At 47.7% G+C, this 71,738-nt stretch overlaps 1 protein-coding gene across 1 annotated transcript in view; it reads right to left on the reverse strand.

The window, feature by feature from the left end:
- Nucleotides 1–1,889, reverse strand: part of SIAH2 (siah E3 ubiquitin protein ligase 2) — an 18,969-nt gene extending 17,080 nt beyond the window's left edge. The window contains exon 1 of the mRNA XM_004597694.4: nucleotides 867–1,889. Within this exon, the coding sequence (XP_004597751.1) occupies nucleotides 867–1,292 (426 nt within the window). The 5' untranslated portion in view covers nucleotides 1,293–1,889. The remainder of the gene's footprint in view (nucleotides 1–866) is intronic.
- Nucleotides 1,890–71,738: the final 69,849 nt, after the last annotated feature.

Raw genomic sequence — 71,738 nt, forward strand, 5'->3', positions numbered from 1 at the left:
GGTAGAGCTCTACGTTAAAGGAACATGGACAGGTAAGGGTGTGTAACTGCTCCTGGGGTTTCTAACAGAAGGCATACACATGTTAGACAATGACCACATGGCACAGAACTCCATTTCAAATACATTAAGGTCATGCCAGTTTGCAGACATTACACAGTATGAAATAACATCCATTAGGAAGACCAGGGTGTAGAGGTTATTTCTGTAGAAAAACATGGGGTGAGTACCAAAAAGTCCTCTGGCCACACAACCAAGTATGGTTTACAACGTCTACATCGCCTCACCCCAAGGCTGGACTTGCTTTTCTTTTCCTAACCTTGTTTTCATCCTGTTTTGTACAAAAATGCAGCCACAACGCCTCAGTCTGGAAGGCTGGGCGCGGGGAAGGCGTGGCTTGCTGGGTTTTCTGGTTGCTGGAGGCAACCAGGCTCAGGGATCCCCCACTTTTTTTTCCCAGCTACACTCCTGAGAGCGCCCACGTGTCGGGTGTGTGCAGATGGTGGGCGCGGGGCGCATGAGGAAGCCAGTGCCAGGACTGCCAGGCCAAGTGATGGTAAAGGGTGCCTTCAGCTCCTACGTTCCCTCCCTCTTCAGACCCCACGGGGGCCACCTAGTCCAAGTTTTACTACCACAGCCGACACAGGCTGTGTTGGGTTCCCACCGCCTGCCAGGCAGAAATTCGGGTTCAGTACTCGTTCCAAGCGACTCCCAAAGTGGACAGGTGGGCTTGAGGGAGGAGGGGAGTGGCCACAGGTGTAAACACTGTCCCCCACCTCAAGCCCACCTTTACACAAGAAAGGTGTCCCCTCTTTTCGGGGCCTGCGAAGGACTGGAGGACACCCGAGTTTGGCAGGTCCCAGGCTTACCTTGCAAGGAAACAGGACTGCCGAGGCCACCTTCTCCATAGCCAGGTTCCTGATGCTGGGTGTCAGGGCACCCCTGCACGTCGGGCAGCAGCTCAACTTCTGGCGGCATTGGTTACACACCAGGTGCCCGGCCTGGCACTGCAGGATGGGAGGCAGGACATAGTCAAAGCAGACCGGGCACTCGAAGAGCGAGGTCAGCTCGTGGTGCTGCGGGGACACTGCTCCGGCCCCGCCACCACCTCCACCGCCGCCGGGGCCCGAGATCACCGCCGCCGCGGCGGGCACCGCGGACGAGCCGGGGCCCGCAGCCGAGATGGTGGCGGCGGCCGGGGGCGCAGCCGGAGACGAAGTGTGCTGGGGCTGCGGCGGCGGCTGTTTGCTGCAAGGTTTGTTAGCGCTGGGGCCGGTGGAGGACGGGCGGCTCATCGCGCTCCGAGCCCACCATGGAACTGCGGGCGCCTGCCTGCCTGCCGCGGGGCCGCCCGGGTCAAGGCGGTGCGCGCCCCGCGGGCGGCAGGCTCCGGGGCAACGCCACGGCGCCCAGCCCGGGACGGCGGGTCACCGGGGCGCTCAGCTCTCGGCAAGGAGGTGGGTCGGGCCGGGTCCGGGCTGCGCAGACGCCCTCCGCAGCCCCCGGGACGTTCCGAGGAGCCCTGGCGCGTTCTCCGCGGCGCGGTGCCTTCCTCTCGCAGGCGTACGGGGCCCGACCCCGGAGCGGCGCGCAGATCCCGGCCCAGCAGCTCCAGGAGCGGCCGCTGACGCAAGCCCCGGGGGCGCGCGCGGACGTGACGCCTGGACACGTGTGCGGCCGCCCAGGCGCGCGGGGACTGGCAGAGCCACCCTGCGCCCCGGCGTGGGCTCCGCCCGGCTCCAGCTCCCGGCGCCGGGGGCGGCCCAGCGCGGGCGCTTCCTGCTGGGGCTGCGGCGAGCCCGACCCACTCGCCACCGCCGCCGAGGCCGCCGCCGCGCGGGGTCGCCCTTTGCAGGTCCGGGCTAGGGGAGGACCGTCCTCCCCCGTCCCTTGGCCACACCCTGGGTAGCCTCGGCGACCCGGTTGGAACCAGAAAGGCTACTTTACACAGGAGCGCGCGGGGGCGTGGTCGGGGGCGGGACGGCACGCGAGCTGGCAGGAGGCGGACGCGGGCGTCCGGGACGGGTCGGAAAAACCCGGAGGTTTCTCTCCCCTGCGATGAGTCACCAGCACGCGCGGGGTTGGGGAGGAGACTGTACGACGTGGGGTCAGGATCAGGGGCTGGATCTGCAGCCGGCAGCCGGCAGCCGGCAGCCGGCAGCCGGACCCCGGGCTGGGCAGTCAAGGGCCGGATTGGGCTACTCCGTGGACCTGCCTCCCCGGAGGCTGCCTGGTGGAATTTGCAGAGCAGGCCCGGGGTGGGATCGCGGTGACCAAGGCGAGTTTTGAGATTGCTTGGGCTCACGCCGGAAACGCGTGAGGCGGAGGAAGACAGCTGGTGTCTGGCTAAGTAGTGTGCCGGGCGCGTGAGGACCCGTTGGAAGGACTCTGGCCACGCGTTGCCCGAGGAGCACTCCGGAGCCTGGCGCAAGCCACATGCTTGTTCAGTGTTTTTAACACTGAACTCTAGGGGTTTTTACTCTTCTCTGTGCTTGCTTGAATATGGACGCGGGAGTTGGGGGAACTGGCTACTTAGGAATTGGCTAATCTTTGTGGGACAGGAGTTTGTTAACTGCGTAGAATGGTGCCTGTATACTTGCCATCTCTGTGTGGCCTTGGGCAATTTCTTTAACGAAGCAAACAGAAACAGGAAACCCGGGCCTCAGTTTCCTCATCTATAGAAATAGAGTAACAGTTGTACTCATCTTACAGGTAGGGTACTAAGGGTTATAGGAACATGTTACTTTTTTTTTTAATTTCTTTTTTTGCCTTTGTTAAAAATTTTTTTTGTTTTATTTGTGTTGTTCATTTTTATTTACATGTTACATTTCAAGTATGTCCTATATGTCATGTATAATATGTAATCGTATGAGTTATGTAAATGTTAGCTGTTTTTTTTAAATTAGATGTTTAAAATTAATATTGGTGAGTAACCATGAATAGAACATGTCCAAGAAATGAGTCTTCGGAGCCTCCAGGAAATAAATACATGTTATTTTACTTAGTTAAGAGGCTGTGAGAGGGAGGGTGCTCCTCTGTTGACGCACTCCCCCAGTGTCAGAAACCAGGAGCTGAAAACCCCATCAGCGTCCCCCAGTGGGTTGCAGGACTCCATGAACAGTTGAGCCATCATTTCACTCTGCCTTCCGGAATGTGGACCTTAGGAGCAGAGCTGAGACCCTGGGCTGGGCTGCCCAGCTGGGACGCAGGTGTTGCAGGCAGGGATGGCAATTGCCTGATGTATAGACGGCCTGTGTGGGGTTGGTGGGGATCATGTGCGGTGTGAGAAAGGGACCAGGGGTAGGTGTCCTTCAGTCATACAGGAGATGTTGCCAGAGCCATAGGACTTGGGGGGCATGAAATGGATGGGGAGGGAGGTGGGACCCTCTACTGATACAGCAAATCCTTTGCCTCGATGACAACATTTTGAAAAGAACTGTCACATGGCTAAACCTGAAACCCTGGATGAATATTGGGGGAAATGTAAAAGCTGGGATTGTGGCAGAGTGGATTAAGTTTCTTTCTGCAGTGCTGGCTTTCCATGTGCAGCCCAGATGCTCTGTTTCCAGTCCAGCTCCCTGTTCCTGTGTCTGGGAAAGAAGCAGCAAATGACTCAAGTGCTTGAGCCCTTAGAAGACTCAGAAGGAGTTCCTGTGGCTCTGGCCTAGCCCAACCCCCACCATGGCTGCCCTTAGGGGACTGAACCAGTGGTTGGAGCGCACGTTCTGCCTCCCCCAACCCCAGAATCTGTGTCTCTGCCTTTCAGATAAACAAAGTAACAAATCTAAAACAAAATCAAAACCCCAAACTGTTTACTGAGTGCCCCCTGTCGGAGTGGGAGTTTTGAAGAATTCTGCAGAACTCTTAAATGATTAGACACTGCTCTTAGCATGTTCCTTGAACAGTGGAGTCGGCCAGCTCGGGAGGTTAATTTGCTCAAGATCACACATCTAAGAGTGTTAGTACACACGCCACATTGCCCTCCCCTCATGCTTTTGTTCTGATAGGCAGGCGAGAGAGAGGTGGCATGGGTGGGGGTGGGGGAAGGGGAGGCTTCTATCTGCTGGTTTGCTCCCCTCACAGTGGCTGGGGGTGCAGCCCTAGCAGCTGGGAAACAGGTCTCAATCCAGGCTTTCCCATGGGTAGCAGGTGTCTAAATATCTGAACTATCACTACTCTTAGCAGGAAGCTGGCTACATGAGCCACAGTCGGGAGTTGAACCCAGTTTCTTCTCTTCAGCCAAACACCTGCTCCCAGAACTCTTTAAGAACTCCTTGTCTCCATTCTTCCCAATAATGCCTCACCCCTGCCTGCCTGGAAACTGGCAGAGAAGCTCAGATTAGCACGCAGGACCAAGTCAGAAAACAGGAGTGTGTCGCCTGTCATACAGACCTGAGTTCTGTGGACAAACTTGACACAAGGCCTTTCCTTTGTCTTGGGAAAAACATGAAATCTTTTGATTTATTCCAGTTTCACTTTTTTATGGCATAACAGGGTCATAATCAGGACGAGAGGAGGAAATAATCTAGCGTTTCATTTATACTAGAGCAAATAGAATATCTTCCACTTTTTAGAAAAGAATTTATTTCTTTGAAATGAATTTATTTCTTTGAAGTGACAAAGAGAGGGAACATGAAAGAGACTGTGATCTTTCATCTGCTGGTTCACTGCTCGGATCAGGGTGGGGGACATTAATTCTGCCAAGGGCCAGTTGGCTATTTTAATGGCATCATTCATGGACCGTACCAAATTATCAACTTAAAAATGAGCCGGCTATGGACTTCTTGAATTTAGAATTCCCTCCCCTGTGGTTACCTTGGCAGGATCAGATCAAATGATTTCTCAGGCGTTCTGCACTCAGCTGGGGCTGGGCCAGACAGACTCCATCCTGGTTTCCCATGTGGATGGGAAGTACCTGGGCTGTCTGCTGCCCGTTAGCGGGAAGCTGGGTTAGAAGCAAAGCAGCCAGGAAGTAGAATGACAGTGCAGTGTGGGATGCTGGTATCCCAGGAAGTGGCCTGACCGGCTGCACCACAATCCCACCCCCACTGCCATGTTTTGTACTCTTCATTTAAAACCCAAGCTATTCAGACTATGCCTAGAACATATTTCTCTTCCGTCCACCTCCAGCCCTTTAGTGCAGTTCTCACCCCACCCCCTCATTCCTGGCTCTTGGAGAGAGAGGATCCTCACCCTGGCCCTCTGACATAGGCTTCCCACGTTCCAGCCTGTTTGGCTCTGGTCCTTCAAAAAGCTATTTGGGGGCTGGGTGTGGTAGCCACGTGCTGAAGTCCTCTCCTTGCATGTACCAGGATCCAATATGGGTACTGGTTCGTATCCCAGCTGCTCCATTTCTCTTCCAGCTCCCTGCTTGTGGCCTGGGAAAACGGTAGAGGATGCCCCAAAGTCTTGGAATCATGAACCCAAATGGGAGACCAGGAAGAAACTCCTGGCTCCTGGCTTCCAGGTTGCTGCCACTTGGGAAGTGAACCAGCGGACACAGGATCTTTCCTTGTGCTTCTCCTTCTCTCTGTGTTTCTGCCTTTCCAATACAAGTAAATAAATCTTTTTAAAAAAATAAAGTCCTTTGATTTGGGGGGTGGTGTTGAAACGGAGAATATGGAGAACAGTTGTCAGTAGAGGAATTTGGAGTTTATTTTTTGTAAAACTGCTGAATATCCACTCTTACCTGGTAGAGAGAAATTTCTTCTTGTTTCCGCTTGCACCTGCTCACGCTCCTGATGGAGCTGACCTGTGTCCTGAAGAACAGCGGGAAGGAGGCCTGTGGGCAGGCCTGACAGCTGAGCCACACTCACAGGCTGCCAGGCTGGTTTTTCCAGTCCTCTTTCCTTCTTCCCTGGGCTTTTGAGCAGGACAAAGGTGGCCTTAGCGCCTGGGGCACTGGGAGCCTGAGTTCTCTGTCAGTCAGCCCACAGCTGCCTCTTAGTGGACGGACATTCACAGCACACACAGAGTTGCTGCATGTTGGTTTGTCCCTGCGTGTGTGTCGCTGTCGTCCCCGGGCCTCGGGTTAAATGGGCAATACTTCGTGGCCAGGAGGAGGGGGATGTATAGACTTTAGCTCCCTCGGGAGTCCTGACTCATTCACCGCATGAGCTGGCTGAGGGGTCCTCCTTCCCCTAGACCCTGAATCACCTCTCTCAACTGGTACACATCCTTTAGCCCCGACCTTTAAAGACTGGGGGCGTCCTGGGTAACCTTTTCTTCCCTATCCATTCCAAACACCTCACAGATGAGCTAAACGCACCTAAGCTGCTGAGTGTGCGGAGGGATCCCACAGCGAGGCAGGCAAGCTCACGCCCTTTGTTCTGTAGCTTACAAATCGTGTGGTTTTGCAAATCGGGCAATGTCTACAGTCAGGCAAATGGCATGTGTGTGCAGAACAAAACGTGGTCGGCTTTTGCTATTTAGGTTCAGAAATGACTCAGGTGTGCACGGGAGCCTGGAAAGTTCTCATGGGGGAAAGCTGATGGGAAATTTGCAGGTAAGAACAAGATCTCCCACTAATTACGGTAGGAGCAATCAGTTCTGTAAAGTATCTCTGCTTCTGGGGTGAGTTCCACAGGTTCACTTTTCCTTCCATCCTTTCTTCATTTCTTTCCTCCCTTCACTTCTTCCCTTCCCTTCCTCCCTTCTGTTTTTTTTTTCATTTTTTATTATATTTTTGACAATCTTTACATAGTTAATTAGGGTGAAAAGGTTCAAGGGCTATAGGGAAGTGGGTAAGACTATTATGTCCATATTGTTTCTTTCATGTATCTGAGGGAAAGGGGGATATTGAGGAAGAAGCCGCACCTAGTTTCCTACCCACCCCAAGTCCCAGATGTGGGGCATGCTCTGAGATACTTGCTGAAGTAGTTTTGATAGTTCACCAGTTATGAATCGCTGCCAATCTTGCCACTTCAAGCACGATGAAGTCATTGAAGAATCCACTGATTGACATAGTCCATCATTGAGTCTCCATTTGCCCAGTATTTTGCTGCCAACATATAGCTGAGGTGGTTGATTGACTTGATCTGTCTTCTGTCTTTTCTTGGTTAGGGTTCTGAGTCCGGCATTTTGTTTGGGGAGCTCCCCAAAGAAACCTTGAGGTATTCCCAGATCAGATTCTTGTGTGTTCTAGCAAGCTCAGGGCCTGGCATAGTCCATCGCCCTGATCAGCTGGTTGGTTCTGTTTTCAGTCCCGACTTCCACTGGAACCAATGGGTGTTGCAGTCCAGCTTGGTTCAGCCCAGCACATACTCAGCCCTCCCTTAACCCATGGGAGCTGCAGCCTAGTGAGAGCGACCTACAATAACCCCCACCAGACCCACCCCCTACCCTGGTTTGCCAGTATGTGTAGCATCCTAGTCCAGTTTGTCCCACATCCCATTTGGCTCTCGTACATGTCAATGGGTATTGAAGCTTAGTTCCATTTAACCAGCTCCACTGTGCAGCCCACACAGATGCTGTTGCATATCTGTCTAGCCATCCCAGTCCCTGTCCTAGTTTTCGTGTGCTCCCATGGGAGTGGTAACCCAAGAGGGAGGAGCCCACTATTTCTGTCCCAGGCCTCTCTCACTCCTGTATTGTGCACTCTTCCGGTGGTTCTGTGGTTTGAGTACTCTGAGTGGGGAAGTCTCCGTGGCTGGGTAGGTCTGGGGCCCATCCATTGCTCTCATTGGGTGGTGAATGGTATTGGGGAGGGGCATGACCTTGGGCCTGGGAGTTTAAACTTCCAGCAGCCTCCAGGCTGCTGGTGGGTCTCAGGACGGGGCATCTCATGCCTGGATCCCATACGCCAGCCACCACGTGCACGTGGTGAGCTGTCCCTGGGCCTGCAAGTGCACCATTTGGTGCCAGGCTCTGCCTGCTGGCCACCCAGCTAAGGAGCTCTGGGGTTTTGGTTCTTTGAATTGCTGCTTAGGTAGTTCCAGGTTGAACCCACTGTGCTTCTGGGATGTGAATCAATCCTCAAGATTCCCAATGACAGTCACTCTTCCTTTGAAGCACTTGTAATCACTTAACAATGTTGAGCACTGAATACCAGTTTATGCAAAAGCTATGGCTTGGGGCTTCTCCAGCAGGATATCGGGTTACCTGACATGATGATGCATGAGCAGATGGGTCACATTAGGCAGGGCCATGACATTAACTAGCACTCGAGAACCATATCTGGGGGTAGATTCTGTAGGGATGTGTGGGTCACACCCTGTGGAAATTCTAGCCCCACTGGTTAGCCTAAGAGTTCGGGTGGTTTTGGACTAAGCTAGGTGTGACCCAGGAGCCTGCCATCAATCACAGGTAAAGGAACCTGCAACAGTCTAAACTTGTCAAGGCATCAGCACCCAAATGTGCATCCTAAATAAGGTGTGGGGTGGGTCGGGCTGCAATGTTCACCAGTTCATACAAGGCCAAATGGAAGACCAAACTGCACCAGGCACTGGCCTAAAACCCATTGGCATGTATGAGAACTGGGTCAGGGAGTGGATCATATGGAGGAACTTGGGAAACTCCCCCTGGCAAGTCATAGCTCCTGCTGGTGAACATGTGGTCCAGACTTGGTGATTGGACAAGCTGGGCAAAATAGCTCCAACAGTTGGCTAATGCGTCAATTGGTAATGGAACAGGATGTACTGGGCAGGACTGAGCAAACCTTAGCCTACAAGCGAAACTAGAAACCAGCATGGAGCACAGGTCATGCCGAGCTAGGCTCCCTGTACCTACTGGTCTGCATGAGCCAGGAACGCTAAGCCACAGTGTCTAAGGCAGGGGTCGGGACAGGTGAGGGGCTGAGTCAAGCTGAGTCAGAGCAGCCACTGGCATGTGCGTGTTCTATGGCTGGGAACAGGCCTAGTTGGGGAGCTAGGGAACACCCTCACTGGGTTGAGGTTCCCACCAAGGGGCACGTGGGCTGGAATGGGGGCTGTGTTCTGATCAGGAAATGGTTGTAGCCTCCCTTGGCACTAGTGTGGAGTGGGACTGGATGCACCGAGCTGGGTCAGACCCCAACACTGTCTGGTGTCCTGGAGGACCAGAGTAGATGTGGGATGGACTAGGTTAGGTCTGAACCGTTACTGAGCCATGTGTGAGCCGTATGTGGGTATGGACGAGCCATGTCTGGGCTGAAACATCCAACAGAAAGAACCAGTTTGGGTTGAAGGCCAGTCAGGAAAAGCCACTGCTCCTGCTAGGACAGGAGGTGAACTGAGTAGGGCTGGCTCATGGACACTCTGGTATGCACAAAATCTGGCACTGGGAGGGGTTTTGACAGAGGAGCCTGGGCAACTACTCTGGCAGGACACAGTCCCTCCAGGGTAGCGCAAGAAGCACGATAGGGAACAGCCCAGAATAGGCCATGAAAGTTACCCACTGGCATACATTTGGCATGGGTCCGGGGCAGAGCAGGCTGCATCAGTTCACATCATCCACTGGCAAATCCTAACACCAGAACAGTGTGGGTCAAGCCAGGTTCAGTTGCAACAAAAACCAGTGCACAATATGGAATGCCAAGGTGAGGTTGCCTGTACCGGATGTGACTGCAGCACCCAAGCAGCATGTGTGAGAACTAGGAAGGGAGGGGGCAGGGCCGGCAGGGGAATAAGGGGTGGTTCCCTTGCCGGACAGCTACTCTCACTGGAAAGTATGGGCTGGGATGGGGCAGACCAGACTGGGCAGGGCTACAACACCTGTGGGCCTCATGTGGACCAGGTTAGGGAAAAGCCAGGCTGGGCGGATTATTCCTACTGGTGCAAGCATAACTTAGAGTGGGTGAGGGTTGTTTGGGCTTAGCCACAGCATCAGCTGGCAGAAGCTGGCACTGGGGGCTAATTCTGTCAAGTCAAACCACTTCTACCCTTCTTCAGTTCCCTTTTCCCCTTCTTCCAGTCCCTTCTTCCTTGCTTCCCTTCTTCCAGTCCCAATTTCTTTCCCTTCTTCCCCTCTTTCCTTATTCCCTTCCCTTTTTTCTTCTTCATTTTTCCCATCTTCTATTCCCTTCTTCCCTTCCCTTCCTCCCTGCTTGCCTCCCTCCCTCCTTCCTTCCCTTCTTTTCTTCCCTTCCCTTCGCTTCCTTCTTTCCTTTCTGTCTGTTTTGGTTTAAAAGCCAGTGTAATTTAATTCAGGAGTTTCTGGACTGACCACCGGGCACTTACTACTGTACACTGTACAAAACAGGTCCATGTATTTGCATTTTTAAAAATTAAAAAATTTTAATTTAATTTTTTAAAGATTTATTTCATTACAAAGTCAGATATACAGAGAGGAGGAGAGACAGGGAGGAAGATCTTCCGTCCGATGATTCACTCCCCAAGTGAGCCGCAACGGGCTGGTGCGTGCCGATCGGATGCCAGGAACCAGGAACCTCTTCTGGGTCTCCCATGCGGGTGCAGGGTCCCAAAGTTTTGGGCCGTCCTCGACTGCTTTCCCAGGCCACAAGCAGGGAGCTGGATGGGGAGTGGAGCTGCCGGGATTAGAACCGGCGCCCATATGGGGTCCTGGTGCGTTCAAGGCGAGGACTTTAGCCGCTAGAGCATGCCGCCGGGCCCTTAATTTAATTTTTACAGATTTATCTATTTTTACAGGGAAGCGAGGAGTCAGAAGTTTCCTCCAGGTCTCCCACATGGGTGCAGGGTGCCAAGGCTTTGGGCCATCTATTGCTTTCCCATGCCACCTGCAGTGAGCAGCTGGAATACAAGCCAGAGCTCATACAGAGTCCCTTCACATGCAATGTGAGGACCTAGCCACTAGGCTCTTGTGCTGTGCCCGTATTTGCAGTTTTTAAACATTTTAGGTAACTTGTGAGAGAAAGTAAGACCAAGAGGGTGCTCTGACCCAGCAGCTCACTCTCTGAAAGCCAGTCGTGGCAGCAGGGAGGGAGGAAGCCAGCAGCCCTGACCTCTATCCTCATCTCCCCTGGGAGAGGCAGGAACCCAATTCCTTGAGCATCGCCATTACTCCCAGGGTTTGCCTTAGCAGGAAGCTGGACTCAGCAGGTGCGGCGACTTGAAACCCTGGCCCTCTGAAGAGGACACATGGGTGTCTTAGCCGCTAGGGCAGGCGCCGGCTCCCACTTATCCATACTTGAAGCAGTTATTTTTTCTGGTGCTCTATACTATGTGCTGTCCTGAGTACGTTGGGTATTTCAATTCCTTCAACCTCCCGTGTTGTCTTCTGTAAGCTAGGTGAGTATTGCAACATGTTTGTGGGAAACTGCAATTAAGAGACGTCTGTTTTCGTGCCTGCCCCCTCCCCTCCAAACTGCAATGTAATGCAGCTTCAAAAAGGCCACGAAAAGTGGATATTAGCTATGCACAGATTTCAACATTTCTTTCCCCATCCAAACAAATGGACAGTTTGATTCCATTCTGCTACAAGGTTCTTCAAGCATACCCTTTTAGATATTTACAGTTGATGAAACTGAGACAGGTCATGTTCCAGGTGATACGTAGCTGTTAAGAGGACCTACATCGGGTTAAACAGCCTTTAAGAGGATTCCTATGGGGTCCTCCCTCTATAATCCTTTGCCTTTCAGTAAGAGCCAACCTTGCTTTAAATGACTAGAATCTGGCCCAAGTGGCAGAATGTGACTTTTGTATTTGGCCCCTAAAAGATTGTGACTTCTGGCTTGCTCTCTGTTCCATTCCTTCTATCCTGTCAGCTTAAGCTACTATGTAACGAAATGCTGCAGACTGGACACCTTAAACCATGATCACTCCTTGAAGTCTGGAGGCTGAGATGTCTAAGGTTAGCATGCCAACGATCCGGTGCGCAGCGCGGGCCTGTCTTCTTGCTGTGTCTGCCTGTGACATGGCACAAAGCAGCCTTCTTGTTCCTCTGAGGGTGTCCAAGCCACTCACTCAGGCTCTACCCACATGAGCTCAACTCATCCGAATTGCCCAAGAACCTACTTTCTGATGCTTTCACACTAGGGGGTGGAGTTTCAACATACGCATTTGGAGTGAGGGGGGCACACACATCATTTATAACCCTCTCTGGACTTTGTGGGTGAAGCCTGCTGCTTTGTTGTAAGTAGCTCTGTGAAAAGATCTCTGTGCCGAGGAGGGGGGCCCTGCCTCTAGCCATCGGTCAGCTGGGACCCCGGGTCTGCCCACGGTAAAGGCTGGTGGTGGGTTCCCTCCTGGCTGAGCCTTGGCTGACAGTGACTGCACTCAAACCAGAGGATGCAGATGAGCTGATAAGCACATTGTGATAAATGGTGGATAGTTTAAGCTGGCAAGTTTGAGGATAATTTGTTACACAGCGATAAATAACTAAGAAACCTGTCACAGATCATAAAGCTTGGATGAAAAAGAAATGCAGAGCACAGGCCTACGCCGTTATTTCTCTTAAAGGATTTTTATGGTAGTGCTACTTAGATATTGATGGAAACAAATTTAAGAATAATTTTTATGATGATTATTACATATAGTTATGGAAACAAAAACTTGAGTTCTGACAAAGAATTCAAATTCTTATTTCTTGTTTTGACTTATGCTCACATTTTAAAAGTGAGGGAAGATATGCTTAAATGAAGTCACTATTTACTTTGGAAACAATTTCAATGTCCATTCACAGGGAAAGTACTTCAAGCTGACTAACGAGATCATTTACATTTGGAAAGTGTCTCTTGGACAGATTGTGGTGTGTAAAAAAGCAAGCTACAGCCAAAAAGCCCCAGGGTGGGGACTGGCGCTCTGGTGTAGCAATAAAGCTGCTGCCTGCAGCACCGGCATCCCCTGGGGGCACTGGTTCAAGTCCTGGCTATTCCACTGTGGATCCAGCTCCCTGCTGATGTGCCTGGGGAAGCAGTGGAAGATGGCCCAGATTGCCTCCTTGCAACCACATGGGAGGCAGAAGCTCCAGGCTCCTGGCTTCTGATTGGCCCAGCTCCGCCTATTGCAGCCATCTGGGGAGTGCATCTGTAGGTGAAAAAGACCTGCCTGCCCTTCCCTACCTCAGGACTCTGCATTTCAAAGAGGTAAACTAAATCTTAGAAAAAGTGATCCCATTTGTATAAAAAAGAGCCATGCAAAACAGAACAACTACTCTTTTTTTTTTTTTTTTTTTGTATGCTTAAAAGGGCATAGAAAGGTCTGGGAGCGTGTGGAGGAACTTTTACTTTCTGTTTTCCATAATTCTGGAGTTTCTGTTGTCTTTTTTTTTTGAGTGTGTGTGCAATGAGAATGTGTTCTTGTGTCCCTTGGGTGATTAGCCGGGCTGTTCCAGGGCAGTTAAGTGGTGGAGGGGAACTCTGTGTCCCTCTGCCATATCCAAATGATTCACACTGCCTTTGCCCTTATGTGGCTCTTAGCATGGGATTCTTTCAGCTCTAGGCTTAGTGCCGACATAAATGACACACAAAAGGCCACTCAGTCAGAGGAGGTGACCTTATGTGGACATGGGATGGACAGGGAGCTCTGGCCAGGTGCTTGGTTCTGAGAGGTGACTATGTGCAACTTTATGAGAGCAGCTCAGACCAGTGTGAGTGGAACTGGCAGACCCTAGAAACAAGGACATAGACGGGTTGGAGGGTTCACCTTCCGTGAGAGGTTCCCTGGGGCCAGCAGACATTCGGTCCTAGGGTAGAGGGGAAGGTGGGCCAAGTCATGGTCACCAGTCGATAGTGTCACAGTCGGCCAAGGACAGAACATTACTGAGGGCTTGACTGCTTGGAAACGCTCAGCTTGAGAGTAGCTCAGAGGGGAAGTGACGCTAAGGATGCTGTGCATCAGGCACCTGTTTATACGCATCCCATTGAAGCCTTTTGATGACTCTGGAAAGCATGTACTGTTAGCCCATTTTATTGATGGGTGCAGCAAGGAACTTAGAACTTTAACACTTTGTTCTGGGTCATATAGCTGATAAGTGACAGAATCATAAAGAGGGTCCAGGCTGCTTGAACCCCGGAGGCTGTGCTGTTAGTCGCTCACATGGTTTGTCAGAAATCCATTGAAAAGCCAGAGTAGTGTGATAACCGCCAGTGGCACTGGGGTGGAAGGCCTGCTCTTTCTGGACAGGGATGAGGGAGCTACCAAGAAAGACAGCCTTGAAGAAGGAGCAGAAAATGACAGAGGGAGAACAGGGTGTCCCTGGGGCCAGGAGCTCTCGGGACTCAGGAATCATCCTCCACCCTGCGTCACCCCAGATCAGATTCCTACACCCCTCCCCTGATTGAACTTGCTGTTGAGCCACAGCTGCACATGCAGCGTCTCTCCCAGGACTGTTTGTTCTTCCATCTCTGTCCCCGAGTGAGACAAACAGCCTTAGTTCCCCAGAGAGAATCTTCTGGTTCTGCTGCGCCCCAGCCCTGGACGTGCTCGGGGTTCCCTGGAGCCTCATCCGTGTCAGGCAGGCCTAGCTCAGAATGCGAATCACCGAGAACCTGCAAAAGCACCATAACCTTAAGTCTCCAGTGGTACATGCCTCACATCCCACATGAACTTCGTCAGATTGAAAACCCAATGATAGGCTCTCAGTGAGTCTAGGGAAAGAAATATAATGAAAGGGAGGTGCTGGCTTCCGAAAGGAAAGCAGGTGATTTTTATAATTGATTCCTCCAGCTGTCTGTGCTACAGGCATTTAGCAAAGGTGAAGAAAACCTGAGCCTGCAGCCTTCTCCCCGTCCTCCTGGGTTCCCTGTAGACGGCATCTTGTCCTCTTGCCTCCGGCTGGACTGGCTGCCTTTGCCTGACGGGGACTGTGGGGGTTGGCCCCATGCCCACCTGCTTGCAGCTCAGCCCTAACGCATCGTCTCAGCATCCCGTCCGTGCCATCCTTGCTGACCTCACCTTTATGAGTCACAGGGGACCCTGCCTCCTGTCACTTTTGCCAGCCTTTCCCTCCTCCAGCTCCATGGGCCACCTCCAGTGCCGAAGCTCCCATCCTGTGACCAGCGAGCAGCTGCGTCCAGAGTGCTGCGGTTTGAATGTGCTGCTTTTTGTACAATGAAGCCAGGGTTTGAGGGTAAAGAGACATGTCATCTGTTAGCAGATGAGGACAATAGCTGGCTGATGAAGTGACCTTGGGTGCTGCTGTTCTGCTCAGTGAGGGCAGCCTATGGTTTTTATAGAAGCTGTGGTGGGAGGTGATTTTTTTTTAAAAAAGGCAGAGTTACAGAAAAGGAAGGATAGGCAAAGACATCTTCCATCTGCTGATTCACTGCTCAAATGGCTGTAATGGCTACAGTTGAGTAGATCTGAAGCCAGGAGCTTCTTCCAGATCTCCTATGTGGGTTCAGGAGCCCAAAGACTTTAACCATCCTTTGCTGCTTTCCCAGGTATGTTAGCAGGGAAGCTAGTTTGGACGTGGAATAGCTGGGACTTGAAACAGTGCCCATGTGGGATGTTGCCACCGCAGGTGAAAGTTTAGCTAACTATACTGTGGCACTAGCCCCATGGGGATCTGACGCCACAGAAGATACAGGAGGAGCTGCGCGTCTTTGGAGTAGCTTCGAGAAAGGCCCAAACCAGGCAGCCCAGGCACTGAGCATGCCACATCGTCACAGCTCGATTCTGACAGGGTGAGCAGGTGGAGAGATGAACCCTGTCTTTGGTTTGCACTATCTGCCTGCCTGGAGAAGAAGTTCAGGTAAGAGTGAAAACTGTTCTCACAGCCTGGGTGAAAAGGGGCGCCAACGGCTCAGCCTTGAAGTGTAACAACCTAGTGCTCTGTAACAGGGGCAGAACAACACCATTTAGCTAGAGTCAAACTGCACCATGAGAATCTGCCACCTTGCATTGGATTGTGGCAAGAGATGACTCCTGTAATTTTCGTACTGCTCCATGTAGGTAGTTCTTGTCTGTCCCCTCTGAAAGTCGCATAGAAAGTTGTCATGGGGAGCGGGCTGTAGTGGCCAGGCTTTCAGAGGAAGTTCTGTTATTAGGAGGCATTGATGCCTTCCTGGGGGTGTGTGGGGGCGGTCAGAACAGGTGTCGCCAGTCCTTCCTCTGCTCGCTTTTCCTCTCCATACATGCCTTCTTGCCGTCTCCTTTCCTGCCCATGGGGACCTCACTTGAAGCCAGCAGGTGCTGGAGCTGTGCCCTTGGACTCCTCTGCCTGCAGACCTGTGAGCCAGACATACCTCTGTTCCGTGTAAGTCACACTATCTCCAAGACAGTCAGTTGTCCCTTGAGATCCACAGCAGGTTGGTTCCAGGCTATGAGTCTGCAGACGCGCAGGTCATTCACACACACTTGGGCCATGTCTATGCAGGCCTTGTGTACTTCCTCACATATACTCCAGATCAGCTCGAGAGTATATAAACTGCAATGCAAGCATGTGTAAATAGCTGCTATACTGTATTGCTAAGGAAATGATGCCAAGAACAAATCCGTACCTGCTTAATGCACTTGGGAATTTTTTTTTAATATATATCTAAAGGCTTCCATCTGTGGTTGGTTAAATGTATGGACCCAGGACCTGCAGATACCGGGACCTGACTGTTCTTTCAGCTCAACAGACAGTGGAGGACATGACAGAATGCAGTACCGGGTCACAAGAGGCAGGTCATTTGCCGTACTGCTGCCAAAGTGTGGAAGTGTCTATTGCATGCTTGACCTTGGGTTAGGAATTGTGTGTGTGGTGTGTGTGTGTTGTCATAGGAGATGGAAATTTATTCAGAATAATCCAGGGGGTTGCACATGGGAACAGCATGAGGCCCCAGAAGGTTAGAATAATAAGGCCTGGAAAGTTCCAGTGAGCATGAACTGTCTGGTGCTCTGGCTCTTTCTCTTGCTGTTTAGTCAGTTCCTCCCCTTTCTTCACACCGGCTCTTACTGCTCTTGCAGCCTGCACATTCTGATGTATGGTCCTCTGTGCCAGCTCCTCCGGAGGTTTCAGGAGAGAAAAATCGAATTGGCCAGCTGAAATCATGTGACCATTCTTTGTCCAATCAGGAAGGCCATGCAGGCAGACTCGCTCTATAAGTACAAAATTGTTTTGTGTGAGTGGACAAGGATGCTAGTGCGGACCAGATACTGCAGAAATTGTCTGTTACAGCTTGTAAGGAGTGAAGTCATCTCTGAGTGATCATTGCTTAAGCCCCATTAGGGAAATGAGTGGTGAGTTAGGGTTACTGCCAACAGATGCAAAAGTGTTGACTTTTGTGGAAAGAATTAGGAGTTTTTGATGGAAATAATTGCTCTGGACTTGTACAAGTATGTGGCTTTGACTTGAGAGAATGGTTTGTTTAAATGAGAACAGAGGTTGTGCCTTGCCACTAGGAATGCATGAAGATGATTGAGACTGTTCTTAGGGTGCATTTGATTTTGACTGGTGAGAGCTTAGAGGTGAGAGCCTTGCATTGTAAGGGTTTGAATCTCAGTAAGTTCAGACATGGCCCATTAAAGACAGGGAGTTGGGATGATTGGAATGGAGACAAAATGGAGTCCTGGAGCCTTGGACTTGAGCCTGTCCCTTCTTGTGGTTTTTGTGACATGGGCCAGTTCTGTAATAGCAGAATCTCAGTATCTTTTCCTAGAAAACTGACCATGACAGTACTGGCCTGTAGTGGGCATCTGTTACTTTGGTCTCTTCTAGGTCATTTGTAGTCCTCACTGTCAGTGCAGGGAGTTACTCTGGGTGGCTGGAATAGGACTGACTCAGTTCTGTAGCTTGGGAATACACACTTGACCCCAGCCAGCAGCACCCGTACAGTATCATTCTCAAGACATTGACTTCCAAGTGTTCGGAAATTATTAGGGTTCACATCCAGCCTGTGATCTATATGATGTGTATTGACCCCTTTACACGAGGGGTTCTGTGTCCTACACAATCTGCCCAGTTGTGCAAAATTGCTGTGACCATGGACAACAGGATCCATCTACCCGTTGGTTGTAGGTTAGGGGAAATGGAGGTGACCCAGCCAGGTCAATTGCAGATAATCATTCCTCAGGGAAGATTTGTCTCAGAGGAATGGCAGCTCAGAGGTGTGAAGAGCTGAGAGACAGAGGCAGAAACCCTGGTGAAAGGTCTTTGATCCAGCCACGCCTGAAGCTGTGCAGTTGGTCTCTGGGCTGAAATGAATGGTTGTTGCCTCTTCACCAATGAGAGCTTTGATTTATTTGTTCCTTCTGCCTTTTAGACAAGCGTTACTCGAACTTCCAGCGAAAGAGCCACCTCATCATCTACTTAAGAGCAAAGTTCCATTTTCTTAAACTTTTCTAAAAATCCTAAGTTCCCCTTGGTTGATCGTGAAAAGGGAGGGTGTATTTCTGAGACGTTTCATTTTGAATAGCACCAATGGTAGTCCATTTGCAGTGTCCACCATGTTCATGAACCAGTTACTAATTTTACCAATGAAAGCCGACTAATAGCACTTACTGTAATTAGCAGAGCCTGTGATGTGCACTGAATGTAGTGCAGCCTCGGGCTAATCCTCTCCGATGCGTGCCATTCTGATCAAACGTTAGCTGTGAATGTTTGATGATGGCAACTGACTGTCATTTGAGTGTCAGTTACCAGCCACAAACATACATTTATGTTACACTTTCTGAGCTGAAGTGCTAAGTAAATCGTAGGCACTATAACCGGGCCACAGGATTTTCTCAGTGCAACCAAGACTGTGCAAAGTGGGAATAAAGACCCCTGACAGGGAATCAAGTGTGGCCTTCATCAACCATATTTGTGACCTTGGGGATATTGTTTAGATTGTTCTAGATTTCAGGTTCTTTATCTATAAAATGAAAGACTTGAATGAAATGATCCTTTAAGTTCCTTCTAGCACTTAAACACAATTCAATTTCAGGAGCCAATGAGTCATGGGCACAAAATAATCTAAAATGCAAACGGAATGACTGTTGCTCAGAAGGGGGTGGTGGGAAGGTGAGACTGGATGAGTCAGGAAGATGTTCTGGGGAGGTGAATCCATCAGTGGATTATTTCGGTTGACAACATTTGTGCCTGCGCTTTTACACACACACGTGCATATTTCTGTTTCTGCCTGTAAGTCATTGTCCTATGTAGATCAAAGTGTGTATTGATTCTGTAAGATTCTGCCTTGAGGTATAATATAATATTTAAGTTGACTTTGTAAGCTTTCGGATTGTATGACTGCTGAGGGGAGAGGCTGCTGGTGTCTGTTAGATCTAAGTTGAAATGAAGGTCACAGAAAAATGATATGAAAAGATCAGTTAATTTAGGTGTAAAATATTTATTGAAATCCATGTGTAATTTTTTATGACATGCCTTTCCTATGAATTTGCTCATGTACTCTTTTTTTTTTTAAGATTTATTTTATTTTTATTGCAAAGTCAGATATACAGAGAGGAGGAGAGACAGAGAGGAAGTTCTTTGTCCAATGATTCACTCCCCAAGTGACCGCAACGGCCGGCGCTGTGCTGATCTGAAACCAGGAGCTGGGAGCTCTTCTGGGTCTCCCATGTTGGTGAGGGTCCCAAGGCTTTGCGCCATCCTCAACTGCTTTCCCAGGCCATAGGCAGGGAACTGGATGGGAAGTGGAGCTGCCGGGATTAGAACCAGTGCCCATATGGGATCCTGGCGCGTTCAAGGCGAGGACTTTAGCCGCTAGGCCACTGTGCCAAAGTGCCACGATAGACTGTTAGCATTAAATTCTATGCCCTCACACTTCAGCTTTGTGATTCCTCCAGTGAAACAGGTAGTAAGATGGCCATTTGCAACACTAAAGTGAAGAAAGGTGCAACATTCCTTTAAGTTCAGAACATGAAGGACTTACTGATTTCAAATACCTTGCTGAAAGTCACATTCAAATCCTAAACATTGTTGCAGGTGCGCAATTCACATGAACCCCACAGGTAAATTTTCATGCTTGATTTGGCAGTATAAGCTTCTCAGACTTCCTACACAGAGATGCTGGAAGAGAAAGAACGTCCTTGCTTTACTCAGGATGAAGAGACATGCTAATCCTCCCCTGGCAAGCACCGGGACCCCAAATGGGTAACAGTTAGTGTCCCAGCTGCTCCACTTCCTATCCAACTCCCTACTTGTTTTTTTTTAGGCTTAATATACTTTTATTTTGAATTTTGAATTATGTGGTACAATTTTGTATAGGCTGGGATTCCCCCTGAAACTCCCATCCCCCACAGATTTTCCCCATTATGCTACAATGGTGTAGTCCTTCACAAGCAATCATAATTCTATCAGTCTTATTTAAGTGTACACCAACATTGCTGGTACAGACAATGTCAGACAGTCCAGCATCCCATTGTCTACACATGTCCAACAGTTTCATTGGAAATCCATCTTTCGTCTGGAAGCAGGGATACATGTTCCATTGTTCCCCCACATCTGTGTATGATAGACCCCAGTACTCCGTCACTATACATTTCCATAATTGAGAAGCCGTGAAACAATGTCAACAACTGGTATGAGTTAGAACAGCCACAACAACAGCAACAACAACATCAACAACAAATTACAGCACCATGAAAAAAATGTGCCTCTGAGTAACACATGAGTGACAAAAAGGAAACACAAAAGTCTTTTGTGGAAAAATAATGCCACCGTGTAATCCGTGAGCCAGTGATGAATTCGACAAGAGAAGAGGAATTATCTTGAATAAACAAAACTCAAACAAGAAACATCAAAGCACAAGGGATGCAGCCAAAACAAAACAAAACAAAACAAAACAAAACAAAAACGGTATGGATCGGATTATTGAAGTTACACTTTCCATGCTGGTTTCCTTATATAAGAGAAAACACATAGAATTTGTTCTTTTGTGATTGACTCATTTCACTGAGCATGATGGTCTGTAGTGGGGACCACCTACTTGTAAATAGTATAATTTCATTCTTCTTAATAGCTGAATAATATTCCATGGAGTAGATGTGCCACAGTTTCTTTAACCACTCTTCTTTGGACGCACATCTGGATTGTTCCAGCTCCCTACTTGTGGCCTGGGAAAGCCTGAGAAGCCTGAAAGAAGCTCTGGGCTCCTGCTTTGGATCAACTCAGCTCTAGCCATGCCAGAGTGACCACTTGGAGAGTGAACCAGCGGTTAGAGGATCTTTCTGTCTCTCCTCCTCTCTGTAAATCCGCCTCTTCGATATAAATAAACAAATATATTTTTAAAAGAAAATACATGCTGGACAGAGGGAGGAATGAAACATTTGAGGACTGGGCCGATAGTCAATGCATAAAGCCAGATGATAGGAGGCAGTAGGCTATAATAGAACACATCTGGCCTTGTCAGAGGAGGAAAGCCAGCATGCAGCCAGGGTGGCCAGTGTGAGTGGAAGCTGTGTGTCTTAGGCTGCCAGTCATTCTGGCATTTCCAGACTAGCCTGTGAACCAGTACTTTGTCTTCTCCTTTAGCTGGAATTCAGATACTAACGTGACAGTTCTCAATGGCTGAATATCTATAATGAATTTAAACTTAATCCCAAACCCAAAACCAAAACAAAACCAGATTGTCCTCCTGGGAGCATGTGTGGTCCCAGTGGTGCCAGAGCTCCGGAGTCCAGCTTTCTGCTAATGCAGACCCTGGCAGGCAGCGGTCATGGCCCATGTATTTGGGTTCCTGCAGCCCATGTGGGAGACCCAGATTGAGTTCTTGGCTTTGGCTTTGATTTTTGGCTCAATCCAAGATGAATAAATCATCAGATAGGAACTCACTCTGTCTCTGCCTCTCAAGCAAATCAATAAAAATGAGCAATTTAAGGGTCAGAGTGATTACAAAGTGGGTTAAGCTGCCATTTGCAGGACCAGCATCCCATTTGGGTGCCAGGTCAAGTTCTAGCTGCTCTGCTTCTGATTCAGTTTCCTGTTAATACAGCTGGGAAAGCAGTGGGAGATGGACCACGTGTAAACCCTATGGGAAACCCAGATGGAGTTCCTGACTTGGCCTCTCCCAACCCTGGCTATTATGGGCATTCAGGGAGTGAGCCAGTAGATGGGAGACCTCTCTTTGCTTCTCTTTTTATGTTATTCTGCCTTTCAAATAAAAAAAAACATCTTAAATAAAAAAGCACAAAGCATCAACCTGCATGATGAGGACTTGTAGGCCATTGTTTTATCATGGAAAAAACAAGGACTTTAGACACACCTGGGAGCAACATTTAGCCTAACCCTGATTGGCTGCACAAGACAGCATAGGTTTTAAGGTACCTTAATTTATTTTCTTTATAAGTGAAAAGCAAGGTTTTTTAAAATCCCCTTGGTAGAGTCATGTGAACATTAAATGAGAGAAAGAATACCACAAAGCGTTCGAGTACACCTGCGCTGGAGTGTGCTTTACTGTAGGTTCTTCCCCACCCTGTTTGGACCAATGATTATGGTTTAGGTGCCGACATGTCAAATGCAGTGCACAGCCCCTTTATTTCTGGCAGCTTCATCCTCCCTCCTTGAAACGGAGCCTGAGCATCTTGGTTGGTCACCATCCCCAGCAGTCGGCCACTTTAACTTTTCTTCATGCCCGATTGCCTTAAGCATTTGAGTTGTGATCTTGGCATGCAGGTTGCTCAGCTGACCTGGAATCTCTCTCTCTTTTTTAATTTTGATAATCTTTACATAGTTGATCAGGGCTCAAAGGGTCAAGGGCTACAGGAAAGTGGGTAAGACCATTGTTTCCACATTCTCTTTTTTCCTTCCTTATCTGGGAGGAGGGGAGAGACAAAGGGAGAAGCCACACCCACCCTCCCAACCATCCCAGGATCCCCGATGTGGGGCCTTCTCTGAGGGCACTGCTCAAGTGGTTTTGATAGTTCAACTGTTGTGAATTGCTGCCGACCTCGCCATTCCAAGTGCGATGAAATCTCTTCAGAATCCACTGGCTGACATAGTCCACCTTAGTGTCTCCACTTGCCCAGATTTTCACTGTCAACACTTGGCTGGGGTTGTTGATCAATTTGTTCTGTCCTCTGTTGTAGTACCAGCTGTCCACTGCTCTGTCTGAGCCACTGAGGAGGCTCAACTTTGACACATGCCCTCCACGGTCAGACCATGCAACCTGGAATTCTCTTCAGAGTTGGGGTTCTGAGTCCAGCAGTTGGATTGGGGGAATCCCCAAAGAAATTTCATCTGAAGTGATCCCAGACCTGATATTTTTGTGAGCTTGTCAGTATAGGGTCCGTCACAGACCGTCACCCCTATCAGCCTATGCATATGCTGGTGGTTGTAATTGCTGGGTCAGTTCTGCCTCCAGCCCCTTCTTCTACACAAACCAGTTGGTGTTGGAGCCCATCCCAATCCTGCCCACCACACACTTGGCCACGTAAACCAGTGGGAGCTGCAGTCTACTTGACCCAAAACCTCTTATAGTGCTTTCTCAATCCCTACTGCATCAAACTCTATTTAATGATAAGAAGCTTGATGCCACAAGTGGGGATAGCCGCACATCAGATACCGGAAGTTCAGCAGGAGTGTCAGGACTCTGGTTTCTATTGGTGCTTTTTGCGATAATTAAGTAACCTGGATTTATGCGACCTTAATTTACTGTTGGCACTAGTGCCTACATGATGCTTTTCACAGTATGTTTTATGCCGAAAGTGTGAAATAGAAATCCAGTAAGCAATGTTTCCTCTACCAAATAATAATTTAAAAAGTTATGTCTTGGGGCTTGGGAATACCACGACTTCTTCAAGAAATGATTGTGGAAAGGTTTCTCACTGTGGCTTGACTATAGGTGGTAAGGAAATGAATACAGCAGCAAAGAAAACATGCACAGATCCCAGATCCTGGGCCCCGAAGAAATACAATGAGTGCCTGGTGAATTTTAACATTTTCAAGCCTGGAAAATTGCCATTCGAGGAGTTATGAGTACTTCATGCATTCTATGGTACAGCATACAATTTGTCTTTGGGGCTGTATCAATTAGAAACATTTGATGCAAGCAACAGAAACTGACAGGCTAATTTTAGCGAAAGATTTTATTGGCAGGATATGTGGCACCTCAATGGACAGGATAAAAGTGAATGAGGGGGCCTGACGTGGTAGCCTAGCAGCTGAAGTCCTCACCTTGCACATACTGGGATCCCATATGGGTGTTGGTGTGTATCCTGGTTGTTCCACTTCCCATCCAGTTTCCTGCTTGTGGCCTGGGAAAGCAGTCGAGGATGGCCCAAAGCCTTGGGACCCTGCACCCACATGGGAGACCTGGAAGAGGCTCCTGGCTCCTGGCTTTGGACCAGTGCAGCACCTGCAGTTGTGGTCACTTGGGTTGGAATCATCGGATGGAAGATCTTCCTCTCTGTCTTTCCTCCTTTCTGTATATCTGACTTTCAATAAAAATAAGTAAATCTTAAAAAAAAAAGTGGATGAACCAAGGTCTTTGGGGGCTGGCACTGTGACTGAACAGGCTAATCTGTCACCTGCTAGTACTGACATTCCGTAGGGGCACCAGTTCACGTCCCAGCTGCTCTGCTTCCAATCCAGCTCTCTGCTTATGGCTTGGGAAAGCAGCAGAGAATGGCTCAAGTCCTTGGGCTCTTGCTCCCATGTGGGAGACCTGGCAGAAGCTCATGGCTCCCAGCTTTGGATGAGCTCAGCTCTGGTTGTTGTGGCCATGTGGGGAGTGAACTAGTGGATGGAAGATCTCTGTCTCTTCTCTCTGTAAACCTCAAATAAAAATAAATCTTTTAAAAACAGCGGGTGGACTAAGCTGTTTAACAGAGCTAGAAAACGGGGGGCAAGAGCCCTGGACGTTGTCTTTGGGGCTGCTTTGTGCTGATCATTTATCAGCCTCAAAGTCACTCAGGTCGTTTTGGGTCCTTGAGAAAATGTCTGATTTTTGAGCCTGGGTCTCTCACTTGCAACTGGGGGGAAGTGTACTTTGATTGATAGCTCTACCATAATACTCATTGTGGGAAAAATTGAATTCTGGTGCTGGTTCCAGAAGATGGGGTGCCAGGCCCAGAAGGACAACTTGAAAGGAATAAGACTGCCTCTGGCGCCTGGCTCCTGTAGACCCTGGGAAGCAACAGGTGCTTCTGGTGGCTGGGTTTCTGCAAGCCACGTGGGAGACCTAGCCTGTGGTTTTAGCTCCTGTCTTTGGTCCAGTTCTGCCTTCCAGCCTTAATTATTGCAGTCATTTGGGGAGACCTGTGGGTGGAACCTATCCCTTTTAGTCTATTAGCTCTCTATCTCTGTGACTCAATATTAATTTTTTAAAAGGCAGGGAACCCAAGGGTACTTTAAAAAGTTAGTGGGAGGGGCCGGCATGATGGCTCAGTGGCTAAATCCTCACTTTGCATGCACTGGGATCCCATAAGGGCACTGCTGGTTTGTGTCCTGGCTGCTTCATTTCCTATCCAGCTCCCTGCTTATGGCCTGGAAAAAGTGGTAGAAAATGGCCCAAAGCCTTGGGAGCCTGCACTCAAGTGGGAGACCCAGAGACCACTCACGTGGGAGACTTGAGTGGCTTCAGATAGGCTCAGCTTTGGCCAGTGTGGCTGCCTGGGAAGTGAATCGGAATACTAGCCCTTTCTCTCTGTTTCCCCTTCCCTCTATAAATCTGCCTTTTCAATAAAAATAAACGAATCTTTTTTTTTTTTTTAAGAAGAAGGAATTTGAATTAAAAGATTAAGTATATTTTGGTATAAAAATTTAGAATCTGGGCCTGAAGTGGTAGCCTAGCAGCTAAAGTCCTTACCTTGCATGTGCTGGGATCCTATATGGGTGCAGTTTCGTGTCCCGGCAGCACCACTTCCCATTGAGCTCCCTGCTTGTGGCCTGGGAAAGCAGTCGAGAGTGCCTCAAAGTCTTGGGACCCTGCACCTACCTGGGAGACATAGAAAGAGTTCCTGGCTGCTGGCTTTGGATCGGCTTAGCTCTGGCCCTTGCGGCCACTTGGGGAGTGAATCAGTGGATCCTATGTCTCTTATTCTCTCTGTGTATCTGACTTTGCAATAAAAATAAATAAATAAATCTATTTAAACAATTAAAAATCCACGGTGTTTTCATGAAACATTTTCTGTGAACTCTTTGAAGACTGTAATATAGTTTTAATGAAAGTGTATAATTTCTGCTAATATTCAGTTTCCTTTATGAAATTTTATAAGTACCAGTTTTCAGGAGCCTTTATTTTCATCTACTTGAAAGACAGAGAGAGGGAAGAGAAGGGGTGAGAGAGAGAGAGCCATCAGTCAGTCTATTTGCTGGCTTATTTTCCAAATTTCTACAGTAATCGGGGTGATCCAGGCCGAATTCAGGAGCTAGGAACTCCATCCAGGTCGCCTAGGCATTTCAGGCATCATCTGCCACTCGGCCAGGTGGAAGTTACCAGGCAAGAGGGTTGTAAGCAAAGCAGCTGGGACTTGAATTGGCACTCTGATACCAGGATTTGGACATCCCACGTGGCAGCTGGACCACTGTGCCATTAACACCCGTCCTTGAACACCTAAATATAAGGTCTCAAATTTTACTTTTGCTTCAAGAGCATCACAGAGAGAAGAGAGAAGCCAGGAAGCAAGGAGGCAGGAATCCATCAAGTCTGCCGTGTGGGTGGCAGGGCCCTGTGATGGGAGCTGCCACCTGCTGCCGCCCAGACGTGCCTGAGGAGAGAATTGGAAGCTGGCCGGGGCTTGAAGCCAGGCACGTCTTCATGGGGATGTGAATGTCCCTGGTAGGATCTTCACCTCTCTGCTCAATGTTCACCTGTGCTGTTATTTTAGACTGAATGAATACATAAACATTTCGTAACATCAGTGTCTGCTTCCCCTGAAGCAAACAGTGTCTAGATACATAGAAGTGTTGTGGGAGTTTAAAGAGTTAACGGGTTCTAAAATCACAACGTTTGATCAAAGTTATTCTAGCGGAGTTTCTTTCACAAGGAAGGGAAAAATTTACCAGTAAGGGAAAGGAATCTTCCTCCCCGAAGCAAGCCGGCAGCCTGTTGCAGCAGGTGCTTGGGACGTACTGTCGATGGCCGCTGGGGCCATTCTCACTCTCCTGAGAGGCAGAAAAGCCAAACATTTCCTTTCTTCGCATCTTGGCAGCCATGTGACCTGGCTTCTGATGTGACATTGCAGAAAATGCTCTTGGTGACTTGCCCGAATCTCCTTTGCTCCAGTGAGGCCCTCCCCTGCAGGTGGCTCAGCCCACAGGAGCCCCCAAGCAGGAGCCACACACCTGGGCAGCCTTCGGCACTCACTCACCGGTACGAGGATTTGAAAGCCAGACCCCTCACTCTTATGGAAGATGGCTCCGTAGTGGGATATTTCAGCTGAATCCACACGCTTGGGAGTTTTTCCTCTGCACCACACTGTTACTTTTATTTGCTAAAATTTTGGATGGAAGCAGTTTCTTCCACAAATATTCCTGGCGTAGGCCCTGGGGAAACACCCTCAGACAGACCCCAGCGTAAGTCAACGGGAGCTCTTTACTGGGGAAGCATTTGCTTTCTTGACTGAAAACAAGCAGAAGGGGCAACTTCCGACTTAACATTTCCTTTCCTTGAATGTGTGTTTGATGGCTGGAATGGTGGCACCCATTTTGTGACTGAGAGGCAATTGAAATGAACAAATGACCAGAACATTCCTAGAGCCGGGCTGGGTAGCTCTTGCCTTCAGACCTTTCTTCTTCTCCTTCTCCTTCCCTGCTTCCTCTTCCTCCTTTCTTTTCATCCTTCTCCTCTTCTTCTTCCTCTGATTTTTAAATATTTATTTAATTTTTGGAAAGGCAGATCTACACAGAAGAGAGACACTGAGAAAGATGTTTGGTCCACTGATCCATGCCCCAAGTGGCCACAGTGGCCAGAGGTGAGCCTATTTGAAGCCAGGAGCCAGGAGCTACGAGTCGGTTTTGGGTCTCCTATGCAGGCGCAGGGTCCCAAGGCACTGCACCATCCTACACTGCTTTCCCGGGCCACAAACAGGGAGCTGGTTGGAAAGTGGAACAGCTGGGACATGAACCAGTGCCCATAGAGGGTCCCAGCATGTGCAAAGCGAGGATTTAGCCACTGAGCCATTGTGCTGGGCCCTAAACCTTTCTTCTGTGTGAGAAAACGAACCCCTATTTGTTGAAATAATTTGCATTTAGTGTTTATTATTTGCGGCTGAACGCACTTGTGTCTGATACAGTTGTGAGAGTGTAATGAAGTGATAAAGGGCCGTGCACATGCAGTTACAGAAATTGGTGATTTCTCTCCACCCACCTCTTCCCAAGTTAATTTTCCCACCTGGAGTTTATGGACAGCCAGATGAGATCCCACGGTACCTGTGTGCTTCGTACAATGGAGTTAGCTGTTTCTGAGCTGCGTGTAGTTATGAGTCTGTGACCTAAAACAGCGATGACTCAATCATGGGAGGAGGAGGAGTTGGGGCTCTTTGTATTTCAACCTTGAATGATCTTGTCTCAGAGATTGTTTAATAGCTCTTAAAGATTCAAGAAAAGATATCTTTGCATTCTAGAAGACTATCTTGCTATTTTTGCCCTGTGTTGGGCAACACCGTGGGTTTATTAGAGCAGCAGCGGTCTTTGAACCAAAGTAGAAGAGTGTGGTGGAGTGGTTTGGGAGTCAGACAGCAGAGCCTTGTGGACTGTGGTCCCCTCTACGCACCAAAGCGTCTCTTTGTCTGCCAGGCTAGTGCTTTCACTATGTGCACACACGTTTTATTATGTGTGCGGATGAAGCTTGCGTGTGGACAAGTCAGAATGCCAGTGTCAAGGGCTTACTGTTTGAGGCTCAGTGACTACGCTCCATGTAGATGCTGTTAGAGAACTCAGCTGGATTCATGAGTGTTTCTTGAATGCCCACTGCGTGTTGGGCAGAATGGGGACAGCTGGTAAACCAGCCATGGGCAGCCTTTGGGGTGCCACAGTCTGTGGGGTGTCCAGGCACACGCAGATCTCTTTGATGTAGGATGGTGTAAGGAAGCTGCTAACGAGGTTCTGGGGGGTTTGAGGGGAGGAATCAGTTTCACCCCGAGGCGTCTCAACAGCATCTGGACGGCACTGGGAAAAGCAGACATCACTTCGTTATGCCTTAGGGTTGTTCACGTATTAAACTCCTTCCATTTAGAGAGACGTGAAGGAATCCGCGCAGTAACTCCGTGGCTGCTGCGAATGAATGTAATGTAAATTTATACATGAAGGGGAGACAGATTCAGCAAAGTTCTCAGCACTCCCATGACTTTAAGGGAGGACACACCTGGGTGTGCCCGCTTCAGACAGTTCTTACTCGGTGGCCGCATGCTTTGAACTAGGCTGCAGATTAGAACTTCTTAGGAGCTTGTTGAAAACTCCCACATCTGGGCTGTGATCAGACCGTTAAAGCAAACTGGCTGAGACGGACCCAGGCGTTGGTGGGTGATTTTTGGAATTCTGTTTACTTTCAAACGGTGGTGATATATATTTATACAATATATGTGTGTATAACATAAACTTTAAGAAACTTGTAAAAGAGGACTAAGTATTTTTTTACAGATGTATTTATAATTTATTAGAAAGGCAGATACAAAGAGAGAAACAGCTTCTATCTGCTGGTTCACTCCCCAAGTGGCCATAAGAGCCAGAGCTGAGCTGATCTAAAACGAGGAGCCAGGAGCTTCTTCCGGGTCTCCCAAGCGGGTGCAGGGTCCCAAGTCTTTGGCCTGTCCTTGACTGCTTTCCCAGGCCACAGGCAGGGAGTTGGATGGGAAGTGGCGCTGCTGGGATTATAACCAGGGTCCATATGGGATTCTGGTGTGTGCAAGGCAAGGCCTTTAGTTGCTAGGCTACCATGCCAGGCCCAGCAGTTGTCTTTCTGTGCCTGTTTTATGCTGTTGAGCAGTGTGTCCTCAGGTTCATCCAGGTTGTGCAGTGTGAATATTACCATTGTAGGTGTTTCCCACATGGCTTATCCACTCATCCATTGACAGGTACTTGGGTCACATTCACCTTTTGACTGCTATAAATATGGGTGTATAAACATCTCTTAGAGACCTGTTTTCATTTCTTTTGGTTATTTACACTGAAATAGAATTACTAAGTTTTGAGGTCATTCTAGTTTTATTTGTTTTGAGCATCACCCTGCTGGTTTCCAGTGCCCAGGAACATGGCATCATTTTTTTTCTTTGAAATCTTAAAGGACCTCAGTGCTTCTGGGGCAGCCAAGGTTGAAGACCCCTGCACTAGACAAATTTCCTTAAGGACATGACTAGTTTCTTGACCTTCGCAGCTGCAGCATTGACCAGCCGCACTGTGGCACTGTGGATGAGTGTAACTGCCCCAGGTGTCTTGATTTTATTTCCCCAGAAGTCTTGCAAATCTGTTGCTAAAACAATCTTTCCATGTAAAAACAAGGCCCCAAAGGACCAGTGAAGTTTCTCCACCAAGATCACAAAAGAGAGTCTAGGGACTGGTTGCAGTAGCCTAGCACTTAAAGTCCTCACCTTGCACGTGCTGGGATCCCATACAGGCACTGGTTCTAATCCTGGCAGCCCTGCTTCCCATCCAGCTCCCTGGTTGTGGCCTGGGAAGGCAGTTGAGAATGGCCCAAGGCCTTGGTACCCTGCATCCATGTGGGAGACCCGGAAGAAACTCCTGATTCCTATTTTCGAATCGGCTCAGCTCTGGCTGTTGTGGCCGCTAGGGGAGAAAATCAATGGATGGAAGATCTTCCTCTCTGTCTTTCCTCCTCTCTGTATATCTGACTTTGCAATAAAAATAAAATAAATCTTTTCAAAAAGAGTCCCTTCATTTGAACCATGCAGAAGAATAGATGTCAGGCAAGAAAGAGGTGGGCAGCCAGGTTTCCTTCAGGTTTGGACCTCTTGTTTTGCGTGGGTGACATGCGCCTTCTAGGTAAGACTTCTGAATTCAGTTTCTTCACCAGCTTCTGCCTCATTTTGGTTCTTGAAAACTAAGGGGTTGTGTTTCAGATTATCTGCTCAGTGTAAGACAGAGTCTGGGGGACCTGATCTAACCTTGCCTTCATTAAGAGACTTCCCTGTACCCACCCGGCAGCACACAGTCCTTATTGCTGGGGGAGTCCCTGAGGTTGGGTGGGGAGGCCACAGAGGGCCAGGAGGCAGCAGAAGGGAGGGCCCTGTGTCACCGCCTTTAATGTTTTAGCTTCCTCTCTGGGCTGTTGTCAAGAGAGATTTATGTAATCATCTTAATTTAGAAGACTTTTAGTGTCAGCCAGCAGTCTTTTTTTTTTTTTTTTATTACTTCTGTCTTCTGCTGGCCTTTCCAGGGCCTCTTATATTTCCATCAAGCTATTGGCATTCTGTCTGAATCAATAGCAGGCAAAGGTCTCGTCCCTAGACATGCGGGCACAGTGCACTCTGCTGGGATCAGAGATGAAGAATTGTAGTCTTTCAAAATCGAGCGACTTTGAAGGATGAGCTTTTAGCCCAATCTCATTTTCATCTTGGCCTACGGACACTGCGATAGAGCTGGTGAGAGGGACTAGGAGCTGTGTCCTTTCTCACGGAGTCTGTTATTCCCGTGTAATCTATGCTTTTCTCATTCTTTCATTCAATATTTATTGGACACTATATTTTAGACACATTGCCAAGCATGGAGGGACGCACAGCACTGATATGTTTCCTGTTCTTATCATCTACGGGGGAGATGTTAATGAAACCTGCTGTGCTATGCAGAGTGAGATGCCCCATTTCCTTGGGGAGGAGCTGGAGGAGGACTTCAAGGAGGGAGTGATGTTTCTGCATTGAACTGAAAGTAGAAGTGAACTGTGGTAAAGATGAAAGCTATCGCAGAAAGAGCGAAGAGCGCGGAAGCGAGTGGTGCCTTGAAAGAACTGAAGGCAATCCCGAGCTGGGGATTCAGGCAGGACCTAGATCAACTACCATCTTTGCAAGTGGCGCTGAAGAGTCTGGGCTTGTTTCTGAGGGCGGTGGGGGAGCTGTGGGAAGGTTTCCCTAGGGTTCTAACATGATCAGAATTTGTAATCTAGCAGGCTCATTCCGCCGATGTAGAAGGGGTTGGAAGTGGGTAAGGCCTGGGAAGAGAGAGCAGTTCTGAAGCAGAGGGGATGGTGGCTTGGGGCATGCTCAGAGCAGACCGTGTGCAGCAAAGTGAGCAGGTTTTAGAGGTGTGCTGTCATGGACTGCAGGAAGCAGCAGGCCAAGGGGATGCTGGATCCTAGGATAGGCCAGAGGCCAAGAAGGAGGTGGCACAGCGAGGGGACAAGTGGCTTGGACATGTTGATGCCTTTGGACAGACTTCTTACTTGAGCTGACATGCCAAGGAGAAGCCTGGTATGGGCTGCTTGTCTTGACCTCACACTTACCGTCACCACAGAATGGGACTGTTTTAGAGAAGGGGGCTTTTTGGGAGATGACTCAGGTGAAATGAGACAGAACCTCGTGTCTTCATGAGGAGAGGAAGTTTGGACACAGGCACCCACTTCACGGAGTGTGTGTGCACAAGAGAAGGTCATTGAGGACGTTGTGAGAAGGCTGGCCTCCGTAAGCCAAGGAGAGTAGCCTCAGAAAGAAAACAAACAAACAAACAAACAAACAAACAAACAAACAAACAAACAAACGTACCCTAGCTACCACCTTGATCTTGGATTTTCATTTGCCAGAAATGTGAGAAAAGAAGTTCTGTATTGCAGGCAGCCCAGAGCCAACGACCTAGTAAGCGAGCACAGGGCTGTTGGACAAGAGAGCAGTTTCTCTCTCTCTCTCTCTCTCTCTCTCTCTCTCTCTCTGCCTTCTGATTCTCTGAGTGGAGAAGTCGAGAGGCCACTGGACACAGGGATCTGCAGGGAGAGCACTAAGCTTTGAAATCCTTACATCCTGAGTGAAGGCCTGAATCAGAGAGTTAGGTGACTCGTACGTGTCCCAGGAAGACTGCAGTGCAGGATTGGTAAAGTCCTGGCCCTCAGTGTGGACTCCTCCTGGCCTAGACCAGATAACCTGGTTGGGCTAATAATTTAAATATCCTTGGAGCACTTCTGGATTTGAGTTTAACCTGGGTTTATTTGGAGGAGGAGTTGAGTTCATTAAGAAGGTAGGAGAGAGTAGAAAGATCTGTACCCAAGCATGCCATCATCTCAGTACGACCAGGGGTTGAGGTTAATTGGAACCACACTTCTTGGAAGGCAGTTCTAGGACAAGTCACTGCTGGAATTTGCTGTCACTCCCCCCCCCGCCACCTGGCAACTCATTCAATTGCACATGCTTCTTTCCTTATTGGTGAGTTAAGTTTGCGAGGTAGCTCCTGAATCCACGTGTGTGTAAGTCCAACTTCCATTGGATAATCCACCACCAGCTATCAATGGGATGATTTCTTTGTGATGTATAGCTTCCTTTCTGTTCAGGAAAGATTAATGGGTAAGTGGTGCTTGTGTCTCTTCCAGCCACATACAGTGACCTCCCTAGGAGAGGTTCTGAAAGATTCCCTCTTTTGCCTACTTCAGTGTTTCCATTAACATTTAAAAACTTAGTTGACAGGGAGAATGAGAGAGTTGTAACGGGGCACTGCCATTGATGGCTCGTGCTGCTTGTCAGGACAGAGCACGGAAATGGAGTTTCCACACTCTGCCCTTCCTACCTACTCTTGCACAATTCAAGTTAATTGAAGGCGTGAAAAGTGCACCCCGCCCATCCTGCCTTCCACACCAACTGACAGTGCGGAAATTACTCCAGAGGCTCCGCACACGTGGCCGCTCCTGCCTCCTCTTGTACTAGATTAGGTGAACTACAGGAAAACTTTGGGCTCTGGAAACTCTCTTCCTGCCTCCTGCACATGGAAGCTTTGTGCTGTGTGGCTCTCAATCTGACTGGAGGATGAGAGCTTAAATTTCCCTGACTTTTGCTGCTCGATGCAGTGGTTCCTCGAGTGTAGTGGGAGCTGCTGTTGCCAAGCTTGGAAGATAGACTCCTTGTAACATCCTACATTTGAATCCAGTGTGGTCTCTCTTGCATTCTGTAACAAGAGTACATGAGCACTCATCCACTGAGTTACTCCCTAGATGTCTGCGATAGCTGGGGCTGGGTCAAACTCAAGTGGGAATCTGGGAACACATTCATTCCAGGTCTGTCCCATAAGTGGCAAGGACCCAGCCACTTGGGCCATCACCATTGTCCCTCCCCCACCTAGTGCTTAGTAGTTAGCAGGAAGCTTGATTTGGGAACCTAGGAGATGCAGGCATCTTAACCACCAGGCCCCATGCCTGCTCTGCTGACATTCCGGTGCCTCGGTGATAGTTTAAGAGCTGGAGATCACGTCCTGGGCCCTCAAGTTCACTCTGGCCATATGGCCTCCATTCCCCATAGGCTGGCAAGTAATAGGGCTGGTCTGCCTCGTGTGTGCAGGTGGTTCTTTGCCATAATCCCACAGTGCCTCATGCTGTACAGGCGCATCAGAGCTGCTATCTCATATTCCTATGGTTTATACAGGATGTGTCACCCCCTGCCCCAGGGGATGCTTGGGAACTGCTAAGATGCTATCTTGATGAATTATGTCTGAGAAGGTTTTCTTTTCTTGCCATGGGTACTTTCATGGAGATAAAATCCCCATTGCTGGTGCCACACTGTTTTAAGGTCAGTTGTGGGAAGTAACAAGTCCTCCCAGCTTCAAATCAACTGGGCAAGAAGTAACCAAAAACCTCAGACAGGAGAACTAAGGTCCTTTGTTGGTGCTTTCCTAGTGCTTCCTGGGAATCTGTGTGGTGGAAGTTGAGTGTCACGGGGTGTCCGGCCATCCTGTTTTGCCTTTACTGAGGAGTTTCCCAGGATGCCAGCACCTGAGCTTTAAAACCCAGAAGCCCTAAGGTATCTAGGAAGAGTCCCTTATCTGTTTTTTTCTTCTTCTTCTTCTTTTTTTTTTTTTTTTACAAAAGAAACATTTTTTTTTTCCTGTGGAGAAGTTTTGGATTTATCAAAAAGTTGTTGAAGTAGAATGGAGTTCTTATAAACCCCAGATCCAGCTTCTCCTGGTAGTCTTATGTAAACATGGTACTTTTGGTTTTCATTACTAATAATGTGTTCACCTTGGTTTACTGAGTTCCCTCATTTAGAGTCCCTTAGCTTCAGTCTGCTGGAATCTGAAAGTCTAAGTCTTTGATTTGACTCATGCCTTTTAGCCGTTCCAGGCATCTAGCACAACACACCACCCCGAGTCATCCTACTTAGCTGCCCTCGACCACGACATTTCTCAGGGTTTTTCTTTGGATGACTTTGTCATCGTTGAGCAGTACCGGCCAGGGATTTCTTAGACTGTCCCTTGACTGTAAGTTTCCTGGTGTTTTTCTTGTGATTGGACCTGGGGCTGGAAGACCACAGAGGTAGCGTGTCCAGGTGAGGGTGCCCAGCCCCCACTGCGGGAGAGGCGCTGGCTCCTGTCTCCTGCCTGTGTGGTGAGAAGGGAGTATTTTCACAGTAAGTCACCTGGAGCTGTTCTGCAGGGAGGATTTGCTTATTCCCCCAATGCATTTATTCAATCATTTATATCAGTCTGGACTCAGACACGTTGACGTCCTTCTCAGAGTTTATTTATTGTGTCGCAGTTCCCTAATGATAGACAACATGGAGTATCTTCTCATCCACCCACTTGCCAGCTCTCTGCTTCGCCTGGTGAGCTGCCTGTTCAGATATTTTACCTTTTAAGAAATTGTGTACTACCCTATTTTAAGAGCAGCCTGGGACTGGAAGCCAGTTTTGTGTGTGTGTGTATGTGTGCAGTATGCGTGCGTCGGGGGCGGGGAGCTGGGAGACCTTGCCAACCTTACATTCCTCCAATGCTGGCTCTGAGTCTATCCCTGGAGGTGCAGCCCACCCATTCCTGAGTCAGCTCTGCCTAGGACAGGGTGGGTGTGGAGGCCGGCTGCTATTTGCCGAGGAGTGGCTTAGTCAGCGCCACTGCCCAGTTTTCAACTTTGTTTCACCCCTTTGGCTCATGTTTCATGGAGCAGACTAGGAAAGAAAATATTTCACAATTGTATCTTTTTCATCTTTGCTTTTTACCCTTTGGAACAGATCTCGGTGACACCAGCCACAAAGCCTGGGACACTTTGGGATTGTGAATGATTTTGGTTTCTAGACTTGGCTGTTTCATGACGCCTGGAGCAAGGTGGCAGGTGGGCCATGTGGTCACGTTCTTACCTTGGATGCGGTTCTGTACTCTTTGCTCAGCAAGACACAAGTTACCATCAGGAGAAAAAAATCCATTCAGGAATAAGGCCGAGCCCCGCTGTCACACGAGACAGGGCTGCTTGTGCTCTTTGGTGTCTTGGCCTCTTTATTCATGTCCCTGATGCTTATTTGTTTCTGAAGACCATCTCAAAGTCGCCGGCCCCGTGTTCTAACCTCGTCCAGAACAGACTCAAGTTTTCAAAGGAAATGCAGAGGGCGGGAGAAGCTTGCAAAGGATGCTGACATGGTGTTGCTGGCGGCGGTACCACCACTAGGGGGCAGACGCTGTCCTGATTAAAGGAGGCACAGAGCTGGGCAGCGGGAGGGGTGTTTGGTGCTGGGTGCGCTGGGTCCTTGGAGAGGATGTGGAGCCTGTGCCTGGATGGGGTGGAGGCGCCGACGTCCCCACTTTCCACATTATGAGTTTTTACGTGTTTGAATTATTATTTTTTTCCTGGCTTGACTATTACACCTACAATGATGAGAGCCAGAGGTTGTTTGTTTAACTGTCATTTCGCCTGCAGTTTCTCTACTCTGCAGACTTGCAAGTGTCACTTTATTCCTCTTGTCTGACTGTTCCTAGAAGAATTGGGGTGTGAAAAATTTCGGCGTTCTCCCTGCCTTCCTGAACATTTGACGCAGGTGAATTCTGAACCGAACGAAAGGCCTTCTCGGGGCAGTGGGTGGGTGGTTGGAGGGCTGGGACTGGAGGGCAAGGCTTTGTCTGGGCCTGTCAGAATGAGGGCGTGAGTAACGAGGCTTGCATCCTTCCTCCACTCAGATCAAAGCACCGCAGGACTGGGCAAGCCCCGGATAACCATCGCACCCCCTTACCATCTGGGACATGGCTGCTCTGTATTCTGATACCCATGGTTTACATTCCTAATCCATCTCTCTCTCTCTCTCCTGCTGAACTCTGACCAGCTTCAGAGTGCTCCTGAATCATGGACATCAGTCAGCCTTGCCACCATTCCCTGAGTGTCAACAACAAATCTCCCATGACCTTGACATTCACCTCCCCTGTCTCAGCAGGGCTGCCTATTTTTTTTTTTTTTTTTTTTTATTACAAAGTCGGATATACAGAGAGGAGGAGAGACAGAGAGGAAGATCTTCCGTCCAATGATTCAAGTGAGCCTCAACGGCTGGTGTGCGCCGATCCGATGCCGGGAACCTGGAACTTCCTCCAGGTCTCCCACGCGGGTACAGGGTCCCAAGGCTTTGGGCCGTCCTCGACTGCTTTCCCAGGCCACAAGCAGGGAGCTGGATGGGAAGTGGAGCTGCCGGGATTAGAACCGGCGCCCATATGGGATCCCGGGGCATGTTCAAGGCGAGGACTTTAGCCACTAGGCCACACCGCCAGGCCCATGGCTGCCCATTGTTTGCAGCTCGCTGATGTGTTGGTGGCTAAATTGGGGTTCCAGAGAACCGGTCCTGCTGACCTTGCTGGGGATTTAGTCCAACTCCTCCATTGTCCTCAGGAGCGGAGGAAAGCAAAAATGGTTCTAACCTATCCAGGAATGTGCACTGAAGGAAGGTGGCCAGCCTCACCGGAATTTGGGAATGCAAACTCACAACATGAGATACCATTTTTTATTCTTCACTCATCGAGTGACACAAATTAAACAGACTGATGATGGAGAGAGCTGGGCATCAATGGAAAACCAGGCATTCCGCCACGGCACACTGCACACTGTCAATTATTCGCTGTCTTTGGGGAGACAGAATAGTAACAGGTGTTAAAATTAGACAGTGCCTGCTTCTGCCCCAATCCCATCAAAATGGGATTGACCCAAATTTTATTAACTGATTAAAGTTTCTTGCTCATATTTGAGAGATGGAAAGTGAATTTATCCTCAAGAATGTGCTTCTTGCAACTTTTTTTGGTGGCAAAGCACAATTGGGGTACCATGTAAATGTCCCCCCAGTAGGATACCTGTTGCTATAAGTTACTGTATTCATACGTTCCATTTAAAAGAGTGTATACAGATGAGTTGGATTAATATGAATTACTCTAAAAGGTATGTACTGTAAGTTGAATGAAAATGGGAACTTGCAGAGATCTGAGTTGTGGCACAGCGAGCTAAGCTGCTGGTCTGCTATGCTGGCATCCCACATGGGCATCAGTGTGTGTGCTGGTGGCTGCTCCACTTCCCATCCAGCTCCCTGCTAACGTTCCTGGGAAGGCAGCAGAAGTTGGCCCAAATACCTTGGCTCCTTCCCCCATGTGAGAGACCTAGATAAAGTTCCTGGTTCTTGACTTTAGCCCTGACGGTTGTGACCATTTGGGGAGTGAACCAGCAGGAGGAAGATCTCTTTGTGTTTTGCCCCTCTTGCTCTCTATCAAATAAATAAATAAATCTTAAAAGAAGGAAACTGTGGAATATTGAACATAATATGATTCAGTGTTTGTTAGAACAAAAGCTTTAGGGCCTGGCATGGTAGCCTAGCAACTAAAGTCCTTACCTTGAATGTGCTGGGATCCCATCTTGGCACTGGTTCTAATCCCGGCAGCCCCGCTTCCCATCCAGCTCCCTGCCTGTGGCCTGGGAAAGCAGTTGAGGACAGCCCAAAGCCTTGGTACCCTGCACCCACGTGGGAGACTCGGAAGAGATTCCTGGCTCCTGGCTTTGGATCGGCATGACTCCAACCATTGCAGTCACTTGGGGAGTGAACCAGTGGATGGAAGATCTTTCTGTCTCTCCTTCTCTCTGTATATTTGATTTTGTAATAAAAAAAATCTTTTGAAAGAGGAACAAAGGCTTCAGAATCTTTACATAGACCTCTGAGCTTGTAGGTGAGTATGGTGTAAGGCATGGGAGAGAAACTTGCTATGCCTTTCATCCTTTGTGTGTTGGTGAGAGAGGGAGAGGGAGAGGGAGAGGGAGAGAGAGAGAGAGGGAGGGAGACAGGTGTCTGCATAGGGTGGGAGTATTATGACTTTCTCTTTAATATATTTTGGACATAAAATGCACATCGGTGCTTTCAGAGTTAGGAACAATATTGATGAGGATGCAGGGTGCCCCAGAAGTGGAGCTCTTTCCCCCAAGTTTTATTAACTGAGCAATGTCCCAGCAAGGATGACAGCCCCTCTGCTGAGCCCTGATTCCTTACATCATGCCCTGGCAATGCTTGCTAGTTTCAAAAAAGAATGTAGCTGACAAGATTTGTCACTGCCTCTTCTGTTTGACATCTTCAACCCCCACCGCCCGCCCCCTGCTTCCTTCTCTCGCAGAGTGAGCAAGCGAGCTGCGGCCGCGAGAACTTTTAATTGTTGCCAGATCCTCTGTGTTCATCCGTGGGCTGACGCTTTCCTTTTGACGGGATAAGTTAATTTCCACGACTGGGTTAGCTATTGAATGGCAATCCCCAGAGTTCAAAGGATGGAGGAGGTGACCGAAGAGTTATATATTTTCTCATTGTCCAGCCAAGACGTTCTCCTTGATCTGACAATTTTTCAGAAGCCAGCATTTTATTTCGTTTCCAGTTTGACATAAAAGTTATTGTGTCCTTGGGGTTATAAGAAATGTAATATCACCTGTGACCTTCCCGCGTACTGCAAATGCTCAGAGGATTGCACGGACGCTGGGTGGTTTCATTGGGCTTTGCTCAGCCTTCTTTCGGAGCCTTTTGGATGGTTCATCATTTAATCCAGGGAGGGAGGGAACACATGCGGAATCTACTAAGTTTTTAATTTTTCTTCCTGGGGAAAACTTTTTCCTTTTTTTTTTTGCTCTATGTTTGGATATACAGGACTCCAAAGTGTGCTTCTGGGCTTGACAACCGGACTAACATGGGCAGAACAAAACCCGCCCAGGCTACTCACCTTCCTGAAGCCCATCAGCACTTCACCTTACCTGAGCAAAGGTTCCTTGCAGATGCACCTCTGGTCAGGGCTTTGAGCTAGGGAGCTTCTGCATGGCTGGATGGGCCCAGTCTAATCATGTGAAAGCAGAAGCCCTCGTCCAGCTGTGGTCAGAGACAGCAGGGACTGAGGAACGGTGCTCAGAGATGTGGCACATCTGGCTTTGAAGATGCCAGGAGGGGTCATGAGCCAGGGGAGCAGGCGGTCTATGAAAGCAGGGAAAGAAAGTGAAGCAGGGTGGGTCCCAGGACGCCTCATGCCTGGATCCCAGCCACCAGCCACCACGTGCACGTGGTGAGCTGTCCCAGGGCCTGCCTGGGCTCCAGGAACTGCTCCCTTTGGGGTGAGTATACCGAGGGGGGAGGTTTCCAAGACTGGGCAGGTCTGGGGCCCACCCGCCACCCTTATTGGGTGGTGAATGGGATTGGGGAGGGGCGCAACCTTGGGCCTGGGGGTTTAAACTTCCAGCAGCCTCCAGGCTGCTGGTGGGTCTCAGGACGGGGCGTCTCATGCCTGGATCCCACACACCAGCCACCACGTGCATGTGGTGAGCTGTCCCCAGGCCTGCAAGTGCACCATTTGGTGCCAGGCTCTGTCTGCTGGCCACCCAGCTAAGGAGCTCTGGGGTTTTGGTTCTTTGAATTGCTGCTTAGGTAGCTCCAGGTTGAACCCACTGAGCTTCTGGGATTTGAGTCAATCCTCAAGATTTCCAATGACAGTCACTCTTCCTTTGAAGAACTTGTAATCACTGAACAATGCTGGCCACTGAACACCAGTCCATGCAAAAGCTATGGCTTGGGGCTTCTCCAGCAGGATATCAGGTTACCTGACAAGATGATGCATGAGCAGATGGGTCACATTAGGCAGGGCCATGACATTAACTAGCACTCGAGAACCATATCTGGGGGTAGATTCTGTGTGGGATGTGTGGGCCACACCCTGTGGAAATTCTAGCCCCACTGGTTAGCCTAAGAGTTCGGGTGGTTTTGGACTAAGCTAGGTGTGACCCAGGAGCGTGCCATCAATCACAGGTAAAGGAACCTGCAACAGTCTAAACTTGTCAAGGCATCAGCACCTAAATGTGCATCCTGAATAGGGTGTGGGGTGGGCCGGGCTGCAACATTCACCAGTTCATACAAGGCCAAATGGAAGGCCAGACTGCACCGGGCTGGCCTAAACCCATTGGCAGGTATGAGAACTGGGTCAGGGAGTGGATCATATGGAGGAACTTGGGAAACTTCCCCTGGCAAGTCATAGCTCCCGCTGGTGAACATGTGGTCCAGACCTGGGGGTCGGACAAGCTGGGCAAAATAGCTCCAACAGTTGGCTAATGTGTGAATTGGTAACGGAACAGGATGTACTGGGCAGGACTGAGCAAACCTTAGCCTACAAGCGAAACTAGAAACCAGCATGGAGTACAGGTCATGCCGAGCTAGGCTCCCTGTACCTACTGGTCTGCGTGAGTCAAGGACGCTAAGCCACAGTGTCTAAGGCAGGGGTCGGGACAGGTGAGGGCCTGAGTCAAGCTGAGTCAGAGCAGCCACTGGCATGTGCGTGATCTATGGCTGGGAACAGGCCTAGTTGGGGAGCTAGGGAACACCCTCACTGGGTTGAGGTTCCCACCAAGAGGCGCGTGGGCTGGAATGGGGGCTGTGTTCTGATCAGGAAATGGTTGTAGCCTCCCTTGGCACAAGTGTGGAGTGGGACTGGATGCACCAGGCCAGGCCAGACCCCAACACTGTCTGGTGTCCTGGAGGACCAGGGTAGATGTGGGATGGACTAGGTTAGGTCTGAACCGTTACTGAGCCATGTGTGAGCCGTATGTGGGTATGGACGAGCCATGTCTGGGCTGAAACATCCAACAGAAAGAACCAGTTTGGGTTGAAGGCCAGTCAGGAAAAGCCACTGCTCCTGCTAGGACAGGAGGTGAACTGAGTAGGGCTGGCTCATGGACACTCTGGTATGCACAAAATCTGGCATTGGGAGGGGTTCTGACAGAGGAGCCTGGGCAACTGCTCTGGCAGGACACAGTCCCTGCAGGGTAGCGTAAGAAACATGATAGGAAACAGCCCAGAAAGTTTCCCACTGGCATACATTTGGCATGGGTCCGGGGCAGACCAGGCTGAATCAATTCACATCATCCACTGGCCAATCCACACACCAGAACAGTGTGGGTCAAGCCAGGTTCAGTTGCAACAAAAACTATTGCACAATATGGAATGCCAAGGTGAGGTTGCCTGTACCGGATGTGACTGCAGCACCCAAGCAGCATACGTGAGAACTAGGAAGGAAGTGGGCAGAGCCAGCAGGGGAATAAGGGGGGGTTCCCTTGCTGGACAGCTACTCCCACTGGAAAGCATGGGCTGGGATGGGGGCAGACCAGACTGGGCAGGGCTACAACACCTGTGGGAATCATGTAGACCAGGTTAGGGAAAAGCCAGGCTGGGTGGATTATTCCTACTGGTGCAAACAAAGTTAGAGTGGGTGAGGGTTGTTTGGGCTTAGCCACAGCATCAGCTGGCAGAAGCTGGCACTGGGGACTAATTCTGTCAAATCAAACCACTTCTATCCAAAGAGTGCATAAACCGGGATTGAGAGAGAGCTGGGAGGGAAATAGTGGGCCGCTCCCTCTTGGGTTACTATTCCCGCGGGAGGGCATGAGAACTAGGATGGGGGCTGGGGTGACTAGACAACAAGGCACTCAACAATATCCGTGAGGGCTGAATAGTGAGCTGGTTAGATGGAACAATGCTTCAATACCAATTAACATGTACGAGAGTTGAATGGGATGTGGGACAGACTGGACTAGTCTGCTGCACATACTGGCAAACCAGGGTAGGGGGCAGGCCTGGTGGGGGTTCTTTTTTTTATTTATTTATTATTTTTAATTCATTAATTACATTGTATTATGTGACACAATTTCATAGGTATTTGGATTCTTCCCCCTCTCCCCAAACCCTCCCACCATGGTGGATTCCTCCACCTTGTTGCATAACCACAGTTCAAGTTCAGTTGAGATTCCCCCATTGCAAGCGTATACCAAACATAGAGTCCAGCATCTTATTGTCCAGTCAAGGTCAACGGCTTCTTAGGTATACCCTCTCTGGTCTGAAGACAGAGCCAGCAGAGTATCATCCTGATCAATTAAAAGCTCCAACATACCATCAGCAAAAATTTACATCATTATGGAATTAATTGACATAGTAATGAGTAACCAATATGTTAAAAGTAAATGCGAGTTCTTAACCACCTTCTGTGACCACCTCATTGACATTTCAATTTTAGTTTATACACAACATATAACATACCTAACATGTTATACATAACATCATATCATCTTTTTTTTATGGGAACAATGGTCTTACCCACTGTCCTGTGACCCTTGACCCTTTGTTCCCTAATCAATTATGTAACATTTATCAAAATTTAAGAAATAATTTAAAAAGAAAACCTGATTGCTGTCACAGATGAATAACGATGGTTACAGTAAAAGAAAACTATACCATTTAAACAAGTGAATTACATGTATGTAAATTATAATTCAATATAGCTCTTACCTAATAAGAAAAATAAATAATATATTCTTTATACCCACAGTATCAGTATATACTTAAATAGCAGAATGATGGACTTAAGACTGTTTTTGAAGGCCTATGCATTGTAATAATGTAGGGGAAACCAACAGGAGGAAGAGGTTTGGGGAGAGAGGAAGGGAAATCCCAGAACCTATGGAACTGTATCATAAAATTAAAACTAATAACAATAAAAAATAGCAGAAAAAAATAATATTACAATCAACAGAAAAATCATCTTTCCCTATTGTACAATGCGCTGTTCAAAAGCAAAGCATTATTTTTCTTCATAGGATTCTTATGTTCAAGTGAATAGTACATGTCCTTAATTGTGAAAACTTCTGACAACCCTTGTAAAATCAATGCTTTTTTGAAACAACACTTAATTCTCTTAAAGCTGATTGAGAAGAAAAAAAAATTCCAGAATTTTCAAATAAGATTTCTTTTTTTTTCCTCATTTCTTTTTTTAAATTAATTATGTTGCATTATGTGACATAGTTTCATAGGCTCTGGGATTCCCCCCACCCCTCCCCATGCCCTCACCCCCATGGTGGATTCCTCCACCTTGTTGCAGTATTACAGATCAAATTCAGTCAAGATTCTTTCATTGCAAACATATACCAAGCATAAAGTCCGGCATCTTATTGTCCAGATAAATTCAACAGTTTCTTGGGGAGACCTTCTCTGGTCTGAAGGTAGAGTTGGCAGACTATCATCCTGATCAATTAGAAGCCCCAGCACAACATCAACAAGAATTTACAACATTATGGAATTAATTGACATGGTATTGAGCAATCAATATGTTAAAACAATGCAAGTTCTTAACCACATCCTGTGACTACTTCATTGACCCTTCAATTTTTGTTTGTACACAGAACAGGCTGCTATACTCCTTAAAGTGGCTATAGGGTACTATTCAGCTGTCTCGTGTCTGTTTTCATTTTAGTATTTAGCAGTTTATTGTGTTGACGCATAATTTTGCTGAACTTGGTAGATTTTAGGATAGTCTAAGCTGGCTTATAAATCTTTTTTTAAAATTTATTTATTATTTTTAATTCATTAATTACATTGTATTATGTGACACAATTTCATAGGTGCTTGGATTCTCCCTACCCCTCCCCAAACCCTCCCACTATGGTGGATTCCTCCACCTTGTTGCATAACCACAGTTCAAGTTCAGTTGAGATTTCCCCATTGCAAGTATATACCAAACATAGAGTCCAGCATCTTATTGTCCAGTCAAGGTCAACGGCTTCTTAGGTATACCCTCTCTGGTCTGAAGACAGAGCCAGCAGAGTATCATCCCGATCAATTAAAAGCTCCAACATACCATCAGCAAAAATTTACATCATTATGGAATTAATTGACATAGTAATGAGTAACCAATATGTTAAAAGTAAATGCGAGTTCTTAACCACCTTCTGTGACCACCTCATTGACATTTCAATTTTAGTTTATACACAACATATAACATACCTAACATAACATGTTATACATAACATTGTGTCATCTTAAATTAAGGCAAACATGTGGTATTTAACCTTTTGGGATTGGCTCATTTCCCTTAGCATTATGGTTTCCAGTTTGGCCCATTTGGCCACAAAGAACTGCATTTTGTTTTTTTTTACTAGCTGAATAGTATTCCATGGAGTAGATGAACCATAGCTTTCTTATCCAATCCTCTGCTGATGGGCATTTTGGCTGCTTCCATGTTTTTGCAATTACTGAACATCATATCATCTTAAATTAAGGCAAACATCTGGTATTTAACCTTTTGGGATTGGCTCATTTCCCTTAGCATTATGGTTTCCAGTTTGGCCCATTTGGCCACAAAGAACTGCATTTTGTTTTTTTTAATAGCCGAGTAGTATTCCATGGAGTAGATGAACCATAGCTTTCTTATCCAGTCCTCTGCTGATGGGCATTTTGGCTGCTTCCATGTTTTTGCAATTACTGATTGTGCTGCTATGAACATAGGAGTGCATGTTGGTTTCTCATAAAACAAATGTTCTGGATATATTCCTAGGAGTGCTATTGCTGGATCATACGGTATGTTGATTTTGAGTTGTTTGAATGTTCTCCATACTGATTTCCATAGAGGCTGTATCAACCTGCAGCCCTGGTGGGGATTATTGTAGGTCGCTTTGACTAGGCTGTAGCTCCCACTGGTTTATGTGAGGGCCGAGTATATGCTGGGCATAACCAGGCTGGACTGCAACACCCATTGGTTTCAGTGGAAGTTGGGGCTGAAAACAAAACCAACCCAGCAATTGCAACCACTAGCTGATCATGGTGATGGGCTGTGCTAGACCCTGTGTTTCCTAGAACATATAAGAATCTGGTCTGAGAACACCTCAGACAAAATTTCTTTGGAGATCTCCCCAATCAAAATGCTGGACTCAGAACCCTAACCAAGAAAAGAAAGAAGAAAGAACAAGTCAGTCAACCACCTCAGCTATACGTTGGCAGTGAAATACTTGGCAAATGAAGACTCTGTGATGGACTATGTCAATCAGTGGATTCTTCAACAACCTCATCGTGCTTGGAGTAGCAAGACTGGCAGTGATTCATAACTGGTGAACTATCAAAACCACTTGAGCAAGTATCTCAGAGCATGCCCCACATCCAGACTTGGGGTGGATGGGAAACTGGGTGGGCCTTCTCCCTTAATACCCCCCTTTACCTCAGATACAGGAAGGAAACAAAATGGAAATAATAGTCTTACCCAGGTCCCTATAGCCCTTGAAACTTTTTACCGTAATTAACTATGTAAAGATTGTCAAAAAATATAATAAAAAAAAGAAAAAGAAAAAAAAAGTGACGCAGGTTTTCCTGTAGAGTGTCCAAAAGGAAGACAGCCTTTTCACACCCAGGGCACAGCTCTGTGACACCCATGATGGACTTCAAGGGGGCAGAGAGGGGCCAGATGGATTATGGTGACAGGGTTAGCTCAGTTGTCCTCACTTAGGTTTTTTGCCTGCCCTGCATGGAAGCATACTCAAGCCCACCTTGTCTCAGGGATACAAGATGAACCCCGGGAAGGAAAAAGTCTCTCCATCAACCAGGAAAGAAGACATTTGCTGATGGCCAATCAGGCCAGAGGGGATTACAAGACCATCTCTGGACACACCCTGAGGACACCAGCCTCTGATGGCCCAAGTCTGGACTCCTAAATCATGGCTGGGAGAGAGGTGGAGATGGCGATGATGAGTCACCCACATGGAGCGGGAATTAAGAGCAGAGTGGGAAGTTGATCTCCTAGCTCCCTGTCACACTCCTGACTTTCCTTCTTCTCTGAAACATAGGTGAAATCAAGTGGCTCCATTCTGGCTCCAGCCACTTGAATTAGGGTTTTCTGTTACTTGATGCTTACAGTACTATACCAGCCATGTGTTCTCCACACAGACACCTCCCCTCCTGTCTGTTCTGTTCTCTCACAGAAACTGCTTGGCTTCTACAGTCCTTGTGATTTTCTGAACTTGACTGTATCAGATAAGACACAACTTTACTCCTGAGAGCCAGCTTCCAGGTCCAGGGCCAGTGATGCACCTGCTGTGTGTCCAGAGCCCTTCCACTCCTGCATCCATGGCTGGCATTGTGGACAGATCCTGATCCTCCTTCTGGCCAAGTCTACTAGGCCCTGGATGCTCTACATTGCACTCTAAGTAGCTCCCTTTGAAGGAGTTGGCTTTGTCAGTGGTTGGCCAGTCACCATTCTTAGGTTTCCCTCAACTTCCCCCATCCCTACTTCCCTAACCCTGAGCCTGGCAGAGCATGTGGGTTATCAATCAGGGGTGCCAGGACACAGACTGTGAGTGTAACACTGGGCTTTTCACTGCTCTGCCCTTTTACTTTAAAATCTTCTTAAGGCTTGCTGCTTCCGCCACTGCCTAGACAGGCAGCTTGCTGCTTCTTCTGCCACCTTGGTCAGTGGCTTGCTTTCTGGTGGCTGGGGAACTTACACCAGGGACCAGGGCTGGCAGAGTGGGCACAGGGACTTGTGCACTTGCTTGAATTCCGGGTGGGTGGGGTGGGACATGGAGTGGTGGTAGGGCCTCAGACTGGCATGCTGCTGTGGTGGACTGGTTGGCCTAGGGACTAGGACACATGTTTGGGTCTCTGGTGGGCAGGTGGATAGGTCTGCCAGGCCAGCACACTAGCATGGACCTGGGGACACATGCCTGTGCTTAGGTCCCATGTGGGTAGAAGGCTAAAATTGTAGGCTGGCATGTGTGCCGGAGGACCAGGTCTGGGGATCCATGCATGAACTGGGGATCTGGGTGAGCATGCAGGACTGCAGGCCATCAGGCCACTCCAGAGGAGGACTGGGCTGGGGAACCCATGTGCTCCTGGGTGTGGGGTTTGAGGATTGCTCAGGAGAGGGGGCATGGGATGTGAGGGAGAGGAGACTGCTGAGGCAGTATGTTGTCGGTGAGAAATTGCTTCTGGGGAACTTCTGCTGACAAGACCACTGTACTTGAAGGTAAGTAAGCAAGGGGGCTGAGACCGAGTAGTTTCAACGAGGAAAATTAGAGAATATTTCTGGCTCAGACTGATGTACCTACCCATGTGGGAAACCTTAGCTTACCTAGTTAGCATTGACCACTACTGTCTGCTGCCTACCAACACACATGAAAACTAGGGCTGGGGGGCCTATTTGGCAGGGCTGCTACCCAGTGAATAGCAAAACAGGGTGCAGTCATGTAAGGCTGGGCCATGACACAAACCAGTATGTGAGAGAACCAGGTCTGGGGGTAAATTCTGTGGGCGGCACGTGGGCTCACCCCTCTGGGACTGCAATATTTGCAAGTTTGTTCAAGAGCTGGGATGGTGACAGGCTGAGCTAGGCATGACCATGGAACCCCAAAACACTCATGGGTACTGGGGTTTGGAACAGGCTGGGATGGTCCAGGCAACAGCATCCACAGGTGCACAAAAGAATTGGCTGTGGGGTGGACCGGACTGCAACATCCACCAGCACACACAAAAACCAAGACAGAGGGGACGGGCTATGTCCGGTAAGGGCCTTGCATCCATTTACATGTGTGAGATCTGGGTCTGGGAGTGGGCCTGGGGGAACATGGGGAGATCCTCTGGAGGGTTGTAACTCCTGCTGGTAAGCATGCAAATTTGGGCTGGGTGTTTTTAGACCTGGCATGGCTGTGTGTGGGTTGGCTCTGGGGTGAAGACTGGTAAGGTTGGGTCAAATATTAGCACACTGGCATGTGCAGGAGTCAGGACAGGGTGCAGGCTGTGCTGGACTAAGCTATCACACCTACCTACCTTTATGAAAGCCAGGGAGACTGAACAGGTCTAGGCTATAGCACCCATCAGTGAGAGTTGGGACTGGGGCGGGCCAGGCCAGGCCAGGTTACGTTAGCTGAAGGCAAAGGTCAAGCCAGGGGATGGGTTGTGCCAGGCTGAATCAGAGCAACCACTAACACATGCAAGATCTGTGGCTGGAAGCATGCCTGGCAGGGAGCTAGGGAGATGCCCCAGCTGGGCTGAGGTTCCCACTGGTGATCTTGAAAGCTAGAATGGTGACAGTGGACTGGACATGGCTGCAGAATATTTTGCTATGGGTGTGGACTGGTTCTGGAGTGTACTGGACTGAGCTAGACTCTAGCACCTGCTGGTGCTCATGGTAGCCAGGGTGGGTGTAGGACAGACTGAGCTAGGTCTCAGCACCTTCTAAACCATGTAAGAACTGGCTTTGGGTCTGGGAGTGGGCCACGTGGGGCTGGGCTGAAGCACCCAACAGTAAGAGCCAGAAGGGGTGTGGGCTGGTCAGGCAAGATGGTTGTACCTGGCAAGATAGGAGGTGGGCCAGGATAGGCTGGGACAAGAACCCACTGATGTTTGTGAGATCTGTGACTAGGAGGTGACTTAGGGAACTTCTCTTTCAGGATAGAGTTCCTACTGATAAACACAAGAGTCAAGGCTGGGAGCAGTCCAGACTAAGCTAGGCTGCAGTATTTGCCAGCATATATGTGGGTCAGCTGTTGGGTTGGGCAGGTTAGAACAATTCGTAGTACCCACTGGGTTATGTGAGAATCAGGATGGGATGGGGGACAGGCCAAGTTGGACTGCAACACTAGCCAGTTCATATTAGACTTGGGACTGGGGGATGACTGAGCTGGGCTAGGCTGCAGTACCTGCCAGCATGAGCTAGAACTGGGAGCATGCCCCGCTGGGCCAGGCTGCAGCATCCACCAATGATTGCTGAGGTGAGGCAAGTGAGATTGGCTTTAGCACTCCCAGCACATGTAACACTCTGGGAGGGTGGGAGAGGGTGAGCCTAGTAGGGGAGCCTAGGGGCTCTCTGCTGAGCCACTGTACCAGCTTGTGAGCATGAGAGCTGGTACTTGGGGCAGACCAGGCTGGCAGGGCTACAAAACCTGCTGGCATACATGTGAGTTGGGTTAAGGGGAGAGCTAGGTGGGCTAAGCGACGGTATCTACTGGTGCATGCATGAGCCAGAGAAGTGCAAGACAGGGGCAAGTCCTGTCAGGCTGGACTGCAGTACCAGCTGGAGCATACAAGAGTGTGCCTACTCTACAAACCGGGTACCCTTGAAGTGGGCTGCAGTGCCCACTGATGAGCGTGAGAACCAGAGCTGAGGGCAGGCCTGGCTGGACAGGCATAGCACCCACCAGCATAAATGTGGGCTGGATAGTGGTGTCGGTTGGGCTGAGCTCGTTTCCAAGACCCATTGATGTGTATGAGAGCCAAATGGGTTGCAGGATGGTCTGCTGCACATACTGGCTTGCACAGAAGCTGAGGCTGCCGGCAGGCCTGGTGGGAGTTATTGGGGGTCAGTCCGACTAGGCTGCAGTTCCCCCTGGTGTGCATGAGGGGGAAATATGTGCTGGGCAGGGTGGAGCTGGGCTGCAGCATCCATGGGTTTGCATATGAGATAGGGCTGGGGACAGAATTGACCAGTTGACTGCAATCACCAGTTTGTGTAGCCTGATGTTGGCCGGTGGACTAAGCCAGACCCTATACTGGGTGGCACACATAGGAGTCAGGTCTTGGGTCACTTTAGGTCAGGTTTCTTCGGGAACTCCCCACAACTGGACCACTGGACTCAAAACTCCAACCATGGGGAAAAGCCACAGGATCTGTGGTCTGCTGTGGAGTGCATGTGTCAGAACTGGGCCTCCTTTGTTGCTTAAGCCTGTGTAGTGGATGACATGCCCAGATACATATGGGGACATGAGGGATCATTAAGGCCCGCAGAGAACATCTAGTATCATGGAGGGCAGAACAAATTAGACAGCTTTCCTGGCCAAGCTTTGACAGCAAGTATCAGCCAGTGGACCTTGGAAGGATTTCCTCAACCTTTGAGCAATGAACTCCACGGCATTTCAGAACTATTGAAACCACTTAAACAGCATCCTTGGAACATGTTCCACAATGGGTACCCTGGGATGACATCAAGTGGCCGTACCCCATTCCTGGATGCTGATGCAGTTCAGCTGCTGGGAACAGGCCGCTCCCTTTGTCTTCCCACTTCCCCCAGATACAAGAAGAAAAAAGTTTGAAAAGTGATCTTATCCACTTTCCCCCATTCCTCGACCCTCCTCATTTTAATCAGCGTCCACACGTCATGCATCCTTCTCAACTATGTAAACGTCATCAAAAATAAAATAAGTATTTCTCTATTGCTGACATCTTAAATCCTTTTGGTTTTTGTGTTCTTGTTTCCATTCTAGAAATGGAATTCTGTTTTCTGGGCTTCCAGATTGAGGAAGCATTATCTCCCTGGAGGAAAGCCATCAGGCCAGGGAGTGAGTGACAGGCCCTGGTGGGAGCTGGTTGGTCATGTGTCAGGTTGTCAGGCTTGTATAAGGCACAGGGCACAACAGTGTGCTGTGAGGGAAGGTGGTATGGAGAGCTCCGTGTTGGTGAGAATGCCACACAGGGGACAGTGAGGGTGAGATTGCTGGTATTGCTAGGTGGCAAGGATGCCTGTTGGAGGGCTTTGGCAGATGGCACAGCTATGCCATGGCCTCTGATTCCCTCTTCCCAGCCTCTTCAGACCCTCCACAAAAACTTCTCTTTCCCCCCCTTCCATCTGGAGGTAAATTCAGGCTTCTGGACACGGCTCTAGGCTGTAACTCTGAGTTAGCAAGCGAAAGGGCCCGTTTCACTCAGGCGGTGGTGTACTGGGTCATGTTGTGTTTTTGGTATCTGAGCCCATGCTTCCCCTTGGGTCTTGGTTGTCGCAGCTGGCTTTTCTCATTTTCTGCTGTTTTCCCATAGCTCGCCCTTGGTTCTCAGTGCTCCCCTTCCGTGCTGTTGTAGCACAAGCCCATAGCCCAGGTGGCCTAGGAGCAACAGGAACTGTTTTCTCATGGTTCTGGAGGCTGGAAAGGGGTGGGCAGATCGGCTCATGAGTGGTACCCTTGCACACTGTCTCCTTACATGATGCAGTTGAAGATAGCTGGGACTTGTTACACACGACACTCATCCCACTTGTGAGCACTGTGCCCTCAGGACCTGACCACCTCCCACAGGTTCACCTTCTAACACCTTCACATGGGTGTTTGGATTTGCAGCATGCAAATTTGGGGAGGATACAGGCATATGGTATATAGCATTAGCGGATTTCATCTCATTTTCTCTCGTAGTTTTTAGTTTTGCTTTTCCTCTTCTACCTTTATTATAGCTTTTTTTGTCTGTTAATACTTTTCAACCATCTTTTAAAAAAGCAGGGTTTGTTTATTTACATTTGTTTATTTACTAGAGAGAGGGAAAAAAAAGAAAAGAGGCAATCTCCTATCTGTTGGCTTCCTTTGCACACACCTGCGACAGGTGGCGCTGAGCCAGGCCAAAGCCAGGAGCCAGTGTCTGCACCTAGGTCTCTCACATGGACGGCAGGGACCTAAGTGCCTGGCCCATCGCTGCCTCCCAAGGCATCGTCAAGAAGCCAAGTAACTGGGTCTTGAACCAGAACTCCCACAGGCAATGGGAATGTCCCAGCTGTTGGCTTAACCCATTGTGTCATCTTTTTACATTTTTCTGCTCTGTAGTAGTCCTCCCTTATTGATGATTTCATTCTCTCTGGTTTCAGTTACCTGCAGTTAACATAGCCTGAAAATATTCAAGGTGATATTCCAGATATAAGCATTTCCAGTGTTTCGAGTCACCTGCTGTTCTGAGCTGCATCGTGAAAGCTTGTGTCATTTGGCTTTGTCCAGGATGTGGTTTGTCCATGTGCTGTCACTGTTCAGTATGTCCACATTGTGTGTGCTGCCTGTCTGGTAGTCACCCAGTACCATCTTGGTTAACGAATTGACTTTTTGTCGTCTTGGCATTGCAGGTGTTACGTGGTAGCCTCATATAGCCACAGTGCTTCTGCCATCCGTCTTGCTTTATCTCGTCACACAAGGCTTCTGTCATTGTCATCTCACATCATCGCAAGAAGGGTGAGTGTGGAGCCAAAGAGTATTTTAAGAAATATCACATTGAAATAATTTTATTGTACCATATTGTGATTTTTAAAAAACTTTATGACTAGCTATTGTTGTGAATCTCTTCCTGTGCCTAACTGATGAACGAAGCTTAGGTGTATCTATAAAGGCCAAAGGATGCATGCAGGCTGCAGTACTGTCTGAGGTTGCCGGCATCCCAGGGCTGTTTCACAAAGTGCCTACTGCCTTTCTTGCTTTGCATCGGAGAGTTAACACTCTGCTTCACCCAGGGACAGGCAGGAAGGCGTGGGCCTAAGGCCCCTTGACATGAAAAACCTTTGAATCCCTCTTGGCCTGGGCTCAGTGTGGCCAGCTGAGAAAAGGACATTACCGGGGCCAGTCTGTTCTGCACGTTCCTGTCTGGTTATGCCCTGGCTACCTGATGCAAGGGGATTATGGCTGACTGTGAGAAAGAATTTGATATGTCTCAGAGGGAGGCCTGCATTTGTGAGGCTGAGCTCTTCTAGTCACTGAATGAGGCTGTTGGCACTACATCAACTTTCTCAGGTACTACATGAGGGGTCTTCAGAAATTTCATTTAAAACGAATTATATGAACAAAAGGCATGGATTTCAAAATCTCTTTTCAAAATCTCTTTATACTCACAAATTTCTTTGAATTTTACTTTGCCACCAATCTTTCTGAAGTACTCTCTGATCAGTTATCATTTAGTCACAGATACGAAACAGGTAGGAGGTATGTCAAAGTCTTGCAACACATCTTTTAGTGTTAATCCAGTGCTGGGGCAGGCAGGGTGAGCCTGGAGCACTGGGGCAGCCTCTCAGGAGGTTGTGCAGCCTGGAGCTCTCAGGTGCCAGGCAAGGCTCTGGGCTGCAGGCAGAAATTTTTCTGTGTTGGGGAAATCTCAGCTCTTCTGAAAGCCAGTTATGGGCCCAGTGACTGCCTAGTAGCTAAAAGTCCTTATCCTGCATGCGTCAGGATGCATATGGGCATCAGGATCGCATATGTCCTGGTTGTCTACTTCTCATTCAGCTCTCTGCTTGGCTGGGAAAGCAGTCGAGGATGGCCCAAAGCCTTGGGACTCTGCACCCACATGGGAGACCTGGAAGAAGCTCCTGGCTCCTGGCTTCAGATAGGCCCTCAGCTCTGGCCATGTGGCCACTCAGGGAGTGAACCAGTGGATGGAAGATCTTCCTCTCTGTCTCGCCTCCTTTGGGTATATCTGACTTTGCAAAAAAAATGAATAGAATCTTAAAAAAAAATAGCCAGTCACCTGGCTAACCCCAGTCCACCGGATGGGGCAGGCATAATCTCACCTACTTAAAATCAACTCGCGGTTCCTTTCATCTGTTTGTGAGTGTGCTGTCATCTGCTCTGTATGTGGGCTAGAACTGATTCCAACAGCTTGGAACACAGTCTACACCTCTCCTGTGGATGGCATGAGCTGGTTTACTTGAGCCATCACTGCAGCTGCCCAGGGTCGGGATGAGCAGGAAGCTGGAGTCAGGGATTGAACCCAGGTTCTGTGGTGTGGGACACTGGCTTCTTCTTTTTAAAGATTTATTTATTTTCATTACAAAGTCAGATATACAGAGAGGAAGAGAGACAGAGAGGAAGATCTTCCATCCTATGATTCACTCCCCAAGTGAGCCGCAACGGCCGGCACTGTGCCAATCTGAAACCAGGAGCCGGGAACCTCTTCTGGGTCTCCCATGTGGGTGCAGGGTCCCAAAGCTTTGGACCATCCTCGACTGCTTTCCCAGGCCACAAGCAGGGAGCTGGATGGGAAGTGGAGCTGCCGGGATTAGAACCAGCGCCCATATGGGATCCCGGTGCGTTCAAGGCGAGGACTTTAGCTGCTAGGCCACGCTGCTGGGCCCAAGGGACACTGGCTTCTTAATTCCTAGGCCAAATGTCTGCTCCCTGACTGTGGCCTTTAATTTGCACACTAAAACACCTAAATTTGTGTTTTAGCAAGTAACCTGGGACCTTAGCTGAGTCAACTGACACAGAAAACTGACATTTACAGGCAGGCTGGTATTAAAGCTAGGTAAAAGAGCAGTTGTTCTTAGAAGATACGTGCAGAGATGCGTAAGGCAAAGTGTTATGGCTTCTGCTGCTTATGCTCATATGATTTGCCAAAATACCAATGGTAAAAGCAAACATGGCAAAAAGTAATTGTGCAGTGAAAATGGAGCTACATTAGTGCTCCCACTGCATTAGTGTTCCTATTTGTGTGCATGTTTGGAGCTTCTTCCTGGTCAAATCTATGAGCTAAAGGAACCACATTCTGCTCTGATGCTGTGTCTGCCAACTCGCAGCACACAGTGTCATGAATTAAATTGCATAAGGCACAGTGTTTCGCTCACCATCTAAGAGCCCAGCACACTGTGTTCTCGGGGTTATAGTAAGACTTCCTGTCCACTAGCCTTGTCCAGATCATTCCATGCCTACTAACAGCTGAGTGGAGACTGCATGCTACAGGAAATGCAATGGCCACATTTGAGTTACAGTGCACCCGGGCTGTGAGATGTAGGGCAAATTGCCTACCTCCCCCGAGCCTATTTCTTTGCATGATAATGGGGGAAATTATGGCTGCTTTGCATCTTATGGGGCTATTCTGAGGAACAAGTTTGGCAGTGACTGTGGACTTGCCCTATAACCAACACAGAGCTGCAGAGTTCTACTATTTGCTATGGCATCTCAAGCCTCTGTCTGTTCACATTAACAGACAGAGGGTATCTTGCAATGGTTGATGCATCACAGTGTACTATATATTTTTTAAGAGCAATTTTAAAATTTGAAGGTAGGGTGAGAGAGAGAGAAAAAAAAAAGGAGATTTCTTCCATCCATTCAGCCACTTCCCAAATGACTGCAACAGGTAGAGCTAGGCCGATCTGAAACCAGAAACTTCTTGTGGCTCTCCATGTGGGTGCAAGGGCCTAAGGATTTGAGCCATTTTCTTATGCTTTTCTGTGCCATAAACAGAGAGCCAAATTGGATCTGGAGCAGCCGGGACAAGAACCCATGTCCCCAGTCCCCATATGGGATACTAATACCCCAGGTGACGGCTTAGCCTATGACATGGTACTGTCCCTCTAATTTGTTAATTGTTATTTGCTTATGGGGAGAGTGTGGAGGGAGAGAGAGATTGGCAGAGGTTCCTATTAGCTTATTCACTTTCTAAACGTCTATGAAAGCCCTGGCTAGGGTAGAAGCTGACGGCCAGGTCTCCCACATGGGTGGCAGGAACCCAGTTCCTGAAGCCTCTCAGGGTCCACATTAGCCAGAAACTGAAACGAGGCACTGGAGCTGGGTATGCACCTAGGCTCTGTGACACAGGACGCACCTTGTGCAGTCTCAACTGCTAGGCTAGACGCCTACCCTCTTCTTAAGAAATAATTGTGGCTTCTTAGATCTGATGAAATATTGTGGTGAAACAGTCCTGGACAAATGATTTAAATCCTTTAAACCTCAGTGTTCTCCTCCTTTCATTGGAATTAAAGTATTTGATACAATTGTTATGAAGAATGGAGATTAAGTGTGCAAAACACCCAGTAAATGCTCACCAAGTAGCAGTAGATCATCATATTATTATATACATGCAAGTTGTTATTGCTTAGTACCTATAGTTCTGGCCCACAGAATTTGTTGTCTCCATCCATTTTTAAAGGGTTAAAAAAATGCAATCGTAGCATATTTACTTTGGGGGAAAAAGGACCTGAGTTAAAACTAAGTAAGTGCTTGGAGTGTTAGGGCTAAAGAACTATGTTACCGGCAAAGCTCTGTGTAAATAAAAAGTTGGGAATCCGATGTGAACAGAGTTTTATTTGGGAGGTGAGCAGGTGAACATGCGAAGAAGAAAGAATAGAAAAGCAACTCCTGGGAGGGACTGTGGAATTGGGGTGCCTGTTGAAAGGAGAGAGGGACAGAAATAGAAGTTTGCAGAAGCGTCTTGGATTTTTAAGTGTTCCATAAACCCTCCTTGAAATCTACAGGAAGATGTTCTCCATTGTTGGTCTCTCAATCAGTTAAGAAATGATTGGACAATTCTTGTGCTACACACTTGAAGGTGTGGCCAAGAATTTAGCAGGCTTGGACTGGTCTCAAACTAGACCCCTCATACAAGGTGGCTGGGAACCAAGTTCTGTTTTCACTTTTGATTTAAGATGCTTGGATGTGGGCAGTCATTCTATAGCCGGTTTTGGAGAGTCCCCCAGACTAGGACTTGCATAATCTCTGTGCAAAGGAGGTCTTATTAGTGACGTGAAAGCAGCCTCCTGCAGGCAGGCAGGAAACGGTGCACCTCTGGCAAGTTACATTATGTTGGCAAGCTTCCCTCAGCAACTTCCCAGCAGTATCTCTTGCATTATTGTAATGAGAGGAGCCAGGAGCCAGAGGTTGGGAAACATGTCTTAATCCCCCGCCTTCTCTCTGCAGGAAAGCTTTTCATTTCTGTTGACCTGCCGTGCAGGGATTTCATTTGCACAACCTTTCTCAGAGAGCAATGTGTGTGTGAGTCCTGCTGTAGACCACAGCCCATGTTCTAGTCCAAAAGGCAGGAGCCACTTCCTGCTGCCTCCCAGGTCAATGCTTCATGCAGAATTTGGGGAGCCAGAGGGAGGATAGCAAAGCACCCACCCAGCAGGAATGTAAAGCTTGCAGAGAAGATGGTCCCAGGCAGCTGTCAAGAATGGCTGCATATACGGCCGTGGAGTCTTCCATTTGCTGGGAATGGTGTCTAGGTTGTGGGCAAGGGCAGGCTCCCCAATAAACTTGTTATTCCTCTCCAAGGCCTGGCCTCCATCTAGAAAGAAGAGCCATCGGCTGTATTGCCTGGCAGCCATTTCACTCTAGAGTCACTTTTTCCGCGGCTTTGTATGGTGACAGGAAGAGTGACAGGAAGAGTGTACAGGTATACTTCCTGATGAGTTAGAGCAAAAGATTTCCATTTTAGTAGATTAGATTCATTTTTAGTAGATTTAGATTCATTTTTAGTGAACATACCTTAAAAATGTTTTCCAGGCCCAGCATGGTAGCCTAATGGCTAAAGTGCTCACCTTGCACACTCTGGGATCCCTTATGGGTGCCGGTTCTAATCCTGGCAACCCTGCTTCCCATCTAGCTCCTTGCCTGTGGCCTGGGAAAGCAGTAGAAGATGGTCCAAAGCCTTGGGACCCTGTACCTGTGTGGGAGACCTGGGTAGGAGACCTGGAAGAGGCTCTGGGCTCCTGGCTTCGACAGTTGTAGCCATTTAGGGAGTAAATCAGAGGATGGAAGACCTCCTCTGTGTCTCTCCTCCTCCTCTCTGCACATCTGACTTTCCAATAAAAATAAAAATAAATCTTAAAAAAAAGTTTGTTTTCCAGGGGGAAAACTCAACTAAGCCTCAAGCTTGCTTGGAAGGAGACATCTGAAATTCATTGATCAAGCTGAACCATGACATTCCATGAATTCCGTGGGAGGTCAAGGACCAGGGCAATGAGGGGGCGGGTCTTGGAGCAGATACAGTCAGGTACCAACGACATGATCCTGAGCAGATTTCTTGACCATTTCTGCCAATGAACCTAAGTCAGTTTGGTAAAACTGGTCTTGTAAGGCACAGGGCGCCTTATGTTCTTTGGGTGTGATGGAGATCATGTTACAGGAATTGCTAACTTCAGTACTATATTTTTAGGAAAAAGACGTCTTGGGTCAAATTGTGCTACACAGAGATGTCTACGAACAAGCAGGTCCATATAGTACATCCTTCCTGTTTAGTAAGCTTGATGGAACCCCAGGTTTTGATCCCCCATAATGTTCCTTGCATAGAAAAGTTATACTTAGGGCAAATGCAATTCTAGTAGCATGAATCTCTGAGCTATTTGGTTGGAGTCAAGCAATCAGAAACCCTGTGCAATCAGCAGGTGGAAATAGCTTTTCAAAGCCTAGCTGGGATGTCATTGATAAGGGTAAAATTTCTTATATTCCATTCATGGGAGTAGAGTCTTTAAATTATTTTAGTCATCCATATGTGTTGTGCTGTCTATTAATCTTATCAATGAAAACTTATTTGTACATCCTTTATGCTAAGGGAAAAACTTCAAGTGATAGTTACAGATAAAAATACTGGCAAAGTTGATTGTACCTCCTTAGGATCAAGCCCTTTTGATTAAATGCCAGGGAACCACCCCTGGAGTGTATATTCCTGATAAGGGCAGTGACGGTCACAAAAGTGTAGCTGGAAGCAACTCATATGCACACTTATAGCAAACTGTGTTGAAATATTTTAAAATAAGTTACAAATGGCTGGCTATTTTTCACACCCTAGTTTTCTCCTCTGTAAAGCAAGGAGGATTCCAACTTCACCAGTTCTGGTTGTCGTTGAGTATTAAATCATGAGAAAAGCTTACACAGTGGTAAGGAGTTGGAGCTCAGAGAGTATGAGTGGATGTTGTTATTTTTTTTGCTTGTAAACACCTTAGATACAAAAGCTTTTTAAAAAAGAATCCTGTACATATTTAGTATCTTCTCATTGGCTTCTAAAGTCTTTCATTATGGATTTATGTAGTGACAAAAATGTAATTGCTTGTGTGTAGCAACTATTAGCATTTTAAATTAAAAGGATATATTAGTGTTAGATATATATTAAGAGAATATAAGAGGTATCACAATGATTTGGTACCTGCTGCTTATTTTAAAAGCACACACCAAGCTTTTTCTTTAATGGAATAGCTGGAATATTTAAAGCAGGGCTTTTTTTTTTCCCCCACCTTGAACTTGCATTTCTGTGCCACCAGCCCCCAGGTTCTTATTCTAACAAAATACATTTTTTTATGCTTAAAAGTCGTATATTGATTCTCTTGTTGTACTTTCTACAAGAAATGTGTGCGTGTGTAAGGGGAAACTTAGCTTTGCTTTCTGTAATTATAAAATTCTAGCTCATAAAAACATGTAGGGATGGATGTTTGGCAGGTGGTTGGAATGCCATCTGAGGTGCCCGCATTTCTGCTTAGAGTGCTGGGATTCTGTCTGCACTCCGCTTCTGCCAAGCTTGCAGCTGGTATGTATCCTGGAGACACCAGGTAATGGCTCCTGCATTGGGTTCTTGCCACCCACTGGGGAGGCCTGCAGTGATGTCTAGGTTCCTGGCTTCCCTCTGGCCTAGCCACAGGTGTCACATGCCTCTGGGGTGTGACCCAGAAGAGGGGGGTTTGTTCTCACATGTGTCTTTTAAGTAATTAAAGAAAAATCTACAAATGTTTAGTGTGGGTTTCATTACAGTTATTTGTGTACAGCTGATCAAAATAAAAACATACTATGAATCTTGATTAACAATACTTAGCAGAAATAGACTTGTATTGGGAAATGAACTTAAAATGTTTAAATTGACACATGATACGTATTTTTGGGATAGAAATAAACTTTTCTAAAATAATATTTACTTTGAAAGGCAGAATGACAGAGAGGGAGAGACAGAGAGAGGAAGAGAGAGATATCTTCATATACTGGTTCACTCTCCAGAGGAATAAATTCCTGGCGTAGGCCAGGCTGAACCAAGAACCAGAAACTCCATCCACATCTCCATTTGTGGGTTGCCCGAGCCCAGGTACTTGGGCCATCGTCTGCTGCCTTCCTAGGCACATTAATAGCAGACTGGTTTGGAAGTTGAGCAGCCATGACTTGACCTGGCACTGTACTATGAGGTGATTGAGGATGTAGGTTTGCAAGCAGTAGTTTAACACACTGTGCCACAAGGCTGGCTTCAGAATAAGCTTTCAATAACATAATTATTTCAAATCACTCGTGTTTCTAGATAAATACTATTTATTTCTAGAATGATACAAGGCTTAGCAAATGCTACTTTATTTTTATCTTATTTTTTAGTTGAAAGGCAGAGTTACAGAGTGGGAAGGAGAGACAGAGAGATCTTCCATCTGTCTGCTGGTTCACTTCACAAGTGACCACAATGGCTGGAGCTGGGTGAGTCTGAAGCCAGGAGTCAGGAGCTTTTTCCAGATCTCACACATGGGTGCAGGGGCCCACACACTGGGGCTATTTTCGGCTGCTTTCCCAGGTGCATTAGCAGAGAGCTGGATCAGTAGTGGAGCAGCCAGAACTCAAACTGCCATGGTGTTTGAAATAAAGCCCCCTTTATCTTTGTTTTTATGGGAATAAGAAACAAACACATCTTGTTCAGCTCCAGAAGTAGATGGGAGTGGGAAGAATTTTGCCACAGCAATGGCACTCAGTTCTCTGAGCTCTGCGTATTTAAACATTAGGATATATTTAAAAGGGATATTATACCAATCATAGGGAAACAAGTTGCAAGCTAGGTTATGAAAAGTCACCTGGACTAGCTAGACACCGTTAGTCCCTCCACCTGGCGGGGAAGCATAATTCGGCTAAGCATTTACCAAGGCAATGGGGCCAGGACAGATAAAAACTGTAAGCATGTGACTTCTTGCAAAACTAAACATGGCTAGTTTTGAGTGTTTCTCTCCTCTTATCCTTTTACCATTTAACATGAAGCTTGCTAAGCATGCATGGTTTTCTCTGTACTTCAGTTGCAGAAGAGGGAAAGGCCAACAAATGAAGCAGCAGGGAGCAGGGTGAGTGTCCCTGGAGGACAGCAAAGGGACTTGGTGTCGCACTGTAGGGTGCAGTTGCTGTGCTTTGGTTGTGTGTGGGATACTCAGATGATGTTGACCTCACATATGACTCAGTGAGGCAGGAGAAAGCTACAGGTTAATGGGGAAAGCTGAGAACAGCAGTCTAGAACTCTGCCCTGGTCGTCTGTTTTTCTCCCGTTCTCGGTGTTTGTCTCTGATGTCCAGTCTTTATACCTGGTCTTGAGTCAGAGAAGGGCTATTCGATGAAGGTGAGATTTTTTTTTTTTGCAAACCTCAAAAACTTTTACTTAGCAGTTGTAGGTCGAGATAGGATAGCGGCCAAATGGCCTGCACTTCAGGCAGAAGATTTCGAACGCTGCTCACCCACTATTTAGCCATCCCCATCGAAGATACAGCCACCAGTGCCATAGTAGGGTCTCAGGAGTCGCTGGCTCTCTCCAAGCTTCTTAAGGAACATGTTTGCATTTGTATGATTAATTTTTACAGTTATGTGTTGCTTGTCTGAGCCTCATCCAGTTCATTGCATGAGTTTCTACCTGGTCCATGCCTTCCTACTTGGAACTCCCACAACACTTTGTCGTTGCCCTGTTTTGGAAATGTACTATTCCAATGTATGGTGCTGAGTTGATGGGAAGGCAGACTGCTGTGGTTTCGGAAATGTGCCAGATTGGCCACACCTATATCCATTACCTAGACTTGCGTGCTTCTGGTTAGGTGCAACACCAGGAAAAGCCCTTGGGGCGACCTGGAGACTGGAAGTGATATGGGGAAATCAGGCAGTGAGCCGAGATTTTTGCCGGTCCTGTGCTGTGACATTATCTCTGCACCTGTCCATCTAAGTAACATTCCAGGATGCAACTGTGTCTATTTGTGACCAGGAAGGAGGGAAACATTGTGATGGCTACATGGAAGTTGAACTCCACATAGAGGGGCCATGAAAATCTCACCAAACTTCGCATATCCTAAGAACACACCCTATTTGAATAGCCAATTTAGGTACCATTCCCTGCCTGGTAAAACAGACTGACAATGGCAGAGAGAAGCCCTCTTTTGTCCTTGACCTTTCTTGAGGATCCTCCTCAGGCCTCCTGCCTTCTCTCCCTATAGGTAACTCTCTGGCCCACCCATGATGGGTACCTCTCTGTGTGGGTTGGCCCATACTCGTGAATGTATGCTCACTTTCTCTCCTTTAAATATTTCCTGCTCACTTGGGCATTGCAAATGTGGATGCCTCTGCTTTGAATTCTCTCTCTTTTTTGAAGATTTATTTTATTTTTATTGGAAAGGAAGATGAGATTTGCCGAGAAAAAGAGAGACAAAGATCTTTCCTCCCTTAGTTCACTTGCCAAATAGCCGCAACAGATGGAGCTGAGCCAATTCGAAGCCAAGAGCCAGGAGCTTCTTCTGGGTCTCCCACATGGGTGCAGGGTCCCAAGGCTTTGGGCCATCCTTGACTGCTTTCCCAGGCCACAAGCAGGGAGCCGGAGAAGGGAAGTGGGGCAGTTAGGATATGAGTTGGCATCCATATGGGATCCCAGCACTTGTAAGGTGAGGATTTAGCAAACTGAACCAATGCACCAGGCCTATCTGCTTTGAATTCTTATGTCTGGAGCAGTGAATGAGAACCGGAAATAAAGATTCAGATATCTATGCCTGTTTAGCAAAGGGAAGCTGCTGTTGTTTTGTAGCTCAGTAATGATGAGTTGGTATTCTTACACTGGCCGTCTCTCTGGCGGGAGGCGTGACTGGAGCTGCGCTTGCTGCACCCGCCCCTGCTTCCCCCTTTAGCTTCACTGACTGTCTCTAGGTTAATTTCTGCGAGACATACCTAGCACTAAGGTCCAAGGTATCAGAACTGCCAGTGGGTCCAGCAGGCTTTGGATTCCAGATGCTGCTTTCCTTTCTCTGTTGCAAGCATTTTTCCTTTCTGTTGCATGTGCAGCATTTGATTGGGAAATGGGAGACTAGAGAATTCTTAGCTGTTTCCCATAACTGCATGAGGCCCGACTCCTATAACCCATCTTACTGGTTCTTCTTTTTAAAGATTTTTTTTTTTGCTTGAAAGTCAGAGTTACAGAGAGAGAGAGAGGGAGAGAGAGAGAGAGAGAGGGATATTGTCCATGCATTGGTTCACTCTGCAAATGGCTGCAATGGCCAGGATTGGGCTGGTCTGAAACCAGGAGCCAGGGGCCTTTGCCGGTCTTCCACATGGAAGCAGCAGCCCAAGGCCTTGGGCCATCTTCTGTTGCTTTCCCAGGTTACCAGTAGGGAGCTGGATCAGAAGTGGAGCAGCTGGGACTTGAACTGGTGCCCATGCAGGATGCTAGTGCCTCAAGCAGAGGACTAGCTGGTGACACAACTGTACCAGCCCCAAGTGGTTATGCTTCTAGATAGAACTCTAACATGCAAAGTTATAAACACAGATTAAAACTATATGCTCTTTAAAGTATGTATGTATGTATGTATATAATGGTACAATCTGTAGCTAACATTGTATGTTATTTTACTTGGGTGTGGAAATACATAAGAACTCTAATGTTGTGTCTTAGACAATAAATATATTTAAATATAGCATCATCTGAAATAATTTTTTATTTTAAACAATAAGATGAAGCTTTTCTAAATTATTTAATAAAAGAAAAGAAAATATGGCTAAAATATAATGGTCTAGCAGCTAGCATCTAATGTTCCTTTTTATGAATAGAAGATAGAAGATATTAAACATTTTATAAAATGAAAAATTTTACTCTAAATGGTTCCTGATGAATAAGATATGCTTGAACTGTTCCCAGATCTACGGAAAAGCAAGCAGGTGCTATCCACTGAGGATTCCAACCAATCTTGAAAATTTGAGTGGTTGATCTAGAAGATATTCTTTTTTTTTATTAAGCAAAATTTTAATATGAAAAAGCTTTTGGGACCGTGCATTTGTGTGCTGTTTTTTTTTTTGTCAGAATTTTTATTTATTTTTTAACATTTTATTATTATTGCTATCATTTTATGATACAGTTCCATATTCCCTTATCACCTCCCCAATTCCCTCCCCCCCCAGTTCCTCTATATCATTACTAACATATAGTTCTTCATACTCAGTCATATGTCCATCATTGCGGGCATGGACAATGGCAGAGAGTCTAGAATCCTATTTTTTTAAGTTTATTTATTTTTTATTTTATTGTATTGTTGTTGACAATCTTTACATAGTTACTTGCGGTTAAAAAAAAAAGGTTCAGGGGGTATAGGGAAGTGGGTAATACTATTATGTCCATATTGTTTCCATCATGCATCTGAGGTAAAGGGGGATATTGAGGGAGAAGCCCCACCCGGTTTCCCGCCCACCCCAAGTCCCGGATGTGGGGCATGCTCTGAGATATTTGCTCAAGTGGTTTTAATAGTTCTCCAGTTATGAATCGCTGCCAGTTTTGCTCGATGAGGTCATCCACTGATTGATATGGTCCATCATAAAGTCTCCGTTTGCCCCATATTTCGCTGCCAACATATAGCTGAGGTGGTTGATTGACTTGTCTGTCTTCTGTCTTTTCTTGGCTAGAGTTCTGAGTCCAGCAGTTCGATTGGGGAGATCTCCAAAGAAACTTTGAGGTATTCCCAGACCAGATTCTTGTATGTTCTAGCAAGCACAGGGCCCAGCACAGTCCATCACCCCGATCAGCTGGTGGTTTCAGTTGCTGTGTTGGTTCTGTTTTCAGTCCCGAGTTGCACTGGAACCAATGGGTGTTGCAGTCCAGTCTGGTTCTGCCCAGCACATACTCGGCCCTCACATCAACCAGTGGGAGCTGCAGCCTAGTTGGGGCGACCTACAATAACCCCCATCAGGCCCGCCCCCTACCCTGATTTGCCAGTATGTGTAGCAGTAGACCAGTCTGTCCCCCATCCCATTTGGCTCTTGTACTTGTCAGTGGGTATTAAAGCTTAGTTCCATCTAACCAACTCAACCATCCAGCCCTCACGGATGTTGTTGAGTGCCTCTCTGTCTAGCCACCCCAGCCCCCATCCTAGTTTTCATGCCCTCCCGCGGGACTAGTGACCCAGGAAGGGGGAACCCACTTTTTCCCTCCCAGGTCTCTCTCAATCCCGGTTTATGCACTCTTTAGGTGGTTTTGTGATTTGACTTGACAGAAATAACCCCCAGTGCCAGCTTCTGCCAGCTTCTGCCAGCTGATGCTGCAGCCAAGCCCAAACATCCCTCACCTGCTCTAATTTATGCTTGCACCCACAGGAATAATCAGCCCAGCCTGGCTTTTCCCTGATCTAGTCCACATGCAGCGCACAGGTGTTGCAGCCTTGCTTAGTCTGGTCTGTCCCCATCCCAGCTCACGTTCTCCAGTGGGGGTAGCTGACTGGTGAGGGGACCAGCCCCTTAGTCCCCCTGCCAGCTCTGTCCCTCCCTTCCTGGATCTCACGTGTGCTGGTTGGGTGCTGCAGTCAAATCCAGTATAGAATCCTATTTTCAAGATATAGTAAACAGTTACAGTTTCATTGTAAGTCCATCTTTGTCTGGAAATAGAGATGCATACCACACTGCATCCTCACATCTGGATGTTAGTCTCCATTTCACAGCTACCGTGCATTCCCTTAAGTGAAAAGTCATGATACAAAATCAACAATTATTGGCAATGCCTGCGTCGCCATGTACCCTGAGTCAAGTGGATGGACTAGGGTTACAAAAAAGACAACACGCAGTGGGTCATTCTTGTAAAGAGAATGCCATTTATTTGAGGTTAGCCTGCCTCTTTTATAGTCTGCCTAGTTCCTCCCAGTATTATCCCAATGCTCAAGCAACTCCTAAGCTCCCCCAAGGGCATCTTAAAAAAGGGAAGCAGGGAAGAGGGAACTTGCAGTCAAGCCAGGGGCTAAATGTATCAGGCCAAGATTGCCCATCCTGTTACCCCTAGAGAAACAAGCTAAGCTGTGGAGTTAACCCTTGGGAGACTGGGGCCTACAAACAATAGAAAGAAAAATAGAAATTTACAATGCCATGAAGTTAAATGACATGTTACTAGATATGACAGTCTCCATTACACAGCTACTATACATCCGCTTAAATGAAGAGCCACAAAATAAAATCAATATCCGGGAGAAAAAAGATTAACAACACCAAGAGGTTAAATAACATGCTATTAAATGACTAATGTGTAGCTGAAGAAATGAAAATCAAGAACCTTCTTGAAGAAAATGATGCCACTGCATGATCTACAAGTCATTGAATGATTTAATCAGAGGAAAGTGTTTTGAAGAGATGAAACCAACAGAAAGCAACAAAACCCATGTGATAGAGTTTCCGCTGATTTTTGTTGGTGAAGTGTCTCCTCCAGACAATAAACAGATGGGTTTTGTTTATTTAATCCAATCTACTAATCTATGACGTTTGATTGAGCTTAAGCCATTTATATTCAGAGTTTAATATGGATGGGTGGTACTTTGGTCCTGTCATTTTAGGAATGGGTTGTTCATTGGTTTAGGCTTCTGTTGTCATTTTACTGGGATGTTCTTCCTGTTTGCCTTTGGTTTTGGTAGGTGCTATTCCTCCTCTCTGTCAAGAGAACATCTTGAAGTATCATTTGTAGGGCAGGTTTGAAAGAGACAAATTCTTTTAGCTTTTCTTTACTGTGGAAAAATTTTATTTCATTTTCAAAGACAAAAGAAAACTTTGCTGGATATGTTATCCTAGGCCGACAATTTTTTTCTTTTAGAATCTGGATTATGTCCCTCCATTCTCTTCTTGCCTGTAGAGTTTCCTGTGAGAGATCTCCTGTGAGTTTAATTGGCATTCCTTTATATGTCAATTGATTTTTTCCACATGCACATTTCAGGATATTTTCTTTATGCTCAATTGAAGAGAGCTTGATGATCATATGTCACGGTGAAGATTGCTTTGGATCAGGCCTGTTGGGAGTTCTGTGCCTCTCCTGGATCTTGTTTCCCAATTCTTTCTCCAGATTAGGAAAATTTTCCTTTATTATTTCACTAAATACATTTGCAAACTCAGCTTCTCTTTCTGCACCTTCTGGGACTCCCATAACTCTTATATTTGGCCTCTTAATAGTGTCTTTCAATTCTTGAATACTTTTTTTGGCCTGATCCAGCTCTGCTTCCAGCTTTTTGTTTGCTTCCCCCTGATGACAGGAAATATCTTCCAATTCTGAGATTCTTTCTTATGCTTTCTTCATTCTATTTTTGAGACTGTCCACTGTACTTTTAATTTGCTCTACTGTGTTGTTAATTTCTGATATACCAGCCTTGATTTGCTTTTGTTGCTTCCTGAAATTCTTTGAACTCTTGTATGTGCTTCTCATTGTTGATCAGAGCTTTAAAATGAATTTTATGAATTCTGTGTCCCCCATATTCTCGATGTCTTCTTCAGTTAACTCTGAGGTTGGCATAGGGTTTTGCTCCTTTGCAGGGGAGTTTTCAGTAATATTCATTGTGTCTTTGTCTCTTCTTTTGCTCTTGATCATTGTACTTCTGGTTAGCAGAGTCTTCTCCTTGGGGCAGGTTTCTAAGCTTTGTCACCCACAGGTCTACAATGCGATTTTACTTATTGCAGTTGGTACACAACGTTTTGCTTGCAGGCACTTGTGCCACAACCTCCAGTGAGTTCCAGGTCTGGGTTCTTATGTCAGATTTCCACTGTGGTCTCTACAGCCCCAGCTGTTGGCTCACCACTCTCCACCTCCTGTGATACCGTGGTGAGGCTGCACAGTTGTCTCTGCAACCTTTCTCCCACTTCTGGTTGGAGCATGTCCCAGGATTAGGGAGACACCAGGTATTCTATATAGCTAGGTTGTTGGTGGTGCTGATTTTGCTGGAACCTGTTGGATGTTAGATCTGGGTGCCACACGGACCTATTTTGATTCATACGATGCTACCGTCGGTATTATTTTCCTGTGGAACCAGTGCAATCCACATGCACATGCACAGTTCACTGTTGTCCCCTGCAGTCCTAAATCTATTGCCACAGTGTACAAAATGGCGCTTGATGTACCACCACTACAGTTCTTGATCTGCTGGCCATCAGATCCGAGGGCTACCTAGACCTGGAACCTGTAGAATGCCACGTTGTTGCAGTTCACTGAGTCAGAAATGAGTTCACTCCCAGCTCAGTGCCTGCTCCATCCTTTCCCTTGCCCTTTCCTCTTTACGCAAAATGGTGCCCAATTCAGCTCTAAGGAGCTGACTGGGCTATGAAATTCACCCTGTTCTCGCACTGCCTGTCTGAGATCTGCTACTCTGTCTCTGCTCCTGGTCAAATCAAATGGACCAGCAGGACGGACAGTTCTTTGTCTGGGATCACCTCCCGAGCTCCCAGTGAAAGTGCCTTCCCATCTGGTTGCTGGTGGAGTTCCAGCTGCTGGTGGAGGTCAGATCGCCCTGCTGGAGTATCAGTCTCTGCAACACCACACCATTGTGTTTGCTGCTTTCCTGTGTCTGTGAGTCTTCAGGTACCCCTCTGCTGTTGTTCTGTCCTTTCCTATTTCCTGAAATATGTCCTCTCTGCTTCATCCTGATTAAATGTTTTTCGTCCGTTTAAACGTGTCCTTACCCTATTCCGCCATCTTGATTCTCTGGTTGATCTAGAAGATATTCTTGTCACATTTTTTAAAAAGATTTATTTATTTTATTTGAAAGGCAGATTTTCAAAGATATGGAGAGACAAGGAGAAAGATCTTCCATCTGCTGGTTCACTACCTAAGTGGAGCTAAGCCCATGTGAAGCCAAGAGCCAGGAGCCTCCTCTGGGTCTCCCACATGAGTGCAGGGTCCCAAGGGTTTGGACCACCCTCTACTCATTTTACAGACTACAAGCAGGGAGCTGGATGGGAAGTGGAATAGCTGGGATATGAACTGGTGCCTGTGTGGGATCCTGGCGTGTGAAAGGCAAGAATTGAGTTGCTGGGTCATCGCGCTGGGCCCTCTTATCACATTTAAAAGATCAGCATCCCTAGTCCCTATTGCTGGGTTGTTCCAGGCTGCCTCTCTTTTCACCCAATGTCCTCTCTAGGGATGAGTATGGGACTAGAAGAAAACATTTTCTTGGGTTTAGATATAGGGAAAAAAAGAGATATTTTTAGCATTCTCATTCCTGAATTCTTGTTCTCTTTTCTTTGCTCTTACAAAATTTTCCCTTGGAAGATTCATCGTTTGGAAGTAACCAGGCTGATAAAAAAATGGACAAGAGATATAGACAAAGGGTTCATACAAAAAGAATTATGGAAAGCTTACCACTGGAAAGAAAACGTCTAGTCTCATTGAAAAGAAGAGAACCAGGAAAGCTGGACGGTGTGTGGTGGGGGCAAGTCAGACTTGCAGAGAAGGAGGGGAGAGATGTGAGGCTCGCAGCTCAGCATGCCTGGCCCTCACGGGTGAGGCATGAGGACAGGCTCAAGGCGACAATCTCAAAGAAAGAGGACGCTCCTGCACTCCTAGTGATGTCAGGGACAAAGCAGCCACTCCTCAAAGACAGCTTCAGGAAAAGGGACTAAAAACTGCTTGGCTGAGGTGCCAAAATTCAGGTTTTTCAGCCATGTGGGTATGGTTGTGGGAATGCAAGGTGGCTCCAACTTAAAGACTTCACATTGCTGTGGATTCATTTGCAGGTCAGCCAGGCTGGAGAAGGAATGGCAGTGTAGAGGAACCCCCAAGGGGCATGGAAGGAAAGAAACTCCATGCCAGGCTCATGAAGCCAGGACAGACCTTTGTGTCACTCACGCAATGCAGTAGTTTCTAGCTTTGCACAGAAGCCCTGGGAGCAAGCCAATCATGCTGCTTCCAGCCTGTCACCTGCCCGGTACCAGGGTTTGGGCTCCTGTGATAAAGTCAGTGGTATCTGGAGCCCCAAGCTGTGAACTGAGGGAGTGGGCAGGGGTGTCTGTCCCATACTTTAAAATTTTCCTTTCTTGTGTTGCTTAGGGCTGAAGAGTGCTGTTCAATTAAAGTTACAATGAAAGTAAAGGCAATGGGCTAGGTTTAGGGCATTCTCTGTGTGTACTTCTGTGCGCACACACATATACATGATTACATTTCCAGCTTATTCTTCAACAAGGTGATAGATGTTGCCTCTGCTTTCACTGACTTTCCAATCTAGTGGGAGAAATAAAATCTGTACATAATTGACTTCAAATGGGTGGCAGTACATAATAAATCATGAATTCCTCAGAGAGTGCTTTGAGAGGAGATGGATCAACATGGGCGTATTCTGGGAGCTTCCCTGTTCTAGTGGCTGACCCTGAAGAGCCATCCCTGTCATCCTGAAGCTTCTTCCCAACCCCTCCCTCCACCTCCCCGTTCTGCAGTGAGCAATGTGTGATTCTCAAAGGCTGAGATCCTTAAAGGGCTTGGTAAACTCCGCACAGGGAGAAGCTGGAACCAACCGCGTGTGTGTCATTTTCATTGTTCCCCACCTCCTAAAGGGCACGTTACTCATGCTCCATTTTGTCAGAGGCAATTAAAGTCCTGGGTAGCCAGGCCACCTGTCCCTGGAATGTTTTGAGGGTGAGAGAGAGAGGAGATGGTTCAAAGAGAAGGAAGAGGTTTTGCTCCTCCCTGCTTAGTGTGCCATGGGAAAACACTAATTTAGAATAATTAGAGTTAAGTAATGGAGAGCTGTAATGGGACGTTAGCCAGGCTTGTGACACAGCAGATGATTGGCCCTGCTAATGAGGAGACGAGACCCAGTCTCCAGTAACTGGGAGACTTGACTGTGAATTCCCACCTGGGAAATGAGGCTTTCCGATTGCGGTGCCTGGAAGTGAACCTGCCGCAGGTGAATGTACCTGCTTTAGAGGCAGAGTTCACATCTCCCAGCACGTTTCTTGTCATGCTCTTCTGCACTGTTTGGTCATGATTAAATATATTCAACCCAGAGAGGTTTTGGGGCAGATGAGGACATTTTTATCAAACGCTGTGGTAGGAAGAGGCCTTGCCATCGGTTTCATGCTATACTCGCTCTGCTTTTGTTGGTACATAACACCAGCCATTTGCTACATTGTGCATTAGGGCCGATTTCCAAGTAAATTAGATTGTGACTTGGTAAAACTGCTGCTTCCCTTCCTCCACCCACTGAAGTCAGATCCTGAGTGGCATTTAGGGCCAGGCTGCCATGAGGCAGGCAAGAAAGAGTCTGTGTGTACGCATAGATACATCACTAGCCCCACCTGTGTAGGTTGTTGCTTTGAAGTCCCGTTTATGATCTCATAAAAGCCAGTTACGTACTTGTATTTCTCAAGATGCCACATCCGT

This window comes from Ochotona princeps, chromosome 3 (assembly GCF_030435755.1).
Source record: "Ochotona princeps isolate mOchPri1 chromosome 3, mOchPri1.hap1, whole genome shotgun sequence".
NCBI classification, from domain to species: Eukaryota; Metazoa; Chordata; class Mammalia; order Lagomorpha; family Ochotonidae; genus Ochotona; species Ochotona princeps.